Source organism: Chelonia mydas, chromosome 4 (genome assembly GCF_015237465.2).
Source record: "Chelonia mydas isolate rCheMyd1 chromosome 4, rCheMyd1.pri.v2, whole genome shotgun sequence".
In the NCBI taxonomy this organism is placed as follows: domain Eukaryota; kingdom Metazoa; phylum Chordata; order Testudines; family Cheloniidae; genus Chelonia; species Chelonia mydas.
The window spans coordinates 33,470,320-33,542,408 of record NC_057852.1 but is presented as its reverse complement, the minus strand read 5'-3'; the positions used below and the strand labels follow the sequence as shown (position 1 = coordinate 33,542,408).

General features: G+C 43.0%; 1 protein-coding gene and 1 long non-coding RNA gene across 3 annotated transcripts; one reads left to right on the top strand and one right to left on the bottom strand.

Moving 5' to 3' along the window:
- Positions 1 to 26,573: 26,573 nt before the first annotated feature.
- OSTC (oligosaccharyltransferase complex non-catalytic subunit) lies at positions 26,574 to 39,377 on the bottom strand. 2 transcript variants are annotated; one of them, XM_027833730.3, is made up of 4 exons: positions 38,424 to 39,377; positions 34,018 to 34,111; positions 31,340 to 31,537; positions 26,574 to 27,237 (listed from the first exon to the last, which is right to left on the bottom strand). In XM_027833730.3, exons 1-4 carry the CDS (start codon positions 38,560 to 38,562, stop codon positions 27,219 to 27,221), a joined length of 450 nt encoding a protein of 149 aa, XP_027689531.1. In that variant the 5' UTR covers positions 38,563 to 39,377; the 3' UTR covers positions 26,574 to 27,218. The 2 variants fall into 2 exon arrangements, with proteins under 2 accessions (XP_027689531.1, XP_037752952.1); XM_037897024.2 differs by lacking the exon at positions 31,340 to 31,537 and having other exon boundaries at positions 38,424 to 38,681.
- Positions 39,128 to 55,258, top strand: LOC122465467. Its single transcript, XR_006290357.1, has 2 exons — positions 39,128 to 39,260; positions 42,410 to 55,258. It is a non-coding gene; the product is annotated as an uncharacterized LOC122465467 (long non-coding RNA).
- Positions 55,259 to 72,089: the final 16,831 nt, after the last annotated feature.

Here is a 72,089-nt window from a genome sequence, read left to right as displayed (position 1 = left end):
TGTGGCCTCTGCTAGTGCACACAAGAATTCCCTAGTTAATTTAGTGTTATTTGAAACATGATTGATGAAAGTAAGGTGCCAAAATGCCTTTGAATATTTGGCCAGAAGGGACAGTCTGGTAGGGACCATTCAGCCTGTTTAACTAAAGAAGGTAGTGTTTCTTTTAGGCATTTGCATATAGTCAGTACTCCCCTGACTGTTCTTTCCAATGACAGGCTTGTGTATATGCATTGGGATAGACCTGTGTTGAAGTGATTCCTGAGGAATGTCTGCCTCCCCAAAGGTTTTAAGTTTGGAACAACCTAGCAGAAAGAGGAGCCCCTACCATTCAGACAAAACAACTGAGCTTCCTAGTGGTTTCCACGTGAAATAATGAATCCAATCCAATAAAACACACAGGCCTTAAACCAGCTACAATGAGCCAGATGTTCAAAGCTGGTGTAAATCAGTATAGTTCAATTGACTTCAGTAGAAGCATGTCAAGTTATGCTAGCTGAGGCTCTAGGCCAATGACTAAAATACATCAGACTCGGTACCAGTACAAACAAAAATGAATCAAGTTAGCACAGTGAGGGGGTGGAGGACTTGTGTACAAGCTACATCCTGCCCCACTTCACACCTAGCTTCAGTCTCCATCTAGTTTAAGTGGTTGGGTTCTGTGATGGTGGTGGGAGGGGTGGGTCGCATGTGCTGTAGGGTATAAAGCAGGAGTAGTCTATTTTTTGTCAAGGTCCAGATTTCTTGGTCAAGGTACAGTCAAGGTCCAGACTCCAGAGAAAATTTAAAAAAACAAGAACACTGATAATAAGAAGTAAATAAAAAGATTTTGGGGTCCGTTCAAAAGCATCTGGAGGTCTGGATTTGGCCCCGCGGTCCACCTATTGGCCACCCTTGGTGTAAAGGATTCCTTTTCCCCTACAATTGATCCATGGCTCCTATTACAGCTCTGAGGCTACACCAACTCACTGCTCCTATTCTCCCCCTCTGCTGATGGCCATGGCTCATGGATCTTCATAGCAACGGATCCATTAGATCTTCCCCAGTCTGCGTTAGCCCTCCTTACAAGCCCTTTGTGCACAGCAGCATACTGGAAGGTCCAACAAGTGCTCCCCAAATCCAGCCTCCCCCTTGGAACAGAGTCTGACTGCCTCCACTGCATCTGGACACCTCTGCAACCCTGGATGAGAGGTTTGGGAGCAGTATTCATACCTGATAGTCTACTTCAGTCAGCTGTACTGACTGAAAGTGTTAAAAAAAACCAGAAGCAAATGCTGCCTGTGTGAACTCATGACCATTGTTGCTCATGGCTATTTTATAATAACCACTTTGAAGCTTCTCTCTTCATATAAGTCATTGCAATAAGAGTCACACCCAGGTTCCATTGCAAAACCAGATCTGTCCTGCGTGCACACATTACAGACCAGCTTCACTTTTTCCAGGAAGTGACTGAAACCTTATACAAACCTACATTTTCTCCAACCCCTGGAGGCCTCATGTCAGGGAAGCACATACATACTTAAAGCATATGCTTAAATCCCGGTGACGTCAATAGGATTTAAGCACTGAGCCTGTGAGCTTGTCCACACGGCGACGCTCAGGAAAATTAAGACAATAACTAATGCGTTCCAATGTCATATCCTTTTAAAGTGCATTCAACACCTGTCTGAATGCTCTCATTCAGAAGCAAAGTGGCCTTCGTTCACCCTGTCAAGGGTGTTAAGCTAAATCAAAATAAGGCCTCTTTATTTCTGAAGGATAGCATTCATTTGGGTTTTTAACTTCACCCCAGTACTTGATTAGTCTTAACTTTCCTGAGGGTATGTCTACTTAACTTCTCCCATCAGCAGCAGGGTAGGTAATCCACCTCCCTGAGAAGCAATAGCTAGGGTGATAAAAGAATTCTTCCGTCAGTCCAGTGTTGTCTACATTGTGACTTTTAAGGTGGACTTAATGCCACTCAGGGGTGTGGATTTTATACACCCCTAACCAACAGTTAAATCAACCTAATTTTCTAGTGTAGACCAGGCCTATGTTATATTACTCAGGCCAGGTCTACACTAATGATCTATATCAGTATAACTACATCACTCAGGGGCGTGAAAAATTCCTATCCCTGGCTGACATAGTTATACCAACTTAACCCTCCCCCTACCCCCGTGTAGACAGAGCTCTACTGATGAGAGAGCTTCTCCCATTGACATAGATACTACCTCTTGGGGACGTGGATTAACTACGCTGGCAGGAGAAGCTCTCCCATCGGCGTAGGAGCATCTTCACTAGGCGTTACAGCAATGTAGCTGCACTGGTGTAGCTCTGCCGCTGTAGATGAAGATAAGCCCTCAGTTCTTTATAACTGTTTCTGTTAAATGGCCACTATATAAAAAGCCAACCGTAGTGTCTCTTTCACAGTACTGTGAACCCCAAAGGTCATGAGTTAGGTCCCAAAAATTGGGACTTCAGTTAAAAATCAGGTTTTTATAAAAAATAAATGTGTTTATTTGCCATCTGTTTTTTGAGCCTTCAGGGTCCACTCAGGTCAAACTTCGAAGCTTTTCTAACCCTCATGGTTGTGGAGAAACCAAATACAGACGCTCCCCGACTTACACAATCGTTCCGTTCCAGAACGCCTTGCATAACTCGAATTTTGCATAAGTTGGAAATGTCTACCCTACCGCTACGCAAAAAACCCCAAAACAACACCTCCTATTTCTAGCTTATGGAACTTTTTCCGTAAGTGCGGATTTGCGTAAATTGGGTCTTGCATAACCCGGGGAGCATCTATAAAGCCATCCCAGGAAATCATGAAAATAACTGCTCAGTTTTAGCCTCCTCCAGCAATATCCACATGGTCAGCACCACAGCGATATTCTGGTCTCCCACCTCATCCAAAACCATTGTGATACAGCATAGCCAAAGGGCAGCAGGAGAGTGGGGTTTTTTTTTGTTTTTTTTTTTTTGAAGCAGAAAAGAATTTTATTTGCGTAACACTTACAAGGAATCACCAAAAAGGATAAAGCAAAACTATGCAACAAAACAAAAGCAAACACAAGGTATAACACAGCAGCCTTCAGGAGGGGGAAGTGTTCAGGCTAGCCTGGGCCCAGAGCGCGGGGGCTTCCTCGACACTCGTGGTCTTCCACCCTCCTGAGTTACCTGGTGGCCTAGAGCGGGGGGACTTCCTCGACACTCATGGTCTTCCACCCCTTCGAGTTACCTAGTGCCATGCCCAGTGTCACCGATTATTCCTCTCCTGAGAGTGCCCAACAAGATGGGCACGGCTGCGGGGTGGGCGGTTTGGGGGTGGGGAGAACGTACACCACATGTGATAGGACCCCTCCTAGGTGACAGTGATGATGGTATCCACAACGGCAATGGCTGGGGCTGGGGTCTCTCGCTCTTCCCCTCAATCAAAGGGTCAGACGGAGGGAACCGGACGGGGTCACCAAGCAGAGAACTTCGGACAGTGCCCACCGCTCCTCGAAGGTGTCAAGGGAGTCGGTGGATGCCGCCCAGAGGAACTCCACCCGGATACGTGAATGTACTGAGGATCGGAAAACGGCCCTACAATCGCAGGACACTTCATTAGCCAACCTGCCCTCTCTGGTTTTATAAATGGCTGTTTTAGCTAGGGCTAGGAGGAGGTTAACCAGGAGATCTCGCGATTTTGTGGGGCCACGGATTGGGAGTGTGTAGATAAAAAGGTGAGGGGAAAAGTGTAGCCAAAAGCGTAATAAAATATTCGTGAGGAGCCGGAAAAGGGGCTGCAGCCTGGCACACTCTAAATATACGTGCGCCAGGGTTTCCCTCATGTTGCAAAAAGGGCAAGTATCTGGGATGGGGGTGAACTGTGTCAAAAACACGCCCGTGCTCACAGCTCCGTGAAGGAGCCGCCAACTAATGTCCCCGACGGGCCTCGGGACCAAGGTGGAATACAGGCTGGCCCACCGGGGTTGCTCACCCTCCAAAGGTGGCAGGAAGTCCCGCCACTTTGTATCGGGGCGGGACACCAGGGTGTGGGTGTGAAGGGTGAGAAGCGTGAGTGTGTATAGATATTTCTGTGGCGCGATTTGGAAGCTCACTGGCTGCAGTTCATGCAGCCGGCTTACAGTGAAAGGGTGAGGGGTTTGTTGGGATCTACGGGGTAGGGGCCCAATTGAAAGGTCCGGGGGGCCTGAGGTAGAGGGTGGGCGGGGTGCGCCCTCGCGCAGGGCTCGGTTGAGATAAGCTTGAGCAGCGGGCGTCAAGGCAGCCTTCACCTCCTGAAGTACGCGCCGGGGGGTATGAGGTCTGGAGAACCCCATGCGCCGAGCGAGCGTCAGGGGATCCAGCCAGTCTCCCCGGTCGTAGTCCAGGAGGTCTCCGACTCTCGTGACTTCTGCCAGGACCAAACTCTGGCACATCGAGCGGGACTCCGCCGCCTGCACACGGAGCTGGGGGTTGTGTAGCAGGGGCTCCGCGAGGAGATCTGCTCCCACAGTGGTCACCACGGACCTGGTTGTTGAAAACAGTTTCCAGGTCCGGAGGAGGTCCTGGTAGAAGACCGGCAGCCCGGAGAGGTCTTGTGGAAAACCTCTTGGACAAAGATAAAAGAGCTGCCGGTCGTATCGGAGCCCTTGGAAGTGGCGCAGGAAGGCGTGCGCCAATATGCTCCACGTCGAACTACCTGCACTATGGAGGAGCCTCTGCAGGGCCTGGAGGCGGAAGACACGGACCTGAGTGTGCAGACACTTCAGGCCCTGCCCTCCTTCCTTCAGGGGTAGATGAAGAACCCCAACAGGGGCCCAGTGCAGTCCTGACCAAAAGAACTCTAGAATCGATGTCCGGAGGTTGGTCAGGAAACCCGGGGCCGGGACCAGGGTGTTGAGCCGGTACCAGAGCATGGACAGGACTAATTTGTTAAGCACCAGTGCTCTCCCTCGCAGGGAGAGACATCGGAGTAGCCTCGTCCATTTCCGGAGCCGCTCTATCACCCCGCCTTCTAAATTTTGCCAGTTCTCCGGTGGAGAAGGGTGCGTGGCAGAAAGATAAACGCCGAGATAGAGCAGTGGACCCACGCTCCACCGGATGGTCTGAAGCGCGGGTGGGAGGGAGCTCACCTGCCGCCAGTCCCCCACCGCCAAGCCAGAGCTCTTGACCCAGTTGACTCGGGCGGAGGAGGCTGCTGAATAGATGGCCTGGCAAGCCTCCACCCGCGCCAAGTCCCCCGGGTCCTGGACCATGAGGAGCCCGTCATTGGCGTACGCCAACAGGACCAGCCGCAGCTCCGGCTCCCACAGCAGCAACCCCATGAACCTCCTGCGGAGGAGACAGAGGAAGGGCTCGATCGCCAGAGCGTACAGCTGGCCCGAGAGGGGGCACCCCTGCCGTACTCCTCGCTGACCGGTTTGGTCAGGGTCGAGTTGAGCCTAACCAGACACTCCGCGGAAGCGTACAGCACCCGGAGAAAACTCACAAACTGAGGTCCGAATCCAAACGCCTGCAGAGTGCCCAGGAGGTACCCATGGTCCACTCTATCGAACGCCTTCTCCTGATCAAGAGACAGGAGGGCGAACGACAGACCGTCTCTACGCCCGAGTTCCAAAAGATCTCGGACTAGAAATAGGTTGTCAAAAATGCTGCGACCCGGGACAGTATAGGTCTGGTCTGGGTGGATCACATCCGCCATCACGGACCTTAGCCACAGCGAGATTGCTTTCACTACGATTTTGTAGTCCATGCTAAGGAGCGAGATGGGACGCCAGTTTCGTAAATCGCGGAGGTCCCCCTTCTTCGGCAACAAGGCGAGCACTGCTCGCCTGAACGAAAGAGGGAGGACCCCGCCCTGCAAAGACTCAGCCCAGACAGTGGCTAGGTCTGGACCAAGGATGTCCCAGAACGCGCGGTAGAACTCCACGGTCAGCCCGTCCATGCCCGGAGATTTATTGGTGGGCATGTGACGGAGGGCTTCCGAGAACTCGGCCAGGGTGAGAGGCAGCTCTAGTCGGTCTCGGTCGCCCACGCTGACCATGGGGAGTTCCTCCTAGAGCACCCTGCAAGCACCAGGATCGGTCGGATCCGGGGAGAAAAGGGTTGTGTAGAAGTCACGGGCCCTCCCACACATCTCCACTGGATCCGTGAGGGGGGCGCCGTCTTCTGCTAGAAGGCAGGTGACGTGTTTCTTGGCCCCCCTCGTTTTCTCCAGGGCGTAGAAGAAACGGGAGCCGCGATCCATCTCCCGAAGGGCATTGCTGTCCACCCCATTCCTAGCTGCAAAAAGCTGTCCATCTGTCCGATTACTTTTTTAATCTTTGAAGCCCATGTCCTGTATTGTAGGACAACGCATTGTTTCCTTCCTCAGAACTTCAGTCCAGGAAATGTTTCTCCTCCTGAGTCACAACAAGATTCATTTTGAAATGCATCGAAGTAAGGCATTAAGTTCATGCTCTCTAGCTTTCTGTACAGAGAGCACAGTGCAAACTATATAAAGCAAGAAGAATAGGTGCGTTCTGTGAACAACCTATGTTACAACTGGTCTTCATGGAATAAATTTAAGATGGTGTAAATTTAAAAAAACAGGACAGGCCTGATTTTTATTTCACACTGGGGTCAGTCACATTGTAAAACTTGTAGGAGATGTGAGCTTTACTTTTGAATTTAACCTAATACCACCTAGCTTTTATATAGCACTTTTCATCAGTAGATCTCAAAGTATCTACAAAGAAGGCAAATATCATACTCTGGCTTACAGAAGGGCAAACTGAGACACAGAGAGAGTTAAGTGACTTGTCCAAGGTCACCCAGCAGCCAGGGACAGGGACGGTAATATAACCGATATCATCGGAGTCCCAGTCCAGTGTTCTATCCACTAACCTAGGGATCAGGCTAGTGTAAAGTACTTTTTTGTAGCTGGACCAAATGCGTAGGAGTGTCCACACTAACTTTTACAAATGTGTTATGTATCTTTGGTTAAATGATATTCAACTAACTTAAGGTACTTCAGTCTAGTGAAGGCAAGCCCTCCCCCCCGCCCCCCGCCCCAGGAAGAAATGGCATATTTGGTGATAACTGACCAAATACTGCTCACCGTAGCTATATGAGAAATCCCATGGTTTCAGTAAGACATATTTATGAGTAAGGTGAGAAGGATTTGGTCTAAAATATGTACTAATTATCCACAAGGCTGGAGCAGCTCTGATCCATTCCTGTTTCATCTGTTAAAAAGATTTGACACTGCACTGAAGTAAAATTAAGTTGACAGAAGCAGCGTAAGGCTGTTTTTCATGGTTAGCTCTTTCCTAATATTGTCCACGATTCTGTAACTTCACAGAGATCCTGTTGGTTTCAGTGGAAATTCCCTGCAGGAGCAGTTGCAGACCTGGGCACTTTACATAGAGGTCTTGCTGTCATAGTAGTCTAGCCTCCTAATACTGTTCAAAATGCTCATGTAACATTCTTACATAAGAACTCATGGCCTTGTGTGTTCTGAAGTCTATGGTTGTTTAACCAGACAAATACCTGCCAACCACTGAAAGTTATACTTGGGGACATTTTAAGGAGAGAAATAGGCACAACTCCATAAAACTCCTTTAGACTAGAATAGCTTTTTGGAGGGATGGAGCAGAGACATGGAAAATAATTTGCTAGAAGAATTAGGGACTGTCTCTCCCCAGCAGTAATTCATATTGAATTGCATCCCTGCAGTTGGCAATCTGGAGCCTGCTTCTGGTCTCACCTACACTAGGCTAAGTCAGAAGCAATTCCATTGAAGTCAATGGGCCAAACAGGTGTAAACAGCTACCAGATCAGAGTAGTAGTGTTTTATACTCACTTCTGCACAGGTGTAAGTGACTACACAAGGAGCAAGGAAGAATCAGGAACAGGGCTACATTAAAGCATAGGCACTATAAGCATTTGCCTAAGGCCTCCCGACTCCTGAAGTCATGTTTGTTACAATCCCAGCTTTCATTTACAAAATAAAATAAGATTTATGAAGAAAACCTTGAAAACGTAAGATGGGTGTGACCAATGCAGTGACATCTGCTTGAGTCTACAGAGAGCCTGAACCAACAGCTACAGAACAATTAAGTCCAAGCCTCACTGCTCTGGGAGACCCTGCTGACAATATCCCAGCAAAGGATTGTGTGTGGCAGAAGAGTGCAGTGGGCTCCACACACCCACCTAAACATTCACCTGAAGGAGAGGTGGAGCTGGGGTGATAGAGGCCCTGCCGCACCTCTCCCATTGCTCCCTGTGAGAAGAAGCCCCCTCCTCCCCCCACCCACCCACACACATCCTGCCACCTGCCTTTAAAAATGAGAGGGCTTTTTGCCATCACAACCCCAAGTGGGTGATAGAGGCATGGAGCACCGTGTGATGGTGTGCCCTGGGCCCCAGAATGCCCTGTTGGCACCATTCCTGCAACACCAATTGAGCCCACTATCTAACAAGCCTGTTCTACAGTCTCCAGAAAGATTAGATCTGACTAGCTTCAGGAAACTTCTGGTGCTTCCCAACCCCCTACCTCAGCAGCAAGGAGAGGGTGAAGTCTAACTATCAATGTCACAACAGAGAGCCTTAGATGCAAGGAATACAGCTGTTAGTAACCAAGGCAAACAAACAGCATGACTTAGCTTCTACCTCCTGTGTTGTACAGGAAGTCAGACTAGAAGATTATAGTTGTCTTTTCTGGCCTTAAAATCTCTTTAGTAGTATGTTTTTATTAGGTGGCTACAGTTGTTTTCATTACTTAGACTGTAAACTCTTTGGGGCAGGGACTGCCTTTGTTCTGTGTTTGTACAGAACCCAGCACCAGGGGGTCCTAGTCCATGACTGCAGCTCTTAGATGCTACTTCATACACATAATGGGAATACAATCTGTGTATTGGTTTAAGCTTGTAAAACACTCTGCTAGCCTTTGTGATGGAGACTACAATGGAAATTTAAGAAGTCAATCATTAAAGTCTCCTATTGGCCTGTATTATGTAAAATCTTTCACAATTTACTGGGAATAATCAGTTTTTTGGGGTAGGGTTGTCCTTGCACAGAAGCAAAAAATCTATTGTGTTTGCACTTGCATCAAGCTACATTGGAGTAGGGTTAGGAAGAGATGATCAAATTCCAAAGCATTACAGGTAAAATGGTAATTTGGCTCAGGTAACTAAAATGATTACACAGTCCCTATTAAATTAAAAACAGAGCTGCTTCATCCAGAATTCAGAATCATAACAAACCTTCTTGAAAAAAAAATGAAGGAACTAGTAGTTAGAATATTCCGAGAAGCACTGTATGTGTTAGCATATCGATGTCACTTGGGTGTCTGTCAGTCTGTTTCAGGGCACTCAAAATTTGTACAACTTATCAGTAGAGCATGAGTTCATGGCTAATCTCAAAATCAACTTGTTTAAATCAGTTCAATGTGGAATAGGGGAAGAGCACATCATCATACTGTAGGGTTACCATATTTGAACATTCAAAAAGGAGGACACCTTTGCTCGCATCCCCCGCCCCGCCCCAACTCCACCCCTTCCCTGCCCCCATTCCAACCCCTTCCCCAAAGTCTCCGCCCCCCTCCCTGCCCCATTGGACCCCTTCCCCAAATCCCTGCCCCAGCCCCACCTCCTCCCCGCTGCACAAAACAGCTGTTTTGCGGCACAAGCACTGGGAGCCAGGGGGGAAAAGCGGGCACTCTCTCGAGTGATCAACATTCACTTTCTTTCTCGAATGATCAACTCTTCTTTGGGAAAAATAATAATGGCAAAATCCTGGACATTTTTAGATATTTAAAAATTCCACCTGGACGGTGATTTAAGAACCAAAAAGCCGGACATGTCTGGGAAAATACAAATGTACGGTAACCCTATCATAGTGGCAAATGACCCAGTCCTTGGGGAGCCAAAGTCACTGGCTAAACTGTTGTTAAGGCGTTTCTGCAGTGCAGAGGAGGGAAAGTGCTGAGGTGAAGTGCTGAGGAGGGAAAATTTCTTCCTCACAAAAGGGAGCTGTGAAGCACCTGAACAGCTGCAAAACCTGCCCTGAATATGCAAGTCTGTGGATAAGACCCACATCCCTACTTTTGCCCATTTATGCCGAATTAAAGGGCTAGTGCATCACTAAGGGGCTCTACACATGCTGGATCCGCCCAAGAGTGGAAGACAGCCAGAGGCAAAATAAAGTCACATGGCTGATGGATTGTCCTGATATCCAACTGCAGAGGACATGGAGACTGCGTGTGGAAGACAAGGACACAGCCTTATCCCTGAGGTGCTCCACAGGCAGGACTCCATAATCTAAAGAGGATCTTTTAGTGGGGGAATCTTATTTGTCTGATTGGCACTTTCTGCAGTCATGGCTCCCTGGGCACCCGAGTCTCTCCCAGCCCACTCAGAACTGTCAGGACAGCGTGGTGTTGACATGTGCCAAAAGGCAGAATTCCTCAGCAGAGTTCCAGCCTCTCAATCCCTTGATTAATCCTGTTCATCTGTTATGCTGACTCAAAAACATAGCTGCAGTACACTAGGACCCTCGTTTGCAATGGTAAATCAGACTACTGGTTTAATACCACACAGCTTTGCCAAACAGAATGGTATTTTCTACCTACCAGGAAAATGTAAACAGAGACTTCACTGCTACATATCCCAACATTATTTCCACTTAGTTTCAAGTATAGGGCAATTCACAGACTTTTCTACTGCTGCCCTGAAAAGCACTGGATGCAGCTGACAGTTTGAGTGGTGACACAGAAAGCATACTGGGTTTTAGATTTCCTTGCAAGTGAATCAAGGATGGAAGCAGCTGCTGGTTTTCTAGCTCAGTTTTTTCATTCAAAGTTTCACATGTTCCCTTTGGAGCTTGCCTCAAAAGTGTGAAGAGAAGAATATAGGATCAGGGGATTCTCTCTGATTCTCTCTCTCTGAAGTTATTTATGGCATCCTGGGTACAAAGAAGCATGTGATAGTTTTACAAAAGGAGTACTTCAAATGGAGTTAGGATCAGATTATATCAGGAAGAGAAGTTGTTCTTACCTCTTACTTCTATGAACAAAAACGGTATAAAACCTGATTCCACAGTTCATACTAAACTAAGCTCCAGTTGAAATCCCTGGAAATTTTGCCTGAGTGAGGACTGCAGAACCAGACACACAGACAACTACGTGTTTCTATAGTGCTTGTGCCAATTCCAACATCTCTCTCCCAGCCCAACAGTTCATTAGACTAATAAATGTAATTGATTTTAAATTAAGAGCTGAGAGATTTGGAGACAGTTGGTTTCTAACCTGATCTCCTGGCATTTGAGAGTGATAATGGCAGGTGTACATATCCAATATAGTATCTTCATATTTTCCCCCCCAAATAGAATCAAAGTCACTTTCTATTTTTGAGCCAAGCTACCCCATCATTCTTCCCCTTCCCCTGTACTGTAACCTAAGCTGGCCCTGGCAGTATTGAGTTTTCAGTTCTTTGACCTTTCGGCTGTGTTCTTGAAACTGACTGGTTTTATCCTGTCTGCGATAGCTCCAGGTTCAGTTACACTGATAACATTTCATGGCAGGAGATACTACTCAAAGTTAAGGTCTTCTGAGCTTTCCAGCAGAAACAGGGAAGGAAAATGGCTTACATTCAATTAAATGGCTACAGGTCGAGAATGGCTCATTGTTAGGTTGGGACATTCCATGTTGACAGAGCAGCACAAGGGCTAGTGCCACTTAACATAAGTCCTATTCTGAGGGCTACAGAGGGGCTTAAGTGAAGCACAGACTCAGTGCTGGGCCTTGTTGCACAAGAGCAAATTTCACCCGCTGAGCCTAATTCTGCAGTCCTTACTTCTGGAAGACGCCTGTTGAACTCACTGGATAGTTTGCTTTTGTAAAGGAGGGTGGAATCAGGCCATCTGTAAAGTCCAACTGCTTGCCTTCTCTCTTTTAAACGTACAGATGGCTATGCATTTATATTAAAAAACCCAAAACAAAATTCACTGCACACACAGTTCTTGCCCAGGAGAGAGAGAGAACAAGTCTCATCATTTAGTGCAGTACTGGAAGGCGTTCAGATACTACACTGACGAGCTCCATTTAAAAACCCGTATAGGACTAGAACAGAGGAAGTGAAGTGAATGTTGAAGTGTTGATGTTGTTTATCAGCTAGATCAGGGGTTCTCAAACTGGGAGTTGTGACCCCTTAGGGGGTCACAAGATTATTACATGGGGGGTCGCGAGCTGTCAGCCTCTACCCCCAAACCCTGCTTCGCCTCCAGCATTTATAATATAATTTATTAAATATTTTAAAAAGTGTTTTTAATTTCTAAGGCGGGGGTCACACTCATAGGTTTTCTGAAAGGGGTACCAATACAAAAGTTTGAGAACCATTGACCTAGATGTTGCTTTTTGGAGTGTTGATGCTGTTTATCAGCTAGATGTTTTTTGCCTCTCATGCGCTGCGAAGGCTGGGGAAGGAAAGGGAGAGATTTTTGCTGATTTTGACTATGAAAAAGAATTGCAGGTTTCCACAAAAAAGCGTGGGTTCTTTTTGTTTAGCCTCAGGTATCAGGGATGTTAAGACTTTTATTCCCTTTTTGTTGGGGAATCTCAGAATCTGGGGCTTGAATCTTTCTTCCAACCATTTATTTGGTGTTAGAGTTAAATGGATGTTAGCACCAACACCAGAAAGTTTTAGTCAGTCTTACTAACCCCTTCCCAATTGTTGAGTTTTCTGCCTCGTTACATCCACTAGTTCCCCAGTTGTCTATCGAGGCTTCTAGCAATGATAAGATCTGAATTTCTTAGGTAATCTCCTCTCTTCCCTACTCCCCTCTGTACAATAATTTAAAATACCAACACAAACTTTAGGTTTTCTTCATACATTATTAAGAGGCAAAACAGGGCACAGAGCCAATGGTTTTTCCTTTTAGGTCACCTTTAATAAAACTGATAATAGCACTCTGGCCAATAAACTCTCTGTTTTACACATTTTACATGGCTGAATCACCTATTATTGGGGTGGAATTATATTCCTTTTTCAAAATAGTTTAAATACAGAACACAAGTGTTTTGTAAGTTTGGCATGTATCAGCTATTAGCATCTACTTAAAGATTTCTGTCTTCTCCATGTGTGATGCTTCTGCTTAATAGTAGATTGTTTAGTTTTAAAAATTCTCCCTTTTTTAAAGGCCAGATGTAGAGCCCTTACTCACAGCAGGGAGTATTTACTCATGTGATTAGACTCACTGGCTCCATGGAAATATGTGGGAGTAACGGCTCACCATTGTGACAGCCCTGGAGACCAAAATATTCTGTTTATCCCAAATGGATGCACTGCTGCTGCCTATTTTGTAACTGTCTCCCTGATGCCTTGGCAATTTATTTCAATGTTGAACTGAAGCAGCCACTCCCAGGGGCAAGAGGGTAATGCAGCTTCCACAGCCCATTGAATCCATTGCCTGTCTGCTGAAACTTCCAACAAGATGGCTAACAGTTAATGCCATTCTGGATGGTGCTTTGTGATAAAGAAACTTGTCCATGGTTTCATAATATGTACACTTGTTTGTACGTGTTCGCACCATCAGCTAAAGTCTAACTCTCCCTTGTTAAGCAATTGTAAAGCTCTATCAACTTTTCATGCTCCAAAGAGGGGAAACAATGCTGTTGTACAAGTCTCAAGCTTCTCACACACCCAGGGAACTTAAAGCTCAAGCTATCATTCCATATAAAGGATGATAAATGGCAGCCTGGCTATACAAGATGGATAACTTATTACCTATTCTCTACATTGTTAATAAACCGACATTGCTACTTTAGAGTAAAGATCCTGTGGTAATGCATGGTAACTTCCCTACACTTTCTCATGGACCATCTCTGTGGGTGAGAGCATGGCTCAGTCTGCTCCCAGTCAGTCCTTGGACTCTGCTGAGACTGCCAGCTAGTGCCAAGTGTGGCAATAGATTTTGGTTTTGCCATGTCCACAGAGGGCACCAAATTCATTCCACGTAAGCCTCTGAACAGCCATTAGACTGCAACTCTCAGCCCTACTCACAGACTCTAACTGGCAACCTAGACGTGAAAAAATGGTACATCTTATTACCAATTCCTGAGTCATCCACTTGCTCTTGGAGATATACTGAAAATAAAGTTATTTAACACAGATCATTATCATCCAATATACAACTAAACCTGCCCCTCATTTATCTACTACCTGCATCTCAGAAGGTGATCCCCATATACCCACAATTTTTTATTCAGTCTAGAGTAGGGCTAGTCTATTCAGGTTCTTATGACTCATCACAACTGCATCTGAACACCTTCCAGAAGTCCATTATGTGAGATGAGTAACATATTTCTCTCTCTCCACATCTCCTCAGAGGCAAAATAGCGTGTGAAGATTATTGTTTCATTGGGTTTTGTAAAAATAAGTTATAGGTACAATATGCTGTATGTGTATTAGGCAAGGCAATCAAAGAAGTGGAAAGTGGTGAAGTCTGTGGTGGTACTTAATTCCTAAAGCAATGTGCCACACAGCATTACCGTTGCAGTGGACAGTCCCAGTGTGCCTGAGGAATGGAAAGAGAGTACTTGTGGCACCTTAGAGACTGCCACAAGTACTCCTTTTCTTTTTGCAGATACAGACTAACACGGCTGCTACCCTGAAACCTGAGGAATGGAGTTATCTATCTATGGCACCAGGGCTGTAAGAATCTTCTAGAACTCATAAGATAAGCAGGGCTTTGGGGCGGGGGCGGTCTAATCAGCAGTTGAATAAGTGATATTCAAGAAGTAAAATAGGCAGGAGAGTCAGAGATTCAGTAAGCAGTGCTGAACTAAGTATTGGGACACTGTGCTACCCTATTTTGTATAAAACATAAAAGCCATGGTCCTGATTACTTGAAACGAAACACACACAGCACAAACATACACGCAAGCCTTGGACTTTCCACAAGCATTGCGGTGTCTAGCCTTATTTCCCTGGCCAATTTCCAATTTACCAGAGTTAGGCACATTGAATCTCTAGTAACAACGTAAGTAAGCCCAGTTGGACACAATATTCTTGTGGATAAACTTCTTGTCCTAAACTTGTGCTAACAGCTGCTTTGTTCCACCCTAGAAATGGCTACATTCCAGTGACAGAAGAAGGGATTCATTTTGTGTACAAGATGCAGTTTATAAAGCATTTAGGGATACTTTGGGAGAAAAGCTTAAATTCTATAGCACTTAATGACACCCTCATGCTAGTTTACTGCATGTGTTTTTTAATCTTCCTGAAACTTGTTTAATCCACTGGGAATTGCAAAGTCCAGGAATCTTGACCCTTAAGCAACCTCATGTGGATTTGTTTGACCAAAATTTCCTCATTTGTAACGTAAGAGTACTGGCAGAGCCAGGCAGAGGTGGTTAAATATTTTTTAGACATTGTGTTATCAACTCATTGTGTGTGATTCCATGTCCCTGAAGTGTTATATAAATCTTTCAACATTATTAAGAATGGACTTTTCTTTTCATGAGATCATGGGACATTTTTAGTTCACACCGAGTGCACTTTTTCAGTGAAATCAAGCACAGAATAACTGGTCTACAGGAGAAAACCAATGAACATAATACTATGTGGCATAAGGGAGACACCCCCCCCCCCCAAAAAAAAAAAAACTATAATAAAGGAAATAAATGAAACTTGGCAAACGCCTTCAAGGATGACAACATATGTCAAGTGTATGGGCAGAGCCATCCTTACCCATATACAAAATACACAGCTGCGTGGGGCATCAAATTTCCTGATGCCCTGCACAGCTACGTGCTGCTCCAGACACTGCTCCAGCTCTTCCCCAAGGCCCCCGCCCCTGCTCCGCTCTGCCCGCCCCCCCACCCCCCCCACTTTGCCCCCACTGCCCTGAGCTCTGCAGCAGGGCCAGGCCCACACTCATAGGCGGCGGGAAGTGCAGTGACCCGGCCCCAGCACAAACTGCTGGTGAGTGCTGTGGGGTGGTTTTCCCTCCACCCCAAGCCAGCCCTGCCCCCCCACAGACGGCCCTGTGTATGGGCCAAGTAATGGCTTAATAAGCAGCAAAGATGAAGAAATTGAGTCTTCCATTTGGTCTTGCCCCAATAGTGCGACCACAAGGGTCAATACTATTATATTTGTACCTCCACTCAGGGAGCTTTTAACATGGGGTATGCAAAGTGTCCTTTTTAAAAAAAAAAAAAAAAAAGCTCAAAGGAAAGACTATTGTAAGCTCTTTGGGGCCTCACTGTGCTGTGCACTGATAGGAAGACGGGCTGAGAGCCCCAATCTGGACTGGTACCTCTGTTACCACACTACAAATAATAGTAAGTGCACATAATTAACACATCCTACACACATGGAATTTACAACTGGTAATTATACGAGCATTTCATGTAAACAACATGAAAACAAAAATATCAAAACCTGAAGCTGGGATTGTTAGAAGCATTCAGTATTGGCCCAATTCTGCTTCCATTGAAGCCACCAGGAGTTTTACTATGGACTTGAACAGGACAGAGTTAGATCCTACTCCTAAATCCTACTTATAAATAAAATCAAACAGCCATCCCAAGTGTCTGATATTTTAATTAACTACTTATTGCCTACCTCAAGAATCTGGGTGCTTGATCGCTGATCTGTTCAGCTTTGTTGCCCTAAAAATATTAATAAAAAAATAGGATAGTGTAAATGAGTCTTCTCACTGCTAGGTATGCCCTCATGGCCAGGCATAGCATAGCAGCTCTCTCGCTTCTCTAGCATTCCCCTGCCAACAGTCACTACAGTAACAAGCTCAGAGTCACCATTTTAAGTCTACCCCTTTAAGGGTCACAGTTGTCCAAGCTGAGTCCCAAAATGTCTTTAACACAAAGTCCTTCCACCCTCGCTCTAGAGCTTTTCCTCAGAGCATCTCCAGGGCTTAGCCTGCAGCCCTCCTTCTAGGCTCAATAACCCTTGCAATGGAAGAGGAATCCTGTCTCACCCTCTACTCAGGGTTCTAGCCCAGGGCCCTGTACTAAAACCACAAGGTCATCTTCTTTATCTGACCTGCCATTCTCCCTATGCCACTGCCTCTCTCACAAGACTGCTTAAGTTCCCTTCCAGGTTTCACTGTCTCTTCCCTGCTTAATCAGGGTCTCTCCCAGGCCTCCCTGTCTGAAGAGCTTTCCTTGCTGCTCTGAACTGCCTACCTAACTCACACACCAGCTCTTTGCCCAGCTGGCCTTCATTACCACTTAAGCCTAGCTCTCCCTTCCTTTAGGGCAGCCATCTTCAGGTGGGGCTGATTCTGCAATCAGGTTGGCTTAACCTCAGGCTTTCCATCCTGAGGGGTAATTCACCCTGTTATAGATAGATTCTGTCCTTTAATCTGGATTCAGTTTGCTACTGCAGTAGTGTATATGGGCCAGAACTGTGCCCTAAGGGTCATAGGAGAATTTCCCCAGTACTAGCATAGTGGAAGACCTCTATAATCAGCCCTATGATGGGCTATTTGCAAGTCCTGGTGCAGGGGGCACATTAGGCATGCAGCAGGGTGTGTTGTAAGATGAGAGCCTAAGCAACCACATAGTCAATGAACATGACTTCTGATGTGTTAGCCAGCATCTTAACAAGGGTTAAGAGTATTCTTCAGTCACGTGAAGCTACACTTGAAAAAACAGTATTGAAAAGCAGACCCTTTTTGCCTATCAAGACAGGACTCTAGGGCACAACTCTAGGCCTTACACATTGCCACAGTGGGATAGGGGCATCTGATTAGGGGCCAGAATCTCTCCCTATATTTTTGGAGTCATATTTTAGGGCACCACAACAGCCCAGAATCCTGACTGCCCAAAGGTGGCTTCATTCTGTGCACCAGGAGGCACAGCCCCACATTTCAGTTACATAGAGGAGGGAACCCTAGATCCAAACCTCCAAACTTTGAGCAAGTTTGATTAGATTGGATCCAGATTCATTGCTGGCCATGACTGTTTTCTGTAATGGGCCAAACCAAAATCCTAGAGTCAAAGACAACATACAGTAGGGGAGCTTGACTCTCAATCAGAATCTTGGCTTAGGTTTGTCCACGTACAGCTTCCTTTGGTGAATCAAATATCAATAAACTCTGGAACTGCCATTGGTCTTTCTAACCCAAGGGGACACTGCAGCTTCTCTAGGATTTTCTTCTCCTGACATCAGCATACATGTCCCTCTCGAGTCCAGAAGACAGATTTTCCCCAGAAGATTGTCTTGGAAAGACTCTCCAGAAAGAGGCCTTCTTAACAGCTCCACACTATACTGATGAGCTAGAGTGAGCTCACATGAGCCCCTTATTAGCAGCTCCAGCCTTTTGACCCCATGAAGAATCTCAGTTTTCGTTTAAATTTAAACAAAAGTTAATCTCTAACCCTTTTCACTGTGCAAAAGCCTTGAAAATATAAAGCAATAAAAACTAATAGCAAAGGTGAATAGGAATATGCTGCTGGGGTCCACTTCTGCAGTAGGAGGCGGGGGTAGGGGGGAGAACCTAAAGATCCCCCACCACTTACAGACTGTGATTGAAAATGAATCAGGTAAGCTTGGTGGTGTACCTCAAAAAATAATATCACTGAACCTCAAAATCCCTAAGCCAAGCCAGTGCACAGAACTGTAATGCTGGTGAACAGGAATCAGTTATGTTGGTTGCTAGACATCAGTGCAATGTTCTCCCTTGCACAAGATCTGCATTCAGGGCCTGATTCTGTACTTTTACATTGGTGTAATTCCATTGATTTCAGTAGCGTTACATCAAAATCAGGCACTCAGTGATCAAAATCAGGCACTCAGTTACATCAAAATCAGGCCCTTTTCTTGTGAGTGTACGCTTTACTCAATGACTTCCCCATTCTATATTCTATGTAAAAGACGGGGTCACTGAGTCAGGGCCAGATCCTACAAGGTATTCTGCGTGGGTGGACCTCTGTGCCTGCACAGAGCTCAGTGCAGGATCAGGACCTAAGTGTGAAGTGTGTAAATAAAAAATGTGGCAACAATTTCTTACAGTGGGCAATAGGTCAACTCAGAAGAGAAAACAAAGGGCTAATGTAAGGGAAACTTTTCCATCATTACAGGGTTTGCTACTAAGTACCATCTCTAAGAGAATGTCAGTATCTCCTAGAAAAGGTGAACAGAAAAATTCTACACCTAAAATCTCCTGTAACTTTCTTCCTGTAAAACCACTCCCAGTGCCGAACCTGATCAGTTATGTTTATCATTTTGAGTGGTAGCTAAATGAAGCACACTATGAGTTAACACGCTCAGTCTCGCAGACTGTCTGTCCATATTCTGTGTGTTCATAGGAGTACATCTGATCAACACCACAAAGACACAGTGAGAGGTAAGCTTGGGACAAGCAGCATAACACAAACATGTAGCGTCAGCAGGAAAATGGATAGGACAGCAGTGGAGGGTGTGTCATGATTAGTTCCTAGGCAGAAAAAGGCTCATAACCAAAATAGGGAGAAAGTTACTGGCCAGCAATTTGAATAAAGACCTAGGGGGTTAGAAAGCACAGACAATCTAATTAGTGTGTCAGCACTTTTCAGCAAATAGATCTCCAGGGAGGAGGCTGAGAGAAAGGGAGAAAAACTAGAGAGAGAGTAAAGTGGGGGTAAAGGGGGCCGGCGCTGGGGAGTTCCAAAAGGAACTTTTAAAACTAATATGAAACCTCAGCCTATTTGATGTAGAGCTTAGAACTGGTGAGGAGATACAAGAAGTATTCAGAATGGAGAGAGGTAAATAGCGGTGTCCCCCAGGGGGTTTGTACTGGGCCCAGTTCTAATTCAAAATATTCATAAATTATCTGGAAAAAGGAGTAAACAGTGAGGTGGCAAAATTTGCAGATACAAAACTACTCAAGATAGTTCAGACCCAGGCAGACTGCGAAGAGCTACAAAAGGATCTCTCAGAACTGGGTGACTGGCAACAAAATGGAAGATTAAATTCAATGTTGATAAATGCACATTGGAAAACATAATCTCAACTATACATATACAATGATGGGGTCTAAATTAGCTGTTACCAATCAAGAAAGAGATCTTGGAGTCATTGTGGATAGTTCTCTGAAACCATCCACTCAATGAACAGCAGCAGTCAAAAAGCAAACAGAATGTTGGGAATCACTAGGAAAGGGATAGATAATAAGACAGAAAATATCATATTGCCTCTATATGAATCAATGGTATGCCCACACCTTGAATACTGTGTGCAGATGTGGTTGCCCCGACTGAAAAAAGATATATTGGACTTGGAAAAGGTTCAGAAAATGGCAACAAAAATGATTAGGGGTATGGGACAGCTGCCGTATGAGAAGAGATTAATAAGACTGGGACTTTTCAGCTTGGAAAAGAGGCGACTAAGGGTGGCTATGATAGAGGTCTACAAAATCATGACTGGTGTAGAGAAAGTAAATAAGGAAGTGTTATTTACTCCTCCTAACACAAGAACTAGGGTCACCAAATGAAATGAATAGGCAGCAGGTTTAAAACAAACAAAAGGAAGTATTTTTTCACACAAGACACAGTCAACCTGTGGAATCTCTTGCCAGAAGATGTTGTGAAGGCCAAGACTATAACAGGGTTCAAAAAAGAACTAGATAAATTCATGGAGGATAGGTCCATCAATGGCTATTAGCCTCTGGGAATGGGTGACAGGGGATGGGTCACTTGATGTTTACCTGATCTATCCATTCCCTCTGGGGCACCTGGCACTGGCCACTGTCGGAAGACAGGATACTGGGCTAGATGGACCTTTGGTCTGACCCAGTATGGCCATTCTTATGTTCTTATTACGATTCCCCATTAAACAGTTCAAGAAATGTGAACATTTATTCATTTTCCCAAAATTCTGCTACAGGTTTTTTTTAGTATTACAAAGGAGAGAAAAAAGAAAAAAGAAACAAACAAACCCCAAAAAACCAAGCAAACGAACAAACAACCCCACCCAAAATATTTCACTTGTTTGAGCAAAAATGTTTGGTTTTACTGAAAACTTTCACCCAACCAGCCAAATATTTTCATGTTTTGGTTACCAAAAGAAATAATAAATCTTTTTGCTTTGTTTTTCAATTTTTTGTCACAAGGACATTTCCAATAGAAAATTCTATTTTGACAAAAAAGCCATTTTACACTGAATAACATTTCAGCAATCAGACTATTAAAATTTTTGACCAGCTCTAGTAAATATTTACTGCTGACATTAATTCCTAGCCATAGCATATGAAAGCCACTAGTCTTCTCATTAAAGCAAAGGAGTGGGAATTAGAAGGATCTGCATTTTATTCCTTACTCTGCCACTGAGCTAGTACATGACTTTGGGCAAGTCTTCAGCTTCCCCATCTGTAAAAGGGCCACAACAACAGTTGCTTACCTCACAGGCACAGTGTGAGGCTTAATTCACTTTTGTTTGTGAAATGCAGAGTATTAGGAGGGAGGCCAGATCTAGTTCACAGGCACTGTAGCACACGTTCCAAAGTGTAGGATGTACACACGCATTCCTTTGCAGACTGCCCTTTTCTCTCCCAGTTTCTGTTTACTGTGTGTCTATAAGACATACTCATCATAGGCTGTCATTTAGTTCTCCATTCAACTCAGTGGAAAGGCTCCCATTGACTTTGACGGGTAGCTGGATGAAGCCATAAGTGTCTTGAACAAAGCACCTCGGAATTTGGCCGTTAGTGAGCTGGGATATCAAAAAGGAGGTTTTCATATTACTCCTAGAGAAGGGCCTGAACTGCAAAGTGTGAGGCTCAGGTCTTAGTGTGAACTTTTTCAAAACCTGATTGCGTTCAGATCTAGCATTTTAGTTTGGCAATTATAGAGACAGATGTTGGCTATGACTTTCAATACACACGGCTGAATTTTCAAATAAGCGTTAATCTGCCTGATAATTTGTATTTGTTGTGTACTAAAATCAAAGTCTGTGGGTCATACATCTCAGATTTGCATATGCAAATTTGATAGCTACAGGGCCAAGTTTTTAGGCACTCGAAAACATGTAAGTACAGATTTAGAAAAAATCTGACCCATTGTAAATGGAAAATTCATTTGTGGTGTTCCTTTTTGGTAATTTCATTGCCTCTTAGTGGCAGGAGGATGCATTTATGGTTAAAATCCAGGACTAGGAGATAGGGATTCTATGCCCAGCTCATTCCCAAATGTTCTATGACCTTGAGCAAGCCAAATAACATCACTGCACTTCAGCTTTCTAGTCTACAGAATATGTGTAATACTACTTACCTGCTCACCGATGTATTAATTTAATCAGTCTTTGGAAACAACTTTGACATCCTTGGATAGAAGGGCAAGGTGGTCAGTATGAATTCTCAGTCAGAAAGATCTCTACAGCTCAATTATGTTTGAAAACTCAGCCACAAGTTGTTCAAAGAAAAAATTTGTTCTCATGTTTGTACTCTTAAGAAGCAGAAAGATGGTGTGTTAAATACACGAACAATGCTGATATTTTGTCGGATTTTGTAAAACAAATACAAAAGTATTAGAGTGTTTGTTTCATTGCCCTTCAGTACTTTTCTACATCTTTTTAAAGGAGTTTCTTCTCTCCAGCACCTCTGTATTCTCAGAGACAGGGGAATAGCATTGTAGTGAGCACCATCCAGTGGTCAACGAGGATTTGGACTGACACTTCATATTGCAGATACACACATTATATAAAGCTGAAAAGTTACGGCTGGAAAAATAGCAGAGGTGGGTTGATGGTAGTGCCAGAGTTACCGGAAGGTAGAAAAAATATTTTTATTTGGCCAACTGCAGAAACACTTATAATTTTGAAGTAAAACAAAAAATGTTATTTTCAACAGGATTATCTCTGCCAGTCGCTGAATAATGTCTTAATGTTTTTAGTAGTGGGTGTTTTGGGGTTCAGTCTTTCTCTGGTTCAATCTACACAGAGCTTTCAACAAAATTTAACAACAATGCTTAAGCACAGTTTGAGCTGTCATGGCTGAAGCCATGGTTTGCTGAGGCAATGTGGCCATCTCTGATTTACCTAAGTGGGATACCTTAACTACAGCATGAGTTTTGAGACAATTTCTACAATTGGCTTTGTCCACACTGCTGATCCACAGCATGTCAGATGAGGCTGTTTCAGCCACAACCTAATTTAAACCATAATTAAGCATGGCTGTTAAATTCATTTGAAAAAGTACAGGGCTTATTCTCCTCTTACACTGGCACATCTCCATTGATTTCAATAGAGTTTACTCTGGAATTACACCGTGCTAGGCACAGGAGAATCTGTTTAGGGTCATCAATGATATGAGCTATGACTTCAACAAGTACCAAAAGAAGAAAAGATCTAAGTTGGCGGGAGCTGATGTTTATTTAAATTTCTCCTGACTAGGTTACAAACCCAAATATTGATTTAATCTAGTTTACCATAATCATTCTGTTTTACCTGTGCAAGAAACAGTGATTTCAATGGTTAGGTGGGCACTTGACACAAAATTAACCTGTGGAACTCATTGCCAGGGGATGTTGTGAAGGCCAAAAGTATAACTGGGTTCAAAAAAGAACTAGATAAGTTCATGGAGGATAGGTCTATTAATGGCTATTAGTCAAGATGGTCAAGGGTGCAATCCTGTGCTCTGGCTGTCCCTAAACTTGTCAGAAACCAGGAGTGGAAGACAGGGTTGGATCTCTCCAAAATAGCTCTGATCTGTACACCCCCTGCAGTTCTATCAACCACTGACTAAAACAGGATACTGGCTAGATGGACCAGGGATACGACCTAGGGTAGCAGTTCGTATGTTATGAAATCTTTAAGAAGGAAGCCTGAAGGAAGTTTCCTTTTCCTGTGTTTCTGAATGTGTGCATTTCCTGGCTATGCCTTATGTGCTGTGTATGCTACTCTGTTATTTTATGAGTTCTCTCTTTTTGTTCCATTATGTACAGTGATATGCTATCCATGCCCGTTAAATGTTCAATTGATTTTTTTCAAAACAACTAAATTACATTGCAAAGAAATTTAAGAACTTTCAGCTTATCAATTAAAAGGTGTTTTAAGTCCAAGACCAGGAAAGGAAAGTCTACTTTTTAAGAGACAGTGCTACAGGAAAGGAGTTTGGACACTGCAGTGTCTTTGTTAGATCTCCAGTGTATTATTGTACGATGCATTTGGATTTCTGTTGTTTTCAGAATGATTCAAGCAAGAAGCACTACAGAGATAATGAGGAGAGTGGAGCTATAAAAACATATTGATACCAGGTAACTAAGAGAGAAGACAGGAGTAGTCAAGGGAACAGAGAATGGCAAAGCGGCTGGGGAGCCTGAAATAAGATTGGAAGAGCCAGGAGGCACTGAGGTTATGTCTGCACTTGGTGCTGAGGGGTGATGCCCAGCTTACAGACATACCTGCTCTAGCTCTGCTCAAGCTAATATACAAAAAAATAGCAACGTAGCTTTATAGACCAGTAAACCTTTTGAAACATTCTTCTGCAGGTTACCCCTCCGTGTAAACTTTATTCAAGCTGTGAGCAAGGTGACAGAGCACGGAGCTTCCCTCACCACCACCACACTCATTCCTCCCTCACTGGCATTGGCTAAAATGCAAATTGTTCTCTTTCCTGCCATCTCCTCCCCCTGCTGTCTTGATGGTCAGGTTTACTGCTTATACGAAAACTGAGGCAAAGCCCCATTACTTTGTTTAGGACAGACCTATTTAAGAGGTTTACATAGGCAAAGCCATCTGGTCTTGAACATATTCTAGTAACATCATATGGGGGGATTCAGAATTTTACATACAACATTACTCCATACATTTTGCCATGGTATTGTTGAGCAACGAGTTATTTGTTTTAAAACGATACCTCTCTAGGCATATTTTTTTCAAAGAGTAATGTCTTTATCAGCATATCTTTCAAACCACAAACTTGTTCTTCAGAGGGTTGATTCAATGCCACAAATACACCATATCCTACTTCTGATATTTAATTCTCAGAAGGCTGGGGTAGTAGAAAAAAGAAAGTCAGGACAGTGCCCAAACTTGATAACCACACTTCTAGGCAACGTATGTTTAATTCTCAGCACTATTACCAGTCTAATACCTCTCACCTTGCTTGGAGTGCTGACATGCAAGAATTCCAAATTCAAGTCTATTTCTAGCACACCAGCCTAGAAGGGACAGGTTTTTTTTGTTTTTGTTTTTTTTAATATATCTGAACACAGGAGTCCTTAATTTGACTGCCACTAAGTTTCTATCACAAAGCAGATTGAAAGTGCTGTGTTTACCAAGCTAGTAAATAGCCGTATCTTTATTTCCCCACTATGGAGAGATGTTTTCCTGTTATCAATATCTTTACCTTCATGCAGCTTTTCAGTCCGCTTGACAGATTCTCTCCCATCATATGCTTTAGGATGGGGTAGTCTAGACAAAAGGTAAAGCCAAATTTTTTTTGTATAATTCTCTTCCACTCATTCATACATTTTCTTGAATAACCCAAAACCAGGCACATGAAGCCATCTGGTGGTGTGTACAGTAAACAGCATACAATTTTACAACACACACCCATTCACATAATTGAAGAGTCAGATGAGATCCAGCAATGCTGCTCTTTTACAGTTTGTTTGGTACACTACCTCACAGAAGAAACCTCTCAAGACCATGCCAGAATTGAACCAGGTTCAGTCCTGTACTGAGGCTTTACGAACCAAACTACTCCCGTTTCTGCATGGTGTACTGCACCTCTGGGCTCGCTCTCTTATTATTCCCCTCATCTGTTTCTTTCTGCTCTCTCCTTACAGCAGAGGATAATAGCTGGTCTGTAGTGGTCCTGTAAATAGTACTTTCCCCACTAAGACTGTCAGGACCAGGAGGGATACAAACACCACACTCGGGAAAATGCAGGATTCCTGTGATCATAAGCTTCCATCAGAACTCACTCATAGCTTTTAAAAAAAACCCCACTAACTACACCAACTCTCCTTATAGACAAAGGTGTAGCAAAAGAAATGAGTGTAGCAATGATTACATAAACATAAGAGAAGGAACGCGTGGAAAGTCTGCTTCTCATGATGGCATGTCAGGTAGTAGATGTCAAACAGCAAGATCTCAAAAAGCACAGGCATACTGAGGTCCTAAACAGAACTATGGCTCCCAGTGACAGAATTAACTTCTGAATCCAGAGGATAACATAGTACTTTGAACATCTGTGACTAGGTAAAGGACCTTGCTGTGATTTTTGACAAAGACTGTTTCTTCCCACACAGAGAAGCAATGCATGATCTGCACAAATAATCTCATTGCTCTAATTGTTAATATTTCCTCTCATGTGTATACACACTAATAAAAAAAAATAAGTTAGTGTCTGTCCCTAGCCAATTTAAAACAGAAGCAGAAGCTTCCAAAGTAATTCAATGGTGCACCATTTCGGTACAATGCACGCCTGAGAAGAACCGCAGGCTCTGGTGAGCTTAGGAGAGACAGCTACAGTTGCCCCCTGCAGTTTACAATATCACTATCCAATAAAAGATACATTAAGTGAACAACCATTGTGTAGTAGCATTGTTACCGCAGAACCTATAGAATAGACTGTGTACAATTTGCAAAAATTACTGTTTTAGAAATCACACAAAATGCAAGTGGTTTAGTAGAAAACATGTTTAATTTGGCTCCTTTCATACACTCTTCCAAAAAGAAATGCACTCACACAGTGTTGTATCCAGTGTACATCTGGATTTGTTAATGTGTTGCCATGAATATCAAGGCAACAGGTGCCTTAGAAATAACTTCACTAGACACAGTGTGTTTGATAGTAAAGTATCACCAAAAGACTTCTCTCCAGGTATAAACGTGGTACGGGGCAGGCCACAGAATAAAGGCCAGAGTGCTGCACACTTTAAAATCAGGAATTGTAAAACATCTGCCCAATACCTCAGTCAGGTTAAGGGGAAAAACAACAGTTTTACATTTTATAGTGAATTGTTTCAAGATACTTAACTTTAGGTATGAATTTGTAACAGTTCAGTAACTTTTTCTTTTTTAAAGATAGAAATAGACAAGTGATAAAACCCTGTTTTAAAAATACACCAACCACGGGTAATGACGGTTTTTATTAATGAAAGGAGACAGTTGGAAGCACTTCTTGCACTTGCTGATTCGCATAACTAGACCTTTCTTGTGTCTTCTTGTGGTGGACAGTATTTTTTTTTTTTTAATAGATTGCTTGTTTTTAAGCTCTTCATGAAGAGAAGCAAATCCATTTTGTGCTTGCATATATCACACAAGGCACTAACCCATCAAGTATCCCCTGCAGGACAAAATAAAAGTTGAGAGAGAGAAGTTAGGCGCACAGCACACCTAAACTGAACAGATTACAATTTTCAAAATAAAGCTATATCAGGTTACCAGTGTACCGATTTGTCAGACTTAAACAATTGAAAAAGTTATATATATTAAAAAATCTTAATGAGCAAACAGGAACAACAAATTGCTAGCTAAAATGGACAGTTCAAGCCTTAAATAATGTTATGGTATAGACCTTCACTAGAAACATGGTCAATGGATACTTATGAAACTTTCCACTCAGTTAAAACTTAATGAGTCTATTCCATATTCAAAATTTTCACCAGAACACACAACCTATTCCTGTGGTGAATGTGATATATTAATGGAAGTTTAGTTCCACAATTCCAGAGCCTCTTTTAAGAATATAATTTTCAAAAACAGAAGACCAAGAGATAAAGCTGTTCAGAAATAACCATACAATAAAGTATGGATCCAAGGATTCTTTCTGTTCTAGGTTAATTAACTGGAGTCTAGTTATAATTAGGTCTCAGGTCCAAAAATCTGGTTTTACTAGCTGACAATCAGATTTTTCACCAAGGTGAACTCCAAACATTGGCTTGTGGTTGAAACTAGTTGCAGTTGCCCCTAGATCAACTTCTCTAAATACAAGTTTCGAGTTGGTCTGTATAAAATTAAGATAGCTACTCCCTGCAATTGTCTAAAATTTAAAGAAATGCAAATTCAGTTTACAGTTCTAACATTTTATAATAAAGCTCAAACTGGCATCTTTGTGGTGTTGTTCTGGTAACATATGCAAACAAGCTCTGTAATGGTGGGAAACACTTTGGGCACTGCTGGAACATTGGAAACACCTACTCTGTGTCCTTAAAAAAAGGCTGCATCTTTGGTCATTTGAAATAGGTCTTAAAATCCTGTCTTTATTTCTGATCTTTCATCACATTCATGTCCATGGAGGGTTCTACTCTATGTTTATTAAGCAAAAAAACAAAACAAAACAAAACCCTCTCTAACCAAAAAGGAAATTTTCATTTGATGAATATTAAAGATCAAAAACTTTCAGAAGTGTAATCTGGAGAGGACTATAGTCCTCTCAAGTCCATCAAATAACCATCACATTGGGTTAATGTTTTTAACAAGGATTTTATAAAGAATCCGGTAAAACATTCCTTGGAAGAAATTTCTTCCATTCCTTTTTACCAACTTGTAGTAGTCTGGGAAGTTTCTCCTTTGCTGGCACACTATTACCTACTGTAGATAGGGATCTACAGGAAGAGAATCATGGCAGCTGTGCTTGGGTGTAGGTAGTTATAGCCAGGTAGCCCTGAGAAGATATCCCAGCAGGCTGGCAAGGGACTTCTATACTAGCAAATCCAAAGGGCACCTTCATATACCAGCATTTCCTAGCCTTAGTGTTTGTGCCATTAACTGCAGAGAAACTTACTGAGAAATTCAAGGGTGAGACTGGTTCAAACAGGAACCTGCTCTGCTGACTAGCTTGAGCACTCCACCCTCCACCCCCATTTTACTTTGATATAATCACTGGAACAGATTTAGTCTATTATTCTCAACCTAGTCTTTACCATCATGAATTCTAGAAGCCTTTATTACATTTTGTGAAAGGTTCTGCATTTGCGCTGCTCAAACAGACTATCAATTTCAAGATCCTACATCATTCAGCCCAAACTGGTACAATTGAGCCCCAACTTTTCTCCTTTCCTGTCTCCTCTAACCTCCACTTCTTCAATGAACTAAGGTAAAGTAATGGCCAAGACACACGTCTTACAGAGTAGCTGTATATTATTGCAACCTTTGTCCTTCCTTTCCCTAATTTCCCCTTGTCGGTCTATGGCTCTCACTTCTTGAATCATGTCTGAACCACAACATTTCAGAGCAACGACTGTCTTTACTTGTTTCTGTAAGGCATCTAGCTCAATTTTGGGCGTTTGAAAATCAGAGCAAAAACAGAAGGGACAGCGTAAGTCTATTGTTGTGAGTATAACTAAAACAACAACGGGAATCATGATTTAGATTTTAAACCTGTGTTCTCAGATACAAAAACAAGAATAATGTCCACATTAATCAAAAACAATGTACTGAATACCACCAGAATACAAAGGCTTTTCTGTGCCTTGAGTAACTTAGGAACTGCCTGCCTTTCAATAAAAGTAAAATTCAGTGTTGTGTCCTGTATCCGATAAGTCTTGTATTTTCATTAATAAGGATTTAGCAAGTTATCTGGCACTCATATGTGACAAACTCTCCCTTAGGCAAGATATTCCTGAATATTAAATAATCAGTGAACAAAAGCGTGCTAGGAAATTAACTGAAATGATACAAAGTCAGTACACCATGTAAAACCTTTGTTATTGTTAGAACATCTGTCCAAGCCGCAAATGATTCTTATAAGATTTCCTTCCTATTCTTTAGAGTTTCTCTAACATGACCACGAACTCTTGAGACCAGCCACATTTGATTAAAAAAATAAATCTATTGTATGCTGGTGCTTTATGCTGAATTGCTACACACTGCCAGGAAACCCAACACTTTCATTTTATGGGCCAGTAATTATATTGCAGAGGAGATTTAGTGACTCTCCAAGAAATGGAAAATGACCATATCATTATTTTAAAAAAAACAACAAAAACAAACCAGAAACATCCCCTGCCAGTTAATTCATGGAGTGGTTTTAGCAGTGGCCCTCAAAGAAACTGCTGCTGTTGGCAGCTCTAGAGGTCACAGTGGGGTTGAGAAGTGGGAGGGAAGGAAAAGAGGCAGGCAGGCAGCAAAAATAAAATAATTCATTATAAGCTACTGAATAGACTGGAAAACACAGAATCAAGAAGCTCGAAAGCCCTGTCAGTACATGCAAGAACTAAATCTACTCTACCTTCCTTGGAAGATTTTTCACAGGCTGTAGAACAATTTTCCAGATAGCCTCAGTTTTCCTTCTTCTTAATTTTCACCTTGTTATACCCCTAATTCATCTCCCATCCTCCCAATGCTTACCTATTTATGCTTCTCTCTAAAGCCTGTGCTGGATTTTAGCCAACCTGTATAGATTAAGTCTTTTAATCTTTCCTCAAAATCCAACCCATCCAGTCTAGAATCAAACTGTATTGTAGCTATGATTTCTGACAGGGAGCTTGTTACCTCCCCGCACAACAACTTGATGTCTCAGAATGGGCAGACCCAAAAACATTTACACCTCACTAAAGAGGGCACATTCCAATTTTAACTAAAACACCTTAAAGCAAAGCTGTGAGTGTTTAATCTACACCAATTTTTTTTTTAAATATAACTTATCTTTGCTTCATATGTAGTACTTTGTAAACTTAGCTGGGATCCTAGAAATCAGTTTGCCACAGAAAAACATGGAATTTGCATTTTTACAGAGATTCTTTCATTTTTTCACAAAATGTAAAAACTAAAATGTATTAACTAAATTTTACTGATGAAAGTACCATTGCCACTTATTCAATGGGCACAACCTCTCCCTCTTGTGGTTGATTTTTGAATGCGCTGACCGCCCAAGCCCTTACCACAGTCAGCCCTGGGTGGCTGGTGGTTCAGTTAGTACAGACAGCCAGATAATGGAGGCTCGGATAAACTGTACATAGCTAAACACACTCCAATACACTGCTTTGGCATATAGAGGTTACTAAGTGACTTATAGGGGTTTGTATTTTAATGCATCTCAAATTTCAGCCTCCAGGACTAACTCAGAAAGTGAGTAAAGTTAATAGAAAAGCAATTTTTGCTTTTTATTTTGTGCGTTAAAATTTTTTTTCTGAAAATATAGAAAGCAGACAAATATTTGGTATTTGTAAGAAATACAAATTGTAATTCTATTAATTTTATTTTATTATAATGATTGATGTCACTGGAAGGCTTTGAACTTGCTCCAAAAATGTTAATATACCAATAAAACATTGTGTTCAACTGATACCTATATTTATAGTGGCTAGGGAAACTGAAGTTCAGCATTCCACTTTAATTGTGGAAAAAAACCATACAAATCTGTGATTTATCACAAAACTAGGATCCCTGCTCATCAGTAACAGAAAGGGAGGGGAGAACAGCATGAAATGTCCTAAACAACTTACGGCAATTTCATCCGCATGAAAACTCTTGCCATGAAGAAGCTCAACAGGACGCTGACAAATCCAATAAAAAGCAACAGAAATCTATTGAGCTTTGGGATATTTGGTGCATTGGATCGGTCCAGAATTATGAAGCCTAAGCCTCCCATTGTGAAGAGGAAGCTGGATGCGAGTCCTTCCATAATATACTGTCCATTTACTCTGGGGGGAGGGAAAAAACAGGAATAAAAGATATTTCAGTAGAACACCAGCCCCTCAAGGTATTATTTTCACTTCAAGAGCCAGCTATTTAGTGTAATATTTTGATCTGCTTCCGTTTTACAAAAACCCAGGACAGTTCATTTTGATGTTTACACACTTAGCTCCAGCAACGTGTGTTATGTTCCACTGTCTCCTGATGCGATAAGGGATTAATATATAATTTAGCTCCTGGATCAGTACTTTGCAAGGTGACAGAAATGTACTAATGCTTTTAATCATGAGTATTCATAAAAGGGTAATGTGACTGTATGCAAAACCACCATATTTTATACATTACTTATTTAGAATTTTAGATATGAGTGGTAATTTCAAATGTGTCTTGGTTGAAAGCAAAAATAAGTTAACAAATGAATGTAAGTAGGGACCCAAAACTTCTAGACTGTTGAGCTTTCAAGTTTGTTTCCCAAACCATTTCTTAGAAGACAAACCCCGAATTCCAGTCACTGCAAGAAGAGAAGCGTTATTCAAATCCATATCAAGGGAGGAATTGCGTCTCCTTGTTTCAGCACAGCATTAGGAGTAAGATGTGCTAGACCAGTGGTTCTCAAACAGAGGTCCGGGGTCCCCTTGGAGGTCACAAGCAGATTTCACGGAGTCCACCAAGCAGGACCAGCATTAGACTTTCTGGGGCCCAGGGCAGAAACCCAAAGCCCCACCTAATGGGGCAGAAGCACGGGGCTCTGAGCCTCGCCACCCAGGGCTGAAACCAAAGCCTGAGCAACTCAGCTTCACAGGGCCCCCTGCAGTGTGGTGCCCCGGACAACTGCCCTGCTTGATACCTCCTAATACTGGCCCTGGCTTTTATATGCAGAAAAACAGTTGTTGTGGCACAGATGGGCCACAGAGTTTTTACAGCATGTTGGGGAGGCCTCAGAAAGAAAACGGTTGAGAACCCTGGCACTAGACTGCATTCTCATTTCTGTCACTGCATGATTTTGGATAAGTCCCTTAACACATCCGTGCCTCAGTTTTCCAATTTGTAATACACCACCACCTTGGTTAAGCACTTTGCTGGAAGGATCTACAAGGGTGCAGAGCATTTCATTAGTGTCTAATCTTGATAAATAGTAGTTGAATCTTTTACACTGTTCTTCCCCATGACTTTCACTAAAGTGCTCCCAACTTCCTAGAGCAATGTGATTCATGTATATTGCAGTAGCCCAAAGAAATCTGAAGCATATATTGGAAGGTGTTAATCTGAGCACAAACTCTACGCAAAAGATTCCTAGAGTCAAGAGTAACAATGAGAAACTACTATGTATTTTATAATCAATTTTTTTTTTAAATACAGTGTCAGCTCTTTTTTTTTTTTTTTTTTACAATGAGGTACTTTTAGTTAAAAAACAAAAAAAAAGCCCAACATTTTCTGCAGGAATTAAGGATAACCAATCCAGACAGACAAAATCCAGAGCTCTGTAAACTTACTCCTTAATTTTCTCAACTAACTTCTGACTAAATTAGTTTTACCTCTAATAAAATTTTAGATTCTAAGCAAGAAGAATCTGCTGAACTAATTTTGAAGGCCAGACACTGTAGATTTAGGTTTCAAACTGAATAAAATCTGTCCCTAAACTGCAAGTTACTCCATATGGGTGATCCCCTGCATTTATGCAAAGTAACTAAGACCTCGATCTTGCAAATCATTTTATTTTGGGTTCAAAAACTGAACGCAAATTACGGATACGAGTTCTACAGTTTATTGCTGTTGAGCGTAATTAGAAAAATAAGATTTGTGGTTTGCTCTTACAGCAGAACTGGATGTAGAACAGAAAAATGGTCATTCAAAATATTAGAAAAGAGTTGGGGAGGGAAAAGAAAGTGAAAGCCAACTAAAGACAGGTTATATTAATACACAGAACTAGACTGGGGTATTCAGTTTTAATTGTTACATATTTGCAACCACCCACTTTTCCTTGCACAAACAAGCACACAAAAATATTTCACCCATTATTAAACAAAGTTTAACAGAAAGGAAATGTATAAAAAACACATTACAAAACTGGTGTATGATGTCAACTCTGACAAGTAATTAAAAAGATATCATAGTTATGAAATATGATCAAATATAGCTTCTGTTTGTTATAAATCTTGATTTCTACTCATGAAAATTAATTTGTATCATCTACCTGAAATTTCATTTCCTGTAATGCAAAAATCTTTGTATTTTTATCAATTACATATCTACTAAAACCTCAAACCCTTCCAAGCCTATATATGAAATATACTGTGAATATTTAAACAATTCATTTGCAAAAGAAGGCTCCAATCAGTGCAATCAGATGCATATTTGTAGATCCTGGGGCCCTCAGAGAGCACAGCTGAAGTCAATGGAGCTCTCCAAGAGCACTGCGGTTCACTTGCATTCATCTGTTTGCAGGTCAGGGAGAGACCGTTCGATTATGACAAAGGATAATTTCTACCTGTATGCCAAGAAGGCCACTGGTCTCTGATGTCCATGTTCATCTGTCATAGACCCAACACTGGGAGGTTCTACAATCACATCATAGATTATTCCTATAAAAAAAGAAAGAAAAAGAAAAAAAGGACATTAGTTTTGAAAGATGGGCCAGCATCATCCATCTCTAAATATTAAGAACGATTTCCTTCTACAGACAGTATGAATAGAAAGGGAACAGTTTAGTAAATTACTTGCCATTTTACATCTCCTGTTCAAATGCTAAGAAATACATAATTAAGTAAGTTATAACCTTAAATTATAATGGGATGGATACCAGACATTTCAGAAAGCCATTTTTTTACATTAGGATACACCTATACAGCAGCTGGGAGGGTCGTTCCCAGGTTGGGTAGAAATACACATGCTAGTTCTGCTCAAGCTAGCATGCAAAAAGTAGCAGCATGGCCACAGTGGCTCAGGCTAGTTACCAGAGTACAATCCTGCCCGACCCCCAGGGTAGGTACTCAGGCAGCTGAGCTGCCACACCACCACTGCTATTAGAACACTAGTTCAACCACTCCTAGCGTGTGTATGTCTACCAGAGCGGAGAATCACCACCCCAGCTGCTGTGTAGACTACCATTAATGGTAAGTGGCTTATACATGATTTGCGCTCCAATGACTTTTCACATTCACAGTCTTAAGTGTTCTTCATATCAGAGCCTAGGACACTAGACCTTGTTTTCCTACTTAATCGAGTTTAATCTGCGATTGTTAACTTGATTAATTCTATTTACCTTTATAAGGATAACAAAAATAAAAACCACTTTTGGATGAAAAGACCCAAAATGTACAGTAGTGTTCTATTTAGGGACCATTCTTTCTTACTGTACAGGTACAGACACCATAGAATATCATGGGAAGATTCATGTTGCAATGTCATTGAGCCTAACAGAGACCCTGTAAACTTTAGCTGTAATTTTGAATTTAATCTAGAATTTTAGGAGTTACTTACATGAAACTCTAAATTTATTCCAGCAAATTTACTAGAGCTACTGCCTCTTGTGGTTGGACTTCACATTCCTTATTTGTTTCTGGGTGACTACAGCGTATGAGGCACTGTATAAACTCAAAAAGAAAAGGAGTACTTGTGGCACCTTAGAGACTAACCAATTTATTTGAGCATAAGCTTTCGTGAGCTTAATCGTGATTAATTAGAAAATTAAAAAAAATTAATCGTGATTAATCGGGCGATTAAAGAATACTAGAATACCATTTATTTAAGTATTTTTGGATGTTCTCTACATTTTCAAATATATTGTTTTCCATTACAACACAGAATACAAAGTGTACAGTGCTCACTTTATATTTTTATTACAAATATTTTCACATTAAAAAACAAAAGAAATAGTATTTTTCAATTCATCTAATACAAGAGCTGCAGTGCAATCTCTTTATCGTGAAAGTTGAACTTACAAATGTAGAATTATGTACAAAACAAACCTGCATTCAGAAATAAAACAATGTAAAACTTTAGCGCCCACAAGTCCACTCAGTCCTACCTCAGCCGATCACTCAGACAAACAAGTTTGGTTTCAATTTGCAGGAAGTAATATTGCCCGTTTCTTGTTTACAAAGTCACCTGAAAGTGAGAACAGGAGTTGCATGGCACTGTTGTAGCCGGAGTCACAAGATATCAATGTGCCAGATGCGCTAAAGATTCATATGTCCATTCATTCTTCAACCACCATCCCAGAGGCCATGCGTCCATGCTGATGACGGGTTCTGCTCGATAACGATCCAAAGCAGAGCGGATCGACGTATGCTCATTTTCATCATCTGAGTCAGATGCCACCAGCAGATTGATTCTTTTTTTTTGGTGGCTCGGGTTCTGTAGTTTCTGCATCAGAGTGCTGCTCTTTTAAGGCTTCTGAAAGCATGCTCCACACTCCGTCCCAATCAGATTTAGGAAGGCACTTCAGATTCTTAAACCTTGGGTTGAGTGCTTTATCTATTTTTAGAAGTCTCACATCGTACCTTCTTTGCCTTTTGTCAAATCTGCTGTGAAAGTGTTCTTAAAATGAACATGTGTTGGGTCATCATCCGAGACTGCTATAACATGAAATATATGGCAGAATGTGGGTAAAACAGAACAGGAGACGCAGTTCTCCCCCAAGGAGTTCAGTCCCAAATTTAATTAATGCACATTTTTTTTAATGAGCACCATCAGTATGTCCTCTGGAATGGTGGCTGAAGCATGAAGGGGCATATGAAAATTTAGTATATCTGGCACGTAAATACCTCGTAATGCTGGCTACAAAAGTGCCATGAGAACGCCTGTTCTCATTTTCAGGTGATAGTGTAAATAAGAAGCGGGCAGCATTATCTCCCATGAATGTAAACAAACTTATTTGTCTTAGCAGGTGGCTGAACAGGAAGTAGGACCGAGTGGACTTGTAGGCTCTAAAGTTTTACACTGTTTTGTTTTTGAGTGCAGTTATATTACAAAAAAATCTGCATTTGTAAATTACACTTTCATAATAAGGAGATTGCACTACAGTACTTGTAAGAGGTGAATTGAAAAATACTATTTCTTTTATCCTTTTTACAGTACAAATATTTGTAATAAAAATAATATAAAGCGAGCACTGTACACTTTGTATTTGGTGTTGTGATACAAATCAATATATTTGAAAATATAGAAAAACATCCAAAAATGTTTTAAAAATTTCAATTGGTATTCTATTGTTTAACAGTGCAATTAATTGCAATTAATTTTTTTGAGTTGATCACATGAGTTAACTGACTAATTGACAGCCCTAATATAAACTAGTCTACATGCCCCTCTACCTATATTTCTTGCAGGTGACAAAGAGAGGATCTTCATGAAGGATCTGAATGGAGCAGCTCTGCAGACTAGTGCAACAGACTTCTCATGCCATTTAAGAATAATTGTAATAAATGCAGAATTATGTTTCTTTGGTGCATCAACCCAAACTACATTGTGTCACCTGACTGGAGTTTCCTTTGATAACTAGAGAAAGAGATTGTGATCCACATACCATTTGCTATTAAGCAGCAGTAGTGATGAATAAGCCAAAAACTGCTACAAGGTTGGCATAGGAAAGCAAAACAGCCACCTGCCAAGTCACTACTCAACAGTACCATTCTCATTCCTTAATCAACACTCCCCAAAAACCAGGTAATCAAAGCTAAAATAAGGTTTTCAGATATGCACCAAAATCTCTAATTTGATCACTGATTAAATTCTACATATCACACACTAGAAAGTCCCATTCCATCATCAGGATTAAGGCAAAATTTCCATAGTGGACAAAGAAGGGTGGGAGTTTTGGGGGGTTGGGAGGAGCACATAATACACCTCACTGACACCTCACAGAAGGGGCTGCTCTTCTCAGGCTGCATATCAATTTAAAGGAGGGAACTTTTGAATGTCTTTGAAACACACAGAGCAAAATCCTTCACCACTAGAGGAAGATGTTATAAAAGCGGTCTTAAAATTATCTGTTCCAAAAGCCAAGAATGGAAAGTAGGTCTGTCTATAGGAACAAAGGTTTCTCCCCCGGGACACTCATCTCCTGACTCAGACACAGTATCAGTTTGATTTCCGATATTGCCTATACTGAGCAAGTGTATCCTGGTCTGGAGATGGATATGGTCCCACAGATCTCTTCGGTTACTGCACCTGAACGAAGATCCTCACCAAGGCCTATTTTTGAACCAGACAACCAAAACCTTCTCCACCGCCCTGCCCGCTGGTCACAGAGCTGGGCCAATCACCCCAGCGGGGACGGGGATTTGCGTACCACCCTCAGCGCGGATGTGGGGCTTTACACCACGGGCAAAAACGACCCCGGTCTAGGAACCCCACCGGAGGGCGTCCCTGCACTGTGTGAGGCGGGGCGTAGTGACACAAATTGCTCACGGGTGGGAAAATTGTGCCGGCTGCTGTTTTTGTCCTCACAGGGGCCCTCTCCGGGCAGGCTCAGGCAGGGCTTCCCAGGGCCGCAGGCGGAATCCGGGGAACCGCGATGCCCCAGGAGGGGGTGCAGAGCAATTTGCCCCCCCCCCCGCCACCGTGCGGCTGTGACGGGATCACCTATATGGGGGGAGGGGGGTTGTCACACACCTCCGCTCCCCTCACCCGGGGTCTCCCTCGGCCACCACCTCAGGGAGCCCCGGCAGCAGGCTCCAGCCCCGGGAGTGTGGGGATCGGGGGGAGGCACTCGCCCGCAGCCAGGCTCCCACCGAGAGAGGTAGGGGTAACCCCACTGCCCGCCGCCCCCAACAGGCGCCCTAGGAGCGGAGAGAACAGGCCTAATCCTGCTCCCCCTCCCGGCCCCTCAGCCCTCCGCCCGCCCGGGCCCGCTCCCGGCCCCCCAGCCCTCCGCCCGCCCGGGCCCGTTACCTCCGGTGATGAGGAAGTAGGACACCACCACCAGCGCGTAGACGGTCATAGCCGAGGGCGTGTGCACCCAGCTCGGCCGCTTCAGCTTGATGTTGGGGCACTGGAGCACCGCGAACGGCACCCGGTAGAGCGTCTCCATGATGGCAACCCAGCCACCTCCACGGAAGGCTAATCAGACCCAGCACCACCGCGGCCGTCTGCCCCGCCTTGACCCGCCGCCGCCACCGTCACTCTACACGAATGCGGAAGCGGAAGCCAACTAGAGAGGGAACGCAGGGCAACGGCGGGGTCCTGGAAGGTGATAAGAATAGGGCGAAAAAGTGCAAAATTGAGCATGGTAAAGGTCACCTGGAGAAAAACTCGAGCTACGAAATCTCAAGGCATTAAAACACCGCCAAACTCTGGAGTTTCAAGCCGACTATACGTGTCTGGGAAATATCAGTACTACACACCTGCCAGATCCTAGCAGCACCTGACGTGGCCTAGACACGGCAACTGAGAGAGTCTCGGGCGGGACTGGCCACCCGAAGCCCCGCCCACAGAGCAGGAGGCTCCGCCCACAATGCGGAACCTTGCCGGGGGGGTGCCGTCGCCGGGCTATAGCTCGTAATCGCCCGTTACCGTTGCGGCACCGGCCGGGCAGCACGTGGGGGGCGGTGCGTTAAGTCTGTTCAGCGTGTGCCTTCCCCCAGCAACAGAGCGCAGGGCTCTGCCTCTGGGTTCGGCCTCGGATCGGCCAGTCCAGCAAAAAGCGGAACCCTCTTGCGTGGTGAGAGGGCAGCACGGTCTCCCTTCTACCCGCCCGTCCTCTCCCGAGCGTAGCCGTTGCACGCCCAGGTGGGTCGCCTCTGTCGAGGAGCGTGTGAACTTCCCAGGGTGCAAAATCTGTGTGGGTCTTTCTTATCGCTAGACCGCAGAAGAGCTGGATGCCAACTGCCAAGCCGGTGTGGCACTCTAAGAAGTTTGGGTGAAGCAAGCTTTTTTTAGATACTGTGACCAGACATCCCGTTTTTAAAGGGACAGTCCCGTATTTAAGCCCTTCTGCAGGTGTCCTGACTTTTTCTTAAAAATGGGCAAATTGTCCCATATTTTTTGTCTTCCACCACCCCACCCCCCCATCGGTACTGGCGGGCAGGGCCATCCTTAGGCATACGCAGCATATGTGGCTGCATAGGGCACCCAAAAATTTGGTGCACTGCTGGGACAGCAGGTAAGAACAGGTCGGCTCCCACACACCCAGCGCGTGTGGCAGTCTCCTTAGGCAGGGGCCATATTCACAGAGCCGGATGCGCTGGTGTGGCGCATTCTGCGTGAGGGAAAGGGTACGGGGGTCTCTGCGGGGAACTCTGACTCTCAGCCACCAGGCGGCTCGGTATCCTTTTCTGCCTCCCCTTTCCCTCCATTGCCCCAGGCTGCTGCAGCGTCTGCTGCATACAAAGCTCGGTGTGTCAGCAGTGCGGAGGGGTTCTTCTGGGTGTCCGCGAGCACCAGTTTAATAATACTGTGTAGGACTCCAAAAATCCTAAGGACAGCCCTACTGGTGGGTCCTGCTGCTGGCCTGAGCTCTGCAAAGTCATGGGCCAGGCCATCCCTTTCCCCTCCTCCTCCTCCTCCGCGGTTGGAAGCAGCTCCCATCCCTTCCTTCCCGCACAATGCTGAAAGGCTGCTACTGACCATATCCTGTTGTGTATCCTCGGAAAAATGGGCATGTGAACCTTTAATGCCCCCCATGTATTGCCTCGAGAAGATGTGGTGCCAAGTACCAGGAGGGATGGGTTTGTCCCGGGGGCCCAGTCCAGCATGGTGGGCGGAGAGCGCCAGGCAGGGAGGGTCGGGTAAGTCGGTCACTTCCCCTGTGTAAGAGAGGTGTATAGGGAGTGTGTGTGGGAGGGGTAGGGATGTGTGTGTCACCCCTCCCCATGTGAACCCTAAAGCCTTAAAGATAAGAAGGTAAATATAAAGAATTTTAGATGCAGCATTTCTTTTTAACAGGGGCTCAGTCAACTTGATGTTAATTTGACTGTTTGTATTACATAGTTCTGACTGATTGCCGATGAACTCGCTTGAATACTAGTAATTTTAGGGGCCTGGAGCCCCCTCCCAGACCCTGAACTCCTCATTTTTGGCCCCACCCCGGAGCCCGCACCGCCAATCAGAGTCTTCACCCCCTCCTACAACCCAACCGCAATTTCATGAGCATTCATGGTCCACCATACAATTTCTATACCCAGATGAGGCCCTCTGGCCAAAAAAATTGCCCACCTCTGCTATAGGTTGTAATTGACTACAGACTTAATTTGATTTGCATTTGCCATGTCTCTGGGCATGTGTGACATTTTATAGGAGCATATTTTGTTTTGTATTGCATCTGGTTGTTTACAGCACTCCCTCTTGTTTCTAGTAGAATCTCTATTCTTTCTTAAAGAAACCTACATTTGTTTTATTATAAGTGATCATAAGTGCTATGTGATTTTACATTGGCAGAAGATCTGGGATTTCTGTGAATAGCCGGTGTCAGGATATCACAGGGGAATGATGCAAAGGAACTTGGGAACTGGGATGCATCTATTGTTAATCTCCAGCGAAGACAAGTCTGGCATAGCCCAGAGGAGAGTGCTTGAGTAGCTGAAAGCTCGTGCTATTAGGGAATTGATACCCAGCCAGGTATAGGCAAGATTCCCTCAGCTGAAGGCGGGAGGTAACAAGGTGACTAGGCTCCTGGGTACCCCAAGAACCATCACACAAAGTCACAAATTTATAAATAAATAATTCAAGCTACTTTTGTGTGTTGCAAATAGTGCAGATCAAAGCCATATGTAAAACTATTAAATAAAGATATTCTAGAAAAAGTTGCTCCCGACTGTGGAGTTTAGAAAGAAATCAGTGAACCATCACATTCAGCTAGATCATGAGATCTCACATTTACATTAAAATTGTGCTTCCCAACATTTTATGGTTGGATCAGTGGAACTGTGCCTGGTCCTTCTAGCATACCTGAGGTCACATTTGTTTTCTTTCTCCTGTCCTTTTTTTTCTGTCCTCTCATTTTTCCTTCTTGTGGTGTTCCCCCCGCACCCTTCTGTTTTTTCTTTCTTACTGCCCTTTACCTTACAGCTTTATTCATCCCTCTCCTCCCTACTCAACTTCAGTTATTTCTTGCTTTTTTCTCAGTTTTCATTCTTCTCTGCAATTCTCCCCACATAGCTTTCCTTTGTTTTTCTCCCCGGTCCTTATTGCTGTGGTCTCTCTCGTCCCCATGTTTGACACCGTACTATGTTACAGACAGTACACAAATGTGTGCACTGTTCAGTGGGGCTGGGAAGAGAGCAGAGAGCTGGAGACTTGTGCCCAGCAGTTTCTCATATCAGGTAAGGACAGGTACACATCCAGAGCAGTAAACCCCATACAATGGAAATTCCAGTCCTAATAAGCTGAATTTTGTGCTGTCTCTGAATAGATTTAAATAATAGAACATAACTGAGATGAAACTAGTCCTGATCTGCTTAGTTGAAAGTCTTAGTGTTTCATCACTGACTATTTTGATATAATAATATTGTAAATTGATATATTTTAAACTGTAGTTGACTGAGGTGGCCACAGTGTGGTAGGAGTACTCTTTTAAAGTAATTGTGTCCACAGTAATTTAATCTTAACAGATGGAAAAACACGTATCATACTCTGAATGTTCCCAGGAGAGATTGTTGTAGCATTTGCTCAGAAAAATAAGATGCAGATCTTAAGAAAAGGAAAATACTGGCAGCTATCACAGTAAAAGACTACTTAGGCCAATGAAGGAATGAGGACTCACTTGAGTATCAGAGGAGGATAGCAATATACTGAAAGACATTTTTGGGAACTGTGGGGAAACAGGATTCTTCAGAGGACTGGAGGTTAGTTCTAAAGCCTTTCACCTTTAGGTCATTCATTCAGATCTGGCCCAGGTCAGATGAGATCAAAAGTTATTATCCTCTCTTTTCTCTGTACAGCTCCCAGTATAATGGAGCCTCAGTCAAGAGTATGAGTTACCATCAGGGCTTAAATTCTCAAAGATTATTTCCCAGAGCCCCGGCATCTCCCGTAGGGCTGAAGCCCCAAGCCCCAGCGGGCGCTGTGAAGGACCTTGTGATTAAACAGCTTGAATCTGAGACTGTGAAAGGAGAGCTAATGGACAATTCAAAGTGAGGTGAGATGACTGGGGCAACAGGCAAGGAAGATGATCTTAATAACTATGTTTCATAAGGACTAGGTGGGAGCAAGGTGGGCCAGAGAGGAGGTGATTGCAGTAGACAGAATGTGAGATGATAAGGGCCTGGACAAGTGTTTTAGCTATCCGGAGAGAAAAAGGTGTCCTGGCTTGGAACTGTTATGGAGGAAGCATCAGCGGATTTGGAGGTAGGCTGGATCCGTGGACCAAAAGGGAGGAAGTAGTCAAAAATAATTTCCAGGTTACTGCCCTGTTTGAGAGGAAGGATGATGGCACTGTCAGCGGTGCCAGAAAAATATACATTTCATCAAAAAGATTTCTCAAATTTGGATGGAGGGAAATATCTAGTGCATTAAGCCCATCTGAATATTTATAGCATGCTGACATGCTTCTGCCGACAATTAATCAAATGCAGTTTGGCACGTGCAGGTGATCTTAACTTTTAAATTGTGGGAAAAGAAGAGCAGGTAATATTTAAGGTGAAATAAAGGATACAATTTTCAATACTGCAATTGAAACTAATTCTGATTTTGATTCATTTCCAGTGTTATCACTATCCTTTAATCATCAGCATGAAGAGAAAAAAATAATCTCTACTTCATTGAGATGTATTTGCAACCCCATTACATTGAAGACGACCCCGTGTTTTTCAAGGGAAACTGATGCAGCGACAAATCCCTTAAAGTCCAGATTGTAGGTCCATTAAGCAGGAATTCCACACATACAAAAATCAATTTTCTACCATCACCATGAGTATTCCACATCTCTCCCCAAAGCAGCATTACCTGCCCAACCCGCCACAGATGTCAGTATTCAATTATATGTAAATTACAACCTGCTCCAACTCATACTGAAGTTAGTGTCAAAACTCTAATTGACAGCAGCATAATGGTAAGGATCATGTCTTCTTATACATCTGTAAAGAGCCCTCTAAACAGGAATATTGCTACCATTCAATAGGCATAATTTGACTCCATAGGTGAAGCAATAAAACTTATACATGAAACCTAAGCCCCACTGTCAACCATGAAAATTTTTAGTTATTTGTCAGTGTTTAGCAGGTTTGCTCTACAAGAAAACATACCTTGCCTCTAAATAATTTAATCTAGTGACTACCTTGAAGACATTGCTAGTTAAGAGGCACATCACACCTGTAAAAACTGCCTTGATATCTAAATTGCAGCTGTCTGCTGAGAGTCTGTCATCAATGTAAAAAAAAAAAAAAAAAAAAAACCCACGCACACACAGATCTAGCAGCCTTATTATCATTTCCCTGATACTTTGTCTAATGACTGCATTTTTATTTTTGCTGCTAGCCAAGCTATCATACATGGAAACTAAGATTTTAGTTGCCCTTGTTCTTCACTCAAATTTCATTTTTGTAATTGGTTTCTTTTCTTTCCTTCCAATTCCCCCGCACCCTCACACACCCCAGTTCAGAGCAAATTGCCTAATTTCACTGCTTTCTGCCTGTTCATTATTTAGCAATGATTAAATTGGAGATGTTATACAAACCAAAATGGAAGCTCACAGTGAATATCAACTCCTTTCCCACCATTCTTCCCCCACCCCCAAGAGCCCTAAAGGAAATCTAATCTAACAGACATTAATGTAAATCATGCATGTTGAATCATATTTAATTGAAAAACCACTTATGGGGAAGATTAAACACCTGTCTTCATTTCCCTTTCCTGTCTGAAATCCATACTTTTCAGCATATTGCAGAGCGGATACAGTTGTATTACATTAAGACAGTGAATATAAACTTCAACTTTGAAAACTGAACTTTATATTAACACACTGCTGCTCAGACAATTTAGTGAATGTTACAATCCCAGGGCAAGATCTTTCTACTAGTTTATAGCCTTTAAAAACACATTCCAAGCTGGGTTGGCAATGGTAGAGCTATTGCTCTGAATCATAGAATATCAGGGTTGGAAGGGACCTCTGGAGGTCATCTAGTCCAACCTGCTGCTCAGAGCAGTACCAGTCCTTAACTAAATCATCCCAGCCAGGGCTTCGTCAAGCCTGACCTTAAAAACCTCTAAGGAAGGAGATTCCACCACCTCCTAGGTTTTGAATGGTCTTTGATTCTCAATCATTGCTAGGTACTAACATATAATAAAGCATCCTGCCCTGAAGAGCTTACAGTCCAAATAGCTGTATGTTCATTCAATTTGAGAACATTAACAAAACTGTCTTCATTGCCTTGGCAGACCGGAAGGGCAGTTCTCTTGGGGGACAGAGACTGTTTCACCTCTTCTGTTAATACCCCACCAAAGTATTCAGGAGTTTTAAATGGAGACCTACCTTTGTTTCTCCATGAAAAGTGACCATGGCTGAGGTCCATAATATTGGGAGAAAAATGAGCAATGAATGATACTGAGGACCTCTTCAAAACAGAAGACTACCACCGTTGGTCAGTTTTTTAATATCAAATTATTCTTTCCCTTCCATATTTGAATATTGGCTGGTTACAGTATAGGCCGAATTAAGGGTTCTTTGCTCTTAGGGAAGAGCTATTAAAGGCAGCTTGCAGCAGAATAAAATTGGGCTTTTGCCCTTTTGACTTTTTTTTTTTTTTTTTTGGTAAATCATAGTTTTCTAGCATAGACAGAACTAGAATTACTAAGGTAAAAGCTAGAAGGGGAAAAAAAAACACTAGAAAATTGGAATAATAATGCTCACCTCCTTTGTGATCTACTGCTGAACAGCACTGTATAAAAGCTAGGTATTATTTAAGGATATTTTAACAGAAAAAAAGCAAAAATGCACAAGCCCATTTTTCCCTTTAGAGATCACCTTTAAGAGAAAAGTTGTATACTTTACTACTAGATAAACTGCAGCTAGTGAGAAATCTCTTCCTAGCTGATGGTTATGCATCGGCTTGTGACCACGAGCAGGAGTTTCTCTAGTTTGTTTTCATAATGTGGAACCCATTTCTCCACCGTTCCTACTTTGTTACATTATGGCAACTACAAGTCTCACTGTAAAAATCAGTATTAGCAGTTTTAGTATATTTTACTTGTCCAAACAGAATATTGCATACCTCTGGAGACTAGTTACTTAAGTCTAGATTTTTAAAGGTATTCAGGCATTGCTCTACTCAGTGTTGCAAGGCCTAAGTAAGTATTACATGTCCAAGTCCCATTTTAAAAAAGGACTTAGTCCCCTAGGTGTCACTGGAACAGTGCAAGTGATTTAAATGGCTAAGTCCTATGTCCCAATGACAGGCACCTCTGTGTACATCTATACTGAAAAAAATCTTGTAGCAATGACTCTCAGAACCCCAGGCCAACTGACGCAGGCCTACACTATAGGGCTAAAAATAGCAGTATAGACATTCTTGCTTGGGCTGGAGCCTGGGCTCTAAGACTTTTCTCCCTCACTGGGTTTCAGAACCCTGTCTCAAGCCCAAGGAGGAACATCTAGGCTGCTACTTTTAGCCTTGCAGTATGAGCCTGAGTCAGTAGAGCTGGGCTCTGAGACTTGCTGCTGTTTTGTTTAGTGTTTTTTGCAACATAGATGTACCCCAAGTCGCTTTTGAAAATGAGACTTGGACATGTTACTTGGGCCTTGCAACACTGAGCAGAGCAATACTTAAAAACCTTTAAAAATCAGGCCTGGTCTACACTTAAAACCTAAGTATACATAGCTACAGCACTTGGGTATGAAAGCCTCACACTCTTGAGCACCACAGGTATGCTGACCTAACCCCCAGGGTAGATGAAGCTGCGTTGATAGAAGACTGCTTCCAGCAACCTAGCTACTGTCACTTAGGGAGGTGGAGTTACTACAGCATTAGAAAAAACTTTCATCACTGTAGTGCGCATCTACATAATGTGTTTCATGGCATAGCTACACACCATTGTGTGCTGCTATAGCGCTCAGAGTGCACACGTCCTTAATCTCCCTCATACTTCTGTTGCCTGCTCTTAGGTAGATTTTTATATTGTACTGTGTGATATCTGAACACGGTTGGACCTGCTACTGCTTCCCTGCCACTTGCGTGCTTCCTTGGACATATTACCCAGTCAGCTGGTCAACAGCTCCCATCTTACTGGTTCAGAGTAAATCTTGATTTCCCTCTGTAGCAGCCAGTACAGAGTGAGGCTTCACCTTTTTTCTTTATCTCTGGGCTGCCTGTAGAATCAGTTACAAACAGACAGAGCCAGCATCCTGCAACCAGTCATCTCTCCAGACACCACACTTTGGGAAATGTTAGTAGTTACCTGAATTTAACAGTAGCAGTAAAATCACAACATTTTATTCCGAGTGGAGGATCAATGACACGTTCCAACTTACTGAGTGAGGAGATGCATAACAAGTTACATTTGAGGACATACCCCAGCCACTTAAGCAGCTCCTCCACCAGTGCTACAAAACTCTTCTCCCCACCGGCTGACCTAGTGGGAGATCCCTGTTCAGCAACACTCCGTCCCATCTCAACTACATTCAGGTTGCAGAGGAGTTCTGAAGCTCACTAACCCTTTTGTACTGTGGCAGGCCAGGGCCATGAAGGGGAGGCTGAGTGGGGGCAAAATGAAAGCTCTTTCTTCGCATATGCACAGAGAGATTTGAGTGATCATTAAAAAGTTGCATAACGAGTCTGTGCAGTGACTTTAAAGCTTTTCACAGAGTAGTTACAGTGGCTGTGAAAACTACAACAGAGAAGAACATCTTGACTTGTGAGTGAAGACTGCACTAGAACACTGAACTAAAAGGTTATTTTTGCATTTAGCAAATCTTCTGATGAAGATGCTTTCTAGCTTCGACCATACTTATGGCAAAGATGTGTAGAATGGTAGAGGACACAAGAAAAGTTGAATTTTTATTTATTAGGCAGACAATACAAAGAGATTCACTTAGATTTCTGACTCTGTGCTTGTGCCTTCAACACTTTCACAACGATCTTCTGCTCCTCAATAAGGAAAGCTCGTTTGATTCTAGGGAAGAGAAAAAGCCTTCATTAGCTCTTTTATATATAAACTGTGCTTTGATATTACACACATTTCTCCAAGCCCAGCTATTAAGCACAAAATGATACCTAAAACCCAATTTTTAACTTTTCTACTTGCACTCTTCACCACTGCCAGCACTCCTGAAATAAGACATGCATACCATCTGAATTTAAAAATGCTTTTGGCCTCACATAGTATTTTCTTGGCAAAGTGGGCAGAAAAAACACTCAGAAAACTGCAAAGGCCTAGGTATTTCAGGATTAAAACAGTTCTCTCTTCCCCCCCGCACCCTTCATGAACACAGCGGCCATAGTCATGTTTAAACATGGTTATTTTTGTAGGTTAGACATGGTCATTATGTAGAGGATCTCAAGCCTAAAAAGACTGAACACTTAACTCACCAGACAGCTTGCTTGATGGTTTGCCATACCCAAACACAAATATACCATATGAACATTTCTAGTTACTATTTAATACAAAGGTAGTTAAGTGACATGGAAGAGTAGTTTAATAATCTCATTAAAAAAGCTGCTGTTAGCCTAAGCAAATTCAAATACTAGTGATGGGATTAATCTGATTCTCAAATCCATGTCTCTACAAATACTCCTCCCATCCTTAATTATACACATATAAGACCCACCCCAAAAATAAAGAATACTAGAAGTGTGCCTTGCCACATGGCAGCAGACATTTGTTACACTGACGCCCAGTCTGTGGCTCCTTCCTGTTGCCCAGAACCCCTGCTCCCCTCCTGCATGATAGTCAGGATCTTTTCTCCCTCCACTAGCAGCACCAACTCCCTCTAGTGCCATATGCAGATTTATTTGCGTGATACAGAGAATCATTTTGTAACCCAGTAGCAAAAGAACCCTAGAATTGTCACCTTCCTAGTTAATCAATATTAAAAAGAGTTTAACTGAACCCTAGATTGCCTTTTCTGTAGAATAAAACACAGCAGTGCTCAAGCGTCTCACAGTTAGAAACTTCCTTCCCCTCCTGGAGTTGTATCCAAACACCCAATTTACCTTCAAGCTGTCGTGAATATTAGTGCTTCACACTTAGTTCTGCACAGTTCAAAAAGGTGTTTTTTTACTATCACTTTTTTCCATATCAAGCTATCTTTATTCTTAAAGATACACGTTTCATGTGATAAAGCTGCTTTTCACATCATTCACACCTGTAGTAGGCTGTCTTAGTCACAAAATAAAACTTTTATATAGCTGAATTAAACACAAGTGTACGGGCTAGCATCCTCAACAAGCTGGGGGGCGGGGGGGCAGTGGCGCATTTAGCATGGAAAATTTTGAACTACGCGTTATGTCAGTCACACACCTGATGTCTTCCACATATCTGTGCAATTCGGTTTTTAAAGTACTTAAAGGTAGAAAAATTGCTAGCAATGGTTATAGTACAGATCAGGCAGGGAATAGTATATTAACCTTTTAACTTTGGAGATCTGGACTCAAATTGGTCTAATACGCGCATAGACGAAGCTCATTGCACCAGGGACCTTTTTGTTATCTCTGGCTATGACATGGCTAATACACATTGGCACTTTGCTATAAAATTAATTAAGATGGCCTTAGTTTAGTGTGCAGTGTAAAATTTATCCATATAGCAAAGCCATTACATCAACGCTGAGATGCTCAGCGTGCAGGTAACAGGGACCATAATTGTCAGGACTTGGGTTCAGTGAACAGCATGAAAAAGTTAACACTTCAACTTATATCTATTCTTAGTCACTGTTCACACAAGACAGGCAGAACTATTTAAAATACCCGAGTTGTAAGAATATGTGCTATGTATGCAGAGTAAGGGCTTGTCTTCACTAAGGCGCTAAGTCCATGTAAGTTACATAGCTTCTGCCTCTCCTTCAGGTGGATTACAGAAGTGGATGGGAGAGCGCTCTCCCATCAATTTAGCATGTCTTAACCAGACTCACTAAATCGACTCTGCTGCATTGATCGCAGCAGTGCCAATTTACCCTAGGACAGACAGTAAACTGTAGAAGATTAACTAGTGTCATACTTTTATACAGGGTCAGCTTTGGCATTAATGCTTTCCTTAAATAACTACACTTCTCTCTTGTATCAATCAGTATTCAGAACGTAACTCAAAGTTCAGGTTTATACAGAAAGGTCATGATGTTTGATGGTAAATTACAATCAAGAATCTAAAACCTTTATAAAAAAAAAAGATAGTAAAACAGGAACCAGCTGGAATCCAGGGGACAAGGTTTTGTACATATAAATGCATCTAGATTATTACATCACTGCTGAGTTTCATAGTCCCATGTTTATCCATTCCAAGTCAGTCAAGAGAAATATTCTGTTAAAAAGAATGTTAAGCACCCAGGTCTGAAAAATTTGGCCTATAAGAAGAAAAATGTGTTATTGCTAATATATGAACAGTAATTCTTCCCCCCTCCCCCATTTTGACCAATATTTATGATAAAGTTGCTTAGCTTTTTAAAAATTTACCTGTCACGGACACATTTAGCACACATGGAACCGCCATAGGCTCTGCTAACATGCTTCTTTGTTTTTGACAACCTCATAAGGACTTTAGGGCGCACAGCACGAACCTATGTGAAGCAAAAATTGAAATGTCATACCGAGTAATTCATAATCATGCATACTTTTTGGATATACTAGCCATATTTAAAAAAAAAAAATCAAGCAGACCATTTAAGCGTGTCACTTCAGACTAAGCATAAGGATGTTGAGCAGTTTCTCTTGGGGAAAAAAAAAAGAGAACTGCTGCTGAATGTGCAAGATATGCTTTTACAAGATACAGCTGTTGGCAATATCTCTTTACTACAAATATCTTACTAAAAAGTCCTTACATTGATAATTTATTGGTCCAGGATCTCCCCCAACCGGCATTGTGGGAAACTGGCAGTTAAATGTCAGTAGATTGCTTGGGCCAAAATACTGCATGACAACCTGGAAGTGAAGCTGAGAACTAGACTATAAAAAGAAATTCTAAGACTATCAGTTTTTAAATAACCCAACATGGTTTGTTAGTAACATAACTAAGGAAATTTGTGTTACAGTGTCTCTTCAAGTCATTGTACATATTCTACACCAAACTTAATCACACTGTAGACTACATCAAAATAGATATTACTGCAATTGCTCTTACTGAAAAGTGACATTTGGACATTATGTACTAGCTATCTTTTAAAGACATTTAGTGCTAGAAACAAGGAGATGACGTATCATGTGGTCGAACAAGCTCTCTGGCAATCACCAGCAAGCAGTCCATGTACTACAAACAAATAAGAACCTCTTTTACAAAAATATTAAAATAAAGCCCCAAATATTCTCTTTACAAATATATCAGTCTTTTATCAAATACAATGGACACAGCAGCCAGTTCAAGCTAGTTCAGTTCAGTTGGTAGTAGTATTACTTGGAAATGGTAGAGTCAGAGAGGATGACAATATGAGTTTTAGAATAGACATTGTCCTTTAAAATGTCACTTTTCACACTGAACCTGCAAACCCTTTTAAGTGTTTCGGCAGGCAGGGTAGTTAGTGATATATTGGAAGCAATCCTAGCAAAGATTAAATCAATTTCCTTCTTTCTGTAAAAATAAAATGATACCTTTGCTACATGATACCTTTTTTAAAAAATACTGCCGTTACTATAACTCACTTTTGATTGTACAGTCTGCACATAGAACTACTACAGTATCCCTTTGATAATTATCTATGTCTAGACTAGCAAGGATTAGACTTTTATGGCTAAATGTCAGTAAACTGCAATTTCATCCCCCCATCCGAACCAATGAAAAAAATATTTCCATTGATAACTGAAATTTACAGATAAAGTAAGAAAAATCCTGTTTAAGAACTTAGGGGTGTCATTAAATAATGCTCTGACACCCCCAGAATTTAGTGCAACTGAAAATTTAAATCCATTAAAAAAAAATCACTTAAAATAAATATCATCCATCCATTATATATATATATATATATATATAAATAAAAAAAGGTGAATTCTGCTAAGTCTACCCATGCCCAATTTTTATCGCATGGGCATTTGCTACTTATCCCCTAAGCTAAAGGGGCTCAGATGCTGTGGATTATAAGCACAAAAATTAAGGAAAAAAATAGCATCACTATCCAATAAATGCTTTACGTTTTCAGAGTTTTAACAACTAATCCTCACAACAAACACATATCTCCAATTAAAGACTGGAAAGCACTAGGCAAGATTCTTAACTGAAAAAAAAAAAGAAAAGAGGGAAAAAAAAATCACACAGCAAGTCAGCAACAGTGGGAGTTGAAGTATTTGATCATGGTACCGAAAATGACCAGTTAAATGAGTAAAAAGAAAAGGGGTACTTTTGGCGCCTTAGAGACTAACAAATTTATTTGAGCATAAGCTTTTGTGAGCTTTTTGCGGATACAGACTAACACGGTTGCTACTCTGAAACCAGTTATATGAGTACAATACGTACACCGCGAAGTCTTCCTGGACACACACCACATGCAGACTTTGGTGCCTTGCCAACTTTCTTAGTGTAAAGGTAAACAATCCTGTTACCTGGTGTCCGGGACCTGCGTGCATCAGAGAAACATGCAATTAGTGTAAATAACTACATTCAAACAGATAAAACCCTCAGAAACTCTGATCTTACTTACAGCCTGGTCTTGTTAGAGGCTGTGTTGTAGGACAACCTACGGCGGTATGTCAGACGCTGAACCATTTTTTATATCTAAATAAAGGAACGAGAGAAAGAGCATTAGACTCACAATGATCTTTTGCCACCACGTTTAAACTTTTTTTGGGGGGGAGGCGGGGGCGGAATTTGGACAACAAGAAGTAGATGACATCGTCAGTGAATCATATTACTTTTAACGGCCCTGGCAACAGCAATACACTGAAGTTTGACATGGGCAGTAGAATGCTTCAGGTTTCACACCTGCTAGTAATAAAGATATAATACTAATCCCACAAACATAACAATAATAAGTTCTAAGTCTTGGCATTTTTCTCCTTTAAATCTCAAAGCACGTTATAAAGGAGGGGAAGTATCCGCATCTACAAACAAATTATTCTATGTTGAGATGTTGTGGAATCACAGTGTAGCTAGCACCTACATACTGAGCGCTTGAAAACCCCTATACCTTTCATAGCACGCAGAACTGTCTGCTCCCCGTCTCCTGCCCACTGAACGACAGTCCTGTCACCACCACTGCGCCAGGCCCATCCCAGAAGCCCCGTGTTCGCTCTCCCGGTCGTTCTGACACAAGCTGCACGAGTCACTAGAAGGCAGCAGGGCTCCCCCATCTCCCTGCCTGGCGCCCCCGCCGCGCGAGAAGCAGGAGAGGCGCCCCCACCAGCGGGTCTGGCCCGGCCCGGCTCCGGACCATCCCCGTTACCCCGCGGCCTGTCGATGGCCCCAGCGGCTCGCAAGGCCGCAGAAGGGAGTGCGGGGCATGCGCTGCAACCAGCAGGCGCGAGCCCAACCGCGGCCCCGCCCGGGACACTCCGGTCCCGAGGCTCCATCCGGGCCTTGACCCAATCCCCGCTCCCCAATACCGCCCTCCCGCGGCTCCCCACACTCCGGTACCCGCCGGGAACTCAGCCCCAGACCGCCCGAGCCCGCCAATCCGCGGATGGAAGCGGATCGAACCAGCTCCCATACATAGGCCAAGCCATGGAAGCCACCATACCTGGTCTCGCCGGGACCGGAAGAGGAAGAGAAAGGGCGCGGGTCAAAGTTCAAATAGTGACGGAGCAAGCCCGGAAGTAGTATTCCTGTTTACTAGGTCAAGCTTCTTGATTGCAGTCGAGCGGGGCATGGGTATCGCCATGTTGTACGGAAACCTAGGGGCTACTGGCCGTGGTGTGAGTTTCTGCCTGCGGGGGCGTTGAAGAAGATCGGGCGGGAGCCCACAGTTCGCCACCGTTGGGCCGCCTCTCGCCCTCCCTTTCCCGGCCTGGAGCGCGGCCGGGGAAGGGGTTCGGGGTGCGGGAGGGGGCTCAGGGCAGGGGTTGGGGTGCGGGCTTCGGCTGGGCAGCGTTTACCTCGGGCGGCCCCCGGCAGTGACTGGCAGGTCCAGCGCCTAGGCTCAGAGGTGGCCAGGTGACTCTGCGCTTTCCCTGGCTGCAGGTGCTGCCCCGGCAGCTCCCATTGGCTGTGCCTCCGGGCCAATGGGAGCGGTGGAGTCGGGGCAGGGCATGGGGGGCCGCGTGCGGAGACCCCCTGCGCCTAAGCGCTGGACATGCTGGCCACGTCTGGGAGCCGCATGGAGCCAGGGCAGGTAGGGAGCCTGCCTTAGCCCTGCTGCACCGCTGGCCCGACTTTTGGCCGATTGTAATCTCCCAGATTGCTTTTAATAGTCACCAGGGGATTGAGGCCGATTCCGGTAGACTCTTGGCCAATCCGGGAGGGTTGACAACCTTAAATTGGACCCAGAACACTGGCTGCGGCCACCCTGGCTCTAACACACACAGTACTGTGTGTACCTTACAAACCCAAACCCTGCCAGAGCCAAGCACTGGGCTTAACGCACCTCCTCACCCTGGGAATGGAGGGGAGAAGGAGTGAATCACAGGTGGCAGATCTTGGTTGCCTTTCCTGATGCTCTGCTGGAAGGCTCTCTGGATATGCCTTAGGCTTAAATACTAGCTTCGGTATAGACACTACCTAGGCCCACAGGGAGGGATTCCAATCAATTGGCAAGCCTGAAAGTTTGCCCTTGGTTGCTCCCTGAGTTGCCACACTGGGATTAATTCTCACTTTAAGGAAAAAAAATGATGTGGTAACTTTTTATATAATTTTAAATCAGGAAAATAGTCTACTCAAGACTTCACATGTTTTCTGACAACAGTGGGACCTAAGAGTTGTCTTCTTAGCAGCCTGCCTTTGCAGGACCAATCTCTCTGTTTCTCCTCTAATCTAGTGGATGCCATTGTCATGGTTGTGGCTGCTGCAGGCATAGTATCTACTGCATTGACGATATTTACCATTCCAATAATCCTGAGATTTTGGAAGCAGTCCTGAGGACCTGAGAAATCTAGAATCTTGAGTTTTAAACCAAAAGCCTGAAAATATGCGGAGCTAGAGGTATATAACACCTATTAGCTGTTTCTTCAGAAACCTGGAAACAACCCAAGAGATAATTTCAGGTTTCAGAGTAACAGCCGTGTTAGTCTGTATTCGCAAAAAGAAAAGGAGTACTTGTGGCACCTTAGAGACTAACCAATTTATTTGAGCATAAGCTTTCGTGAGCTACAGCTCACTTCATCGGATGCATACAACAGCGGGCAGCGGAGCGCCGCGGCTAGGAGCTGGCGGAGCTGTCATGAGGCTTTGAATTGAGCTGTGAACTCAAAGCCTCATGACAGCTCAGTCAGCAGCACGGTCTCCCAGCTCCGCCAGCTCCTAGCCGCAGCGCTCCGCTGCTGTATGCATCCGATGAAGTGAGCTGTAGCTCACGAAAGCTTATGCTCAAATAAATTGGTTAGTCTCTAAGGTGCCACAAGTACTCCTTTTCTTTTTGCCAAGAGATAATGTTTTGGACAGCCAATAAAGAAAAAGTACAGAGAGCCCTAATCAGGCAGTTCCTTTTTAACCCCCAGTGATTACTTCCATTTCCTTTGTTATTTTTTATTTCTTTGCCGCAATAAAATTGTCCAATGGAAAATAAAAAACACATGCCTATCCCAACAAGTGATCCATTCAAGGAAAAGAACTGCACTGTGGATGCCTGTTTTTTCCCCATTCTTTTCTGACTGGTTCTAATCCTCTTCTGCATTCCAGAAGTGAAGCAGGATAGTCTACACAGATGCTAATTCTTGCAGTTTGATACATTATAATTTTCAGTTCATGAGCTGTTTTCAGAATGCTGCTTGACACCATTGCTAAACACAGGATTTTGTCTAAAAAGTGGTATTGCAGCAGCTGGTTTTCTGACATCACTGAAACTGGAACAGCTGAAGTCAAGTAAATCATTTAAAATGTATATCTAGGTAGACATTTCTGTTTTTTCCAGGGTTCCACTAATCCTGATTTTTTTTATGCAAGCCTATTTTCTAAACATCAGATTATTTCCTGAACACCTTATTGTTTTATACTGTGGCAGTTATGGTTCATGCCCACAGGAAGAAAGTTTTAAATCTACTGCTCAAAAATCTAAACCATAAATGACCTGATAGGTTTTGTTTGGTTTTGCTAATGGAACAAGGGCAGACAAAGCATCTTGGACACATCCTGTTTTTTTATACAAGAAATCCATGGGTGAAATCCTGGTCTTGAAAGCCCTTTCTGAGGAATGCCCATGTGGTGCAGTTGAAAAAGCACAGACACCATGGTTTAAAAAGAATGACTTTGTTTACACATAGATGCTGTGATGAATGAAGGGCGGGTGGAGCTTTTATGAACACCCAGACAGCTAGTTAGCTATAAAGTCCCTCTTGGTGGCTGTTCTCTGCTTGCTTTACCTGTAAAGGGTTAACAAAGTCCCCCAGGTAAAGGAAAAGGAGTGGGCACCTAACCAAAAGAGCCAATGGGAGGGCTAGAATTTTTTAAAATTGGGAAAAAACTTCCCTTTGTCTGTGTGGTGTTGTTCTCCAGAAGAGCGGAGACACAGAGCAGCAATGCTGTAAACAGCTTTAAGCCAGGTATGATCACAGATCATCAATTTATACCTCAAACCTACTTATCTGAAGCCTCAGATATGTAAGTAAATTAGGAAATATCTAGAAAGATGCAATTAGGGTTATTTCTTTTATTTCTTATTGGCTTATGGACTCCTCTGTGCTAACCCCAAGCTTTTGTTTTGCTTGTAACCTTTAAGCTGAAACCTTAAGAGAGCTATTTTAATGCTTAATTTTTGTAATTGTTTCTTTGAAGATCTAGCAAAAAGCCTAAGTTCCAAATATATTTCCTTTCTTTTTGGGTTTAATAAAATTTACCTTTTTTAAGAACAGGATTGGATTTTTGTGTCCCTAAGAGGTTTGTGCATATGTTGTTTAATTAGCTGGTGGCAACAGCTGATTTCCTTTGTTTTTTTTCTCAGCTCTTCCCAGGAAAGGGCGTGAAAGGGCTTGAGGGTACCCCACAGGAAGGAATTCCCAAGTGCTCCTTCTTAGGTTCTCAAAAGGGGGGTATTTTTTTGCACTTGGGTGGTGGCAGCATCTGCCCCTCCAAGTTCAGAGAGAAGCTATGACCTTGGGAGTTTAATACCTGCCTGGAGTGGCCAGTATTAATTTTTTTAGAATCCTTGCAGGCCCCCATCTTCTGCACTTGAAGTGCCAAAGTGGGGAATCAGCCTTGACAGATGCATTCCCTTTTCCTATAATAAGAACAAAGATGTGAAGGTCACAGCTAGTTACACTGGTCAAGGAAAAATTGTCCCCAAGTACAAATGTTTCTTGAAACTGTGGCTGCACCAGATTCCTGTGCTTGTCCGGTCCCCTTCTACTTTTTTTTATTCCTGTCTTACTCAGTCCTCAACACGCACCCCTTTGCCCTCCAAAACTCAGCAGTGACATGAGTTGTGTTCATGTAGGTTACAGCTGTCTGCAATATTTCTTGTTCTACTTGCAGCTGAACTGGGAGTTCTGGATGGGGACTCCTCTTTTCCCTGGTATATGGCATCAGGGGTTCTTCAGCAGTCTCTGTTAACACCCACCCATGTAATCCTGCTAGCCCATAAACGTAATAGTGGAGGGTTCTTATAGGGGATAATCTGGTGCATCTGAGCCTGGATAGTCCACTAACAAACTATGCCCTTATCTGAACTTGTACTGCCTCCCACTTGCACTGCACAACATGGGACAGATGCTAAGACTGGAAGCAGTAAGAGTTGAGCGCAGAGGAAGTCAGATGGTCTCTCAACAACCAATGAGAGTACTCCAGCTGTGCCAACTCCGCCCATGGAAATCTGATGTTATCTCCTTATTTATTTTGGAAAATGATTTCTATCAATAATTTTCAATTACCTTTAGGCAGTGGAGTTTGTTACCTATACTGAAGAAAGGAATGCTAGCTTTAAAGATTCCCGTTGTATTAGGTTTCTCGAGTCTCTTCAATTGGACCTTTGTCAGAGATCACATCCCACGCATTGAGGCCTTGACAGGTTGACGAGTATGTTGACAAGCATGGCTGGCCTTTTCACTTCGAAATTAGTGACTAGCTGGCAATAGGAAGGCCTGTGTTTTTCATTTTGTTCTCTACCTCATGGATGCTGCTCCCATCCCGCTATGGGACGCCAAGGCATCAAAGAACAAAATATTCTAAAACATATGTTTCCATTCCTTCTGCTCCTGAGCTGTGGTTGCTCTTGGTGGTTCCATTCTTTACTTCACACAGCACATGAGAACGCATTGTGGGTGATGTGGTAATTGACACAGTTTATCTGCATTTGATTTATAAGGCCAAATTCTGCCTAAGGTTGAAGACAGAGCCTTAACATTGGCTTCAATGCAAGCCCCCACTCCCCATTCATTAGGAGCAGGATTTCACCAAATGAGTGAAATGAAGCCATGAAGTGTTCTCTGCTACTTTTGTTTAAACAATATTACAAAAAATAAAATCTGTTGTATACATTTTCAAAGGACCTCTACACACATCTCAAGGTTCTGATGCAATCATTAGCCGCCTGAGCTTTGCTCTTGGAAGTAGCATGTATATAGAAACCTTTGATGTGTGTTCATAGCCTTATTTATAGATTTTTAGCTCACAGTTTGTTGTGCAGCATTCTCCCTGTCTTATATCTATAATTATTATTTTGGTTAATTATTGACTCTTTTTAAATGCAAATTATGGGCACCAGAATTTTCCTGCTTCGTGAAAGAAAAAGAAAATATGTCTGAACTAGATACGAGAGTACATTTGAAAAAGAAGCACATTTTAGACAAGTGAATTTCAGAGCAATTAGAGTATTTAATTTGAACTTTCTAGGTCCAGAACCCTATGGGGAGTAAGGAAACCAATTAAATTACATTAAATAATCATGCTCTAAATATAAAAATGTAACAGAACCCAATTGTTAAAGAACAACACTATTAAATTACTGATGAAGTAGTTTGGAAATGCAACAGTTTATTAGCAAGGAATAGTTACCGATACTACCTAGACTTAGCAAATTTGGGCCACAACCTCACCTGGTGTAAATAAAAGTAGCTGCATGGAAGTAAATGAACTTGTACTGATTTACACTGGCTGGGGGTCTGGCCTGTTGTTTTAAAATACATGCAATTTATTTTGTACGATTAACAGGACTGTCAAACGAGTTTACAAATGCATCTTTAAATATTAGTTTGATGGCAACCTTTTTTTAATACTGTCTGGTTTGGTGGATCATAGCTGAAGAAGAAGCTTACTAGGAGCTAGCGAACAGGAGCAGCTAACAGGGGAATTTTGCGAGGGACTTCTCCAGGTGAAGAAGGAGCGATTACGTGACCCTTAGGGTAAGTTTGTTGTCGTGTGTGTGTGTTTGTGTTTGTGTTGGTGTGTTTGCTTGTGGTCTGTTTGAAGGACAGTGTGCTGACTGTGTGGGTGCTGAGCCAAGCAGCCTGCTAGGCAAGGCTGAGAGCTTCTTAATGAGGCTTTGATCCCTAAGCCCTTTAGCACCCATAAACCCTGAACCAGGGGGCGGGGCTACTCAGGAAGACCATGGCTTTAAAAAGCACGCTCCTAAGCGACCAGGGGAGCTAGCGAACAGCGGAGTTTTGTGAGGAAGTTTACGGGGGGGTGGGGGTGCTGCATACTTAACATTCCTTGAACTTCTTTAAACTTAAGCTAAAACACATCCCCTGGTAAAAAGAAAACAACAAGAAAGGAACCAGCTGCAGCAGTAAAAAGAGAAAGCAGGCAGAAGTCCAGCAACAGAGTGGGGGCTACCCAGTTTATTGCACCTAATGCAGCATGTATGATTACCTGCCCTATGAGCAGGTAACGTATGTGTGCATTTGGTGCAAGGAGCTCCTGGCCCTCAGAGACCATGTACAGGCTTTGGAGACCAGGGTGGCTGAGCTGAAGGAGCTAGAGAAGTATCTAGATGAGACTTTCCGGGACACAGTAGAATGGTCCCACCCCTGGTCTGACAGCCTCTGTGCTGTTGAGAAGGATGAAAGTCTCAGGGAAGGAGAACATCCAACTGGAGCAGAGGGAAAGGATCCCATAGTTGAGACCCTCCTTCTAGATGATGTTGTGGTATCCTCTCGCACTGAGGATACCTCTCCAGGGGAGGGAACTCCAGTTATTAGGAAGAGACAGGTATTAGTAATGGGCGATTTGATCATTAAAAACATAGATAGCTGGGTTTGCGATGACAGGGAGAACTGCATGGTGACGAGTCTGCCTGGTGCAAACATTGTGGATCTCTTGAGACATCTAGATAGGCTTATGTGTAGTGCTGGGGAGAAGCCGGTGGTTATGGTACATGTAGGTATCAGTGAAATAGAGAAGGATAGGAGAGAGATCCTGGAGGCCAAATTTAGGCTGCTAGGTAAGAGATTGAAGTCCAGGACCTCCATAGCAGCGTTCTCTGAAATGCTTCCAGTTCCACGCACAGGGCCAGTTAGACAGGCAGAACTGCAGAGTCTCTGCGTGGATGAGATGATGGTGTAGGTAGGAGGGGTTTAGATTTATTAGGAACTGGGAAAACTTTGGGGAAAGGAGGAGCCTATACAGGAAGGATGGGCTCCACCTAAACCAAAAGGGAGCCAGATTGCTGGCACTTAAAATTAAAAAGGTCGTAGAGCAGTTTTTAAACTAAGGGCTGGGGGAAAGCCGACAGGTGCAGAGGAGCACGTGGTTCGGATATCCCTTAAGGGAGGAACTATAAATGGAGATTCTCTATGTCCTAATAAGGAGGAGAGGATGGAAGATGATAAAATACAGGTAGGATCTGATGAGAAACAGTCAAATGAAAAAAGTCACATTCAATTACATCATGTAATGGTAGGCAGCTAAAAAGTGACAAGTTTTTAAAGTGCTTATATACCAATGCTTGAAGTCTAAATAATAAGATGGGCGAACTAGAGTGCCTCGTCTTAAATGAGGATATTGCCATAATAGGCATCACAGAAACTTGGTGGAATGAGGATAACCAATGGGACACATAATACCAGGGTACAAAATATATCAGAAGGACAGACCAAGTCGTGCTGGTTGGGGAGTGGCACTATATGTGAAAGAAAGCGTAGAATCAAATGAAGTAAAAATCTTAAATGAACTGAACTGTACCATAGAATCTCTATGGATAGTAATTTCATGCTTGAATAATAAGAATATAGCAGTAGGGATATATTACCGACCACCTGACCAGGATGGGGATAGTGACTGTGAAATGCTCAGGGAGATTAGAGAGGCTATTAAAATAAAAAACTCAATAACAATGGGGAATTTCAACTATCCCCATATTGACTGGGTACATGTCACCTCAGGACAAGATCTAAATTAGCTGTTACCACTCAAGAAAGAGATCTGGGAGTCATTGTGAATAGTTCTCTGAAAACATCCACTCAATGTTAAGTGGCAGTCAAAAAAGCGAACAGAATGTTGGGAATTATTAAGAAAGGGATAGATAATAAGACAGAAAATATCATATTGCCTCTATATAAATCCATGGTATGCCCACATCTTGAATACTGCGTGCAGATGTGGTCGCCCCATCTGAAAAAAAAGATATATTGGACTTGGAAAAGGTTCAGAAAAGGGCAACAAAAATAATTAGGGGTATGGAACGGCTGCCATATGAGGAGAGATTAATAAGACTGGGACTTTTCAGCTTGGAAAAGAGACGACTAAGGGGGGATATGATAGAGGTCTATAAAATCATGACTGGTGTAGAGAAAGTAAATAAGGACGTGTTAGTTACTCCTTTTCATAACACAAGAACTAGGGGTCACCCAATGAAATTAATGGGCAGCAGGTTTAAAACAAAGAAAAGGCAGTATTTTTTTCACACAATGCACAGTCAACTGCGAACACAATCCAGTACATCATCCAGCGGATGTATTCCGGGATGTTCTTGGTTTTCACTGCCTTGTAGGAGGCATAGGCCGGATAGAGCATCCCAAAGACCAGCACTACCACGCGGCAGATTATCCAGGAGACCATGGCGCATCAGCAAGGGGTCCCTGGACTTGCAGGCAGAGAGCAGCTGGCTCCTGCGGGGAACAGAAGGCTGAGTGCAGGGGGGTGGGTGGCCAAGGAGTGCTAGAGAGGGGAGAGATCTCGGCGGCTGAGCCTGGCAGCCTGGGAGATACTGCCCAGCTGGGCTCTGGATTAGCTAATGCCTTGCGCTGGGTGTCTCTCGGGCAGAGCGGTGCTCTGTTCGTCTGGTTCTCACTGCTGCTGCCAGGTTCCCTCCGGGTGGTGCAAGGCAGGGCCTGCAGCTGACTTGTTCCTACTTGGCCCTGTGGTCCTGGCCTGGCTAGCTCTGAACTGGGCCTGGCATCCCCTGCTCCGGGCACTTTTTGCCAGAGGATGTTGTGAAGGCCAAGACTATAACAGGGTTCAAAAAAGAACTAGATACATTCATGGAGGATAGGTCCATCAATGGCTATTAGCCAGGATGGGCAGGGATGGTGTCCCTAGCCTCTGTTTGCCAGAAGCTGGGAATGGGCGATGGGATGGATCACTTGATGATTACCTCTTCTGTTCATTCCCTCTGGGCTACCTGGCATTGGCCACTGTTGGAAGACAGGATACTGGGCTAGATGGACCTTTGGTCTAACCCAGTATGGCCATTCTTATGTTCTTAGAGTAGAATGTAACTAGTGTTGTACAGATTAGTGACGGTCAAGTGATTTGACCCTCCCTTTATTGCTCCCACTACTTCACAGGGCTGAACTGACTTTCTGGAGGCACTGTGGTTGACATGTGGCATTAACTTCTGCTGCTCCCCTTGGATGAAGCATAGTGTACTGGTGAGGGATGACAGTCAAATGCAGCACAGCTTCTCAACAGGGAATGGGAGGCCAGGAGCATCACTGAAGAATCATTTCCTTCGGTGATGTCCCTGGGTGCATAGGTCTGGGGGGAGAGAATCTTATTTCCCTAGAGAGCCTTTGCTTTGCATGGTGTCCAGACCATTCTTTTGTCCTCATTGCAAAACTGAAAACCCCTCCCTCTTCAGAGGTGGATAGGGAAGATTCCCTGCACAAAGAACCTCACAGAAGTTCCAGTGGACTTTTTACCCTCCTCCAAAGATGAGACAATCTGGCTACATGCCAGGAGTCATATACACTGAGATACCCTCTTGATGAGCATAGGATAGAGAGAGATGTACAGACAGGCAAAAATCATGACAGTTTTTTCAGAAAGATATTTTATTTATTTGTGTACATGAGGGTCTTGTCCAATAGAATCTACTCAATACTTTGTTTTGTGTTAGGTAACAGTTAGGTGAAGTGCACTTTATGTTGCACCAAATTTTTTCCCAAGCTTCATCCCCAGAGAAATTCCAAGTTCTTCATTCATTTGTCCTGGATATGAAGAAAGATGAACAACAGCATTTAGCATTGGCCAGCAAAGTATAACCAAACTTCTCGACTGAACCAGGCCTCTAAGTGCTTTGTAAATATTTTAAGATCATCTCATGACATCTTGAATCATAGAGTTTAATGCCAAAAGGGATCACCACATCATCTGGTCTGACCTTCTGTATATCACATCCCACCAACGTCACCCAGCGCCCCGCACACTAAACCCAACATCTGAAATTAGGCCAAAGTATTACAGCTCACAGGAGACTAGACTATTATGCATCACAGGCAAAGAATACAAGGGACTGAGGTGCACCAGTGCCCAAGGCCCCTGAAATGGCAGGGAAATGATTAATCCTGGCAAGTAACCACACCCACATGATGCAGAGGAAGGCAAAAATCCTCCCAGGTCACTGCCAATCTGACCTGGAGGAAATTCCTTCCCGACCTTACAAACAGCGATCAATTAGATCCTGAGCATGAGAGCAAGAACCCACCAGCCAAGCACCTTGTCAAGGTTCCTTCCCCACTCTGAACTCTAGGGTACAGATGCGGGGACCTGCATGAAAACCTCCTAAGCTTATTTTTACCAGCTTAGGTTAAAACTTCCCCAGGGTACAAACTATTTTACCTTTTGCCCTTGTACTTTATTGCTGCCACCACCAAACGTCTAACAGATGTATAACCAGGAAAGAGCCCGCTTGGAAACGTCTTTCCCCCCAAAATCCTCCCAAACCCTACACCCCCTTTCCTGGGGAAGGTTTGATAAAAATCCGCACCAATTTGCATAGATGAACACAGACCCAAACCCTTGGATCTTAAGAACAATGAAAAAGCAATCAGGTTCTTAAAAGAAGAATTTTAATAGAAGAAAAAGTAAAAGAATCACCTCTGTAAAATCAGGATGGTAAATACCTTCCAGGGTAATCAGATTCAAAACATAGAGAATCCCCCCTAGGCAAAACCTTAATTTACAAAAAACAGGAGTCTACATTCCATTCAGCACAGCTTATTTTCTCAGCCATTTAAACAAAACAGAATCTAACGCACATCTAGCTAGATTACTTACTAAGTTCTAAAACTCCATTCCTGTTCTGTCCCCGGCAAAAGCATCACACAGACAGGAAGAGCCTTTGTTTCTCCCCCCCCCCACTTTGAAAGTATCTTGTCTCCTCATTGGTCATTTTGGTCAGGTGCCAGCGAGGTTATCCTAGCTTCTTAACCCTTTACAGGTGAAAGGGTTTTTCCTCTGGCCAGGAAGGATTTTAAAGGTGTTTACCCTTCCCTTTATATTTATGACACACCTGAAAGAGAGAATGTTCAGTGCCACCTCATAGCCCTAGCCCACCTCCCCAGTGTTTCATGTCCAGCTGTGGCTATACCTGATTCTTCAGAAGGAGATCAAAACTACCTCCACTCCCACTGGAGGGAATTCCCTTCCTGATCCCTAGAGGAAACCAGCTGAAACCCTTTTTGGAACACCAGGCATAAACCAGAAGAGAGTCCAAAGGCTGTTGAGCCCTGCCCCCGTACTTAGCTACTGCTCTTTTCTTCCTTATACAGTCCTCCTCCATGATTGTCTCCCTTCCCAAGATCCTCAGTTGTGCAACCCCATACTCCATACTCACACTGGAGAACACTCACTCACACTAGTAGCTCCCTTGAAGTCACAGGGTAAGAGCTCTAAGGCTTACATAATTGGACTTTCAGAAGGTATCCTCTCACCACCTCCTTTCCTTTTCCTGGCTGTCCTGTCTCATTCTGGTAGTCTAGTACTTGCAGGCTTCCACTGTGAATCCACTGTGCTGGTCCTCTGCCCCTGTGGTGATGTTGCTCGCTAGTGGACTTCTGCAGTCCTGTGGGCTCTTCTAGTTCATAAAATTTGTTTCAAGATCAAACTACTATTTAATCTCTTATTCATTCATTGATTTACTCACCTAGTCTGCCAAAATTCTAAAAGACGTGGGGAAGCAAGCACTGTATGTGCACGCAAATAAGTATGGAAGAGAAAAAAGCCTAGATGCAACTGGGGAATATGTTGAACCTATTGAGCCCCAGCTACAGAAGCTGTTCTCCACTTGCAGAGTCTGAGAAAGATTGCTGTGCAAACGCTGCCTGCTCTGTCCCAGAGTGAATCCCCATTCAACTGTGGGAGCTCTCACTGGTAGTGTGGCTACACATTGCACCAGCAGAGGTGAATACATGCACACAGGTAGAGGGTACAAGAGACTAGACAGGAGAGGATGCACGCAGGTAAAGGGTACAATAGACTAGACAGAAGGGGAAGAAAATAAATGGGGAAGAAAACCTGTAAGATGACGTACTATATATAACGGACAGGTGGCATTTATTGAGTTTACTGGTCTATACACAGTTTTTGTGGCTGATATAACTGTGTCATTTAGGAGTGTGAGCTTTAACTTACTAGAACGACCCCTCATGTAGATGCAGCTATACCACTTTAAAACTATCTTGTACCAATATAGGTTATAGAGGTATAATACCAGTATAATTAAAGCAGTACAACCCACACATAAGCTATATTGGTCTAAGACAACTTTGTATTAGTATAACTGTGTCCAAGGTGTAGCTATAGCAGTATAATTAAAGCAGTACAATTTGTGTCTGTAGAGAAGCTCTTTGACTTCATGATACCATACTGAAAAGCATGACATTTAAGCACCTTTTTCAATAGATTCGAAACTTCTTCCTCTGGATTAAAAAAAAACACCCCACCAGATACCTTTACTATTCAGAGTCTAGCAGTCCTTGAGTTATGTGTTTGGGGATGAAAAGATGCTGAATGCACTGCAGTCATCCTGTGATTTATTCATATGCATGTTCTATAAAGTCTCTCATTTCTCATTAAGGGCCTGACTTGTAGTCCTCATTCAGTCCATATTTTCACTGACTGCAACTCTCCTTACTCTCATTTACACTAAAACCCCTTAGTGCAGTGTTTCCCAGACTTGGGACGCCACTTGTTCAGGGAAAACCCCTGCCGGTCTGGTCCGGTTTGTTTATCTGCCGCGTCCGCAGGTTCAGCCAATCGCTGCTGCCACTGGCCGCAGTTCGTCCCTCCAGGCCAATGGGGGCTGTGGATAGTGGTGGCCGGTACGTCCCTCGGCCCGCGCTGCTTCCTGCAGCCCCCATTGGCCTGCAGCAGCGAACCGCGGCCAGTGGGAGCCGCGATCGGCTGAACCTGTGGACGCGGCAGGTAAAAAAACCGGCCCGGCCCTCCAGGGGCTTTCCCTGAACAAGCGGCATCCCAATTGAGGAAACGCTGCCTTAGTGTCTATGAACACCTGGCCCAGAGTATTGGTTGAATAAGAACAGCAGGATTGGGTGTTTACATAAGGAAAGAAAGCAAGAAATCTTTATGGTATGTGCTATGAATTGACTAAAAGGGCAGAGAGAGGGAAAAGTCCTAAAATCTGGTGCCCCTTTGAAACTCTTGCATCTAAAAAACAAAATCACATAATCTTTTCTTGTTAACTGTGTGATGTGTTTCATGATTCAATTGTATTCATCTAAGCTAATGTAACCTTTCATGACATGGACTTGTAGAAATTACATTACAAGTAACCGGATTCATTTCCATTTCAGTGGAGCTTGTGAAACAAGCAAAATTATTTTGTAGCAATGGGGAAAACAATTTAGCAGAATGCACGTCTAGCATAGGAAGTTCATAAATGTCGTATTTGGGTTGAAACTTTTTCTGTCAAAAATGTCATAACCTCATAAGGAAGAGAATTAAAATCCTGTTATTTTAATTTACATCTAGCCACAAGATAAGTAAAGTTATCATTGAAATTCTAATTAAATAGGATGATTGACTAAGGTAGGACATCAAAGAAGAGAAGTGAATATGATAAGTCAAAGTCTTATTAATTAGTCCGCGTGGAAGAAATTCCAGGACGTCAAGCTGAGGCTGCTGCAAGGAGAAAAAAAGCAGACAAGAAAATGTGTGTTTCTTTGAAGTTAGGAACTGAGATGGTGATGGAGGTAATTGTGTCTGACTGGATCCAGTAATGAAGAGCCGTAAATCAGACCTAGGAATCGGAGGAAAGATTCTAGTAACGAATGTGGCTACCTCCCTGCTGCGAAGAAACAGAATGCAGAGCCGACTAATTGACCCAGTCTATCTCCCAGTAGCTCTCTGTTATTATTTATTAATTTTTAATTTCTGAATTATTTACGTTCTGGGAAATTATTTTTGACAGCCTGTTAGGCGCGCCAAAGTTAATGGAGGATGAAAGGACCAGTACCAGAATTAGTAGGGATGTAGTCACAGGCTACTGAATTTAATGATTTTGGAAGGGAAAATTGATTTCACACAATGTGTCACTTTATACTACTTTAGGGATACACCAGCTATTTGATTAATTGAGGAATAACCAACTCAAAAGTATATTTGAAGTGTAAATGAATTATAGTGCTCAGCTGTTTATTTTTCTCTTTTGCTGATTAGAGCACCGAGTTTACTTAAAGTTGCTGAATAAAACCAACATAGGTATGCCCCCATTTGTGTACCTGCTTAGTTCCTCCTTTACCCTGAAAAAAAAGTCTCACCATCTGGAGGAGACCTGCAATCCTCCTATTCTCTGGAGGTGAAATTTAACCTGTCTTGCACTAAACTCAATTAAATGGGCTCTGTGTAAATCTCCACACAGTAGTTGTATGGGATGGAATACAACACCCAACATGTGGGCAGAGCATGGGGTTAAAGCACGGATCCTCCTTGGATGCCAGCACAGCCTCTTCCACCTAAGCTGTTGTAGTGGCCACTGGCCTCACACATCACATATGCAGGGATTCAGTCCACCGAAGATACGTAATTGCTGATACAGTGGCATCAACCTTGGTCCAGCCCCCACGCTCCTATCTACACCAGACTATGTGTGATCAGTGCAGATGCCTTCACTTCAGTACACAGTCGGTGCAGGATTCGCTCCACTCTGCCCTGAGATCCCTACTATGAGGCTGCAGTGGGGCATTCATAATTGTGCAGGCCCTTTGCATTAGCTACATATTATCCTTCATGTGAGATGCAAATTAATTTTGTTTGTAGCTTATGTCACTCTGTATAAAACCCCTCTTGCAATAATGTACAGAGGATGCTGGGAGGTGCTGCAGGCTATTTGTTTGCCACATTACTATATGCTATGCTCACAGTTTCCAGAGAGGTTTGTGCTGGAAACCTCTCCACAGTTCTTCAGGATCTCCTGTTTTGTCTCATTTATGGATGTGTCTTAAAGTGAGGAACATACTTATTTTTAACCTACATTATAGAGCAACTGTGTGCATCAGTGTCCTAAACACAGGGCCAGGAGGGCAAGATGTACAGAATTCTAATCCTCATTCTGACATAGTTTCCTTCTGTGGGCTTGGATAAATCACTTAGGGCCACATGTTCAAAAGTGGCTACTGATTCTGGATGCCCCAATTTTTGAGTGCCCAACATAAGATACATTAAGCTGTCTCAAGATGAGCACTCAAAACCCAAGGCAAGAAAGTTGATTAAATTTTCACCCTTAACATCTCTGCTTCCTATTTCTCCAGTTGCAAAACGGTAATAATTTCTACTTACCTATCTTGGAGATATGTTGCAAGGAGGATAATTAATCAGTTAAGAGACCAAATGTGCTATGAAAACGCCAAGCACTGAATAAGATCTGACTCAAACAATTTGGCCACATGGTAAAAGAAAGCCCACCAAGGCAGAGAAGAATGATCTGGGCTAGACTCTGTTCCCATTGAAATAAATAGCAAAACTCCCTTTGACTTCAGTGAGTGAGCACAGGACTGAGCTGTAACCTGAGCAGACAGCAGGACAGGAGCCCAAGGGAGCTGGTGTCCCACTTTGAGGCCTATAGAACAGTGAAGCATTAGCAAATGCACCAAATATTGGGCAAGGGATGATGAAATGTCAATCATGAGTCAATTTTTCTTTAAAAATATGTATTTGTGCTCTTAAGTTAAAGATCAATGAAGAGGTACAGGAAGGATTTGCAGGTGAGATAGTCTAAGGGGTTTATAAGTCATTTAAACATCTCAGCTTATTTTTCTGAGCCGTTCAGGAGCACTGTGAACATTTCTTTGTGATGTTTTACTGACAGGAACAGGCAAGGCTAGTCTGGGTTTATCTGTTACTTTTTGGATTATACCACTGGCAATTAACCATGCAAGGAGGATCAGCTAAAAGAGGGTGTTATGTGAGATGTCTGACCTGTGGCCTCTACTTCAGGGATTGCTACTTTATCATTTTCACAGCATGTGCAGCCTGGATTGGCTCAGGGGACAAAAACCTGAAGTGCAGACTCAGGGTGTTCTTGGGTCTCTTGAATGTGTTAGAGATATTTTTTTATTGTAGTAATTAAAAACTATTCAGAGAGAGACGGGGAATGCATATGAGAAAGCTGAAATACTATACAAGGATGTAGATTCTGTAACAACCTCAAATATGCCACTGTAAAGCAGACCCATTACAAAACTGCTCATTTTGGTTGCAGTGAAACCTTCTAATTGGAACTACTATTAGGAAAAGATAAAGGCCAAGTTCAGTTCTCATGCAACCCCAGTGAATTCAGTTTGGGTTGCACATGGGTCATTGAGACCAGAATTGAGCCCCCTGCATTTTCTATGCAATGTTTTATCCATTTAGACAATGGATGAAAAACAGTGGGGCCATATCTTCAGCCTGTATAAATCAGCTAGCACCTTTGAAATCAATAGAGCTATGCGTAATTATACTAGCTAGGGATTTGGCCCCAACTTTTCAAAATAGTGTATGGAGGAGATGTTCATAATCCATTAAAAAAAACCCCTAAACACCTCCCAGGGTGCATTTAGCAAGTTCTCCCTTAAATGTATGTCTCAAACAATTGCAATTAAGCATTTAGATGATGAAGATTTTTAGCATGCACTGCAGCTTACAGAGCATAATACACATGCTTTCCTAGATCACAGTGCTGGCTTCTCCCTATTTCAATATTAAAACAAAGGGGTACAGTGCCCTGGGAATTCAGCTCACAACTCCAATTAACAACAACTAATTCCCCGTGCTGAATATTTACCCCTAAGTGTTGGCTAGATATAATAAGTCATGCATTTTGCATTTAAGCTCTTAATGCCCAGAGGATAACAAAAATCCATTTTGATCACTTTTTATTATCATCTGAAGAGAGAAGAATGCATCACCCCATTAATCATGTACATTACTGAATTAAAAATATGAAACAGACTGCCCCTCCCCCATTACCACATCTTTTTTTTAAAGAGGAAAAGAGGGTGACAGGATCATTTTGTTTCATTTGCTTTTAGCTAAGTAAATGTTAAAACGACGCAGAATTAGCTGTCTTGTACTGAAGGATGATCTATGGACTGAGACTCTGAAGATCAACATTTAATTCTCAACTCTACGGCAGACTCCCAGTGTGACCTTGGGGAAGTCCTTAAATCTGTCTGTGCCTCAGGGTTCCCTATTTGTAGAGTGGGGATAATAATATTTCCTTTCACCCACCTTTTGTTGGTCTTGTCTGTTAAGACTGTATGCTCTGTGGGGAATGAACTACCTCCTGCTAGGTGTTTGCACAGTGTTTAGCATAGTGGGGCCTCTAGGTGCACCAAATAAATAATAAAATAATGATAATACCAAAAGTGGCAAATAGGCCAACCTGTCATTTCCCTGAATAATAATAATACTGTATATTATTTGTGCTGCCTGGAGGTCTCAGCTGGGATCAGATCCCACTATGTGAGGCATCATATAAGCACATAGTAAGAAACAGTCCCTGCTCCAAAGAACTTACAAGCTAAATTGGCAAAACAGATTAAGGCTGAGAGGGGAAACAGAGGCACAGAGAGATTAAGGCCAAGATTTTTAAAGGTATTTTGGTGTTGCTCTGCTCAGCACTGCAAAGCCTATGTGATTTAGGAACCCAAAGCTCATTTTTAAAAGTGGTTTAGGCACTTAGTCTGCAGAACAATGCTTAAATACCTTCAAAAATGTGGGACTAAGTGACTTGCCCAGGGTCACAGGGCAGGTCAGTAGAAGACCCAGAAATGGAACTCAGATCTCTGGAGTCACAGCTGAGTGGCCTAGTTGTTGGCCCATAATGCCTCTTTCCTCAAAGTAAGGATTTTTTGCTTAAGGTAGAGAAAACTGCCTTTGTACCTCTAGATCACAATACAACCGAAATAAACCTCAGGTTTGGTTTCTAATATGTACCAAGGTGGAAATGCTGAAAAGGACAGCAACATCATCAGAGGCACACTGGGAACCAAAGAATATCATGCTACTATGTGATCCAAAACTTGAAGAACAGCTGTCTGCCCTCCCTACATCAGTGTGTTGCACATTCATTTAGGGCTGAATTTGACCTCCATGCTCACACTGTGGGGTAGTTACAAACCTGCGCAGCCCCAAGGAAGGCATTACTCATTGATAGATAAGAGAAGAACAGAAAGACTTTAGACAGCATACTCCAGAACATTACTTTTCTCTAGGGACTAAAAATTACTAAAGTTTGGAGCTGTCAAGAATGGGGCAATGAATGTGGTATAAATACTTAATCTAGCTAGATAGCTAGTGTTACAACCCGAAAATAAAACAACTAAGGGCTATCTATACCCATGCAATGTGCAACACACATGGAAATTTGTTGTAAAAAAATTAGATGTTGTGTGTGCAACAAGGAAATGATGCTATACAATACAGTGCCCATCAGCCTCCAGCTGCACTAAGCAGATTGCATGGTGGTAATGGCTAATTCAAAAGATTCTCCCTTTCTGCTTTGTAAAGAAAAATACAGCAAGTCACACTGCTTGCTAGCAACACAAAACCTCACACTGTAACAGAAAATCTGGATCAATAAGCTAAGGCAGCCTTAGACATCTATGCCTATGATCAGCTGGCTACATATATGGCACAGAACACACAAAATATTTCTACAACATTATACCTCACTCTGTGGAGAGAAACCCCCTGGAGATTTTACCTTTTCATGAGTTTGTGACAAACTGGTTGTCTCAGTTAGGCTTC

What these genes read in the sequence shown, in the direction of transcription:
- OSTC (XM_027833730.3), bottom strand. Translation starts at nt 38,562, where the DNA reads ATGGAGACGCTCTACCGGGTGCCGTTCGCGGTGCTCCAGTGCCCCAAC. An exon ending in CTACTTCCTCATCACCGGAG is followed by an intron (nt 34,112 to 38,423) that starts GTAACGGGCCCG and finishes CTTTTTTTATAG; the next exon opens with GAATAATCTATGATGTGATT. An exon ending in GTGGCCTTCTTGGCATACAG is followed by an intron (nt 31,538 to 34,017) that starts GTAGAAATTATC and finishes CCCTCCCCCCAG; the next exon opens with AGTAAATGGACAGTATATTA.